Source organism: Rattus norvegicus, chromosome 15 (genome assembly GCF_036323735.1).
Source record: "Rattus norvegicus strain BN/NHsdMcwi chromosome 15, GRCr8, whole genome shotgun sequence".
Taxonomy (NCBI): domain Eukaryota; kingdom Metazoa; phylum Chordata; class Mammalia; order Rodentia; family Muridae; genus Rattus; species Rattus norvegicus.
In genome coordinates this window covers 28,236,413-28,308,501 of record NC_086033.1, presented here as the reverse complement: position 1 = coordinate 28,308,501, position 72,089 = coordinate 28,236,413, and the positions used below count along the sequence as shown (strand labels likewise).

Genomic DNA, 72,089 nt, shown 5'->3' with positions numbered 1-72,089 from the left:
TCACTTTAAACAGAAAAATCTAAAGATAGAACCTAGGATCCATGTATGAGAAATTACATGGCAGTATATGTTCTGAGTGGGGGCATACTCCTCTAGTTTGATTTTTGTCCTTATCATTTATCATAGCAACAGAAATCAAACTAGGACAGGTATAATAATGAAAGATTCTTCCCCTTGACTCTCAGAATCAGGTGAAGACCTGTATGATAAAAGCTTCAAGTTATTGAAGAAAGAAATTAAGAGGATATCAGGAGATAGAAAGATCTCCACTGTTCATGGACCAATAGGAAAAACATAATAAAAATATCCATCTTACCAAAAGATGCCTCCAATCTAAAATATTTAAGGCAATACCCATCAAATTTCCATACAATTCTTTACTGACCTTGAAAAAATCATATAAGGTTCAAAACTGAAAAACAAAATACACAGGACAGTCAAAACAATCCTATACAATAAAAGAGCTTCCAGATGTATTACAATTCCTGGTTCAAGTGAACTACAAATCTATAGTAATGAAACTCACATGGTTTTGATATAAAAACAGATACATTGATCAGTGCAATGAAATCAGAGACCCAGAAATAAATCTACACACATATGGACACTTTGTTTTGTACAAAGAAGCCAGAAATATACAATTAAAAAAAAGAAAGAATTTTCAACAAATGGTGCTGTCTAACTGGATGTTGGTCTGTGGGAGAATCCAAATAGTTCTAGACTTATCACCCTTCACAAAACTCAATTTCAAGTGCATCAAAGATATAAACATAAAACCAGATACACCCTCTCATAGAAGAGATAGTGGGAATGCATGTGAGTTCGTTAGCCTAGGAGATAACTTCTGAACAGACCCCCAATAGTGCAGACACTAAGATCGACAATTATTAAATGGGACTTGGTGTAAATCAAAGGAAACCTTCAAAAAGGACAGAAGTGGAGCCTGAAGAATGAGAAAAGATTCTTACACACTTTATATCTTACAGAGGGCTAATATCTAAAATGCATAGAGAACTCAAGAAACTAGGCATCAACAAACAAAATAATCCAATTTAAAAATGAGGTTCAGGTCGAAACAGAGAATTCTCTATAGTGGAATCTTAAATGGCCAAGAAACACTTAAATATTCAACATCCTTAGCTATAAGGGAGATACAAATGAAAAAGACTCTGAGATCCTATCTTACATCTATCAGAATGACTCAAAAACATGTCACCTCATGCTGCCAAGGACATGGAGCAAGGGGAACACTCCTCCATGGCTGGTGGGAGTGCAAACTTACACAACCACTATGGAAATCAATATGATTGTTTCTCAGGAAATTGGAAATCAATCTGCCTTAAGACACAACTATACCACTGGAATATCCAAAAGATGTTCTATCCCGCCACAAGGGCACTTGTTCCACTATGTTCTTAGAAGCTTTATTCATAATGGCCAGAAACTGGAAACAAATTAGTTGTCTCTCAATCAAAGATTTGATCAAGAAAATGTGGTTCATTTACACAGTGGGTTACTACTCCTCTGTAAAAGAAAATGAAAACATAAAAATTTCAGGCAAAGGAATTGAACCAGGCAAAAATCATCTTAAATGAGGTAACCAAGACCCAGAAAGACAAACACGGTATGTACTCATGTATAAAAATAGATTAGCTAAAAAGGATAATCATGAGACAAGTCACAGACCCAGAAAAGATAAGGAAAAAGGAGGGCACTAGGATGGATTCATGTATCTTCCTGGGAGGAGGAAGTAGAACATATCTAATGGTTATACTGACGGTGAGGTAGGATGAGAACAGGAGCCATCATGTGTTGGGGGGGAAGGAGAGAGTATGGTAGGAGATAACTGGAACTGGAGTGCATTTCAGGGACAATGTAAAAATCTAGTGCAGTAGAAAATCCCAGATTCTACTAAGGTGACCCTTGGGAGGATTTCTAGTAAAGAAAGATACAAACCATAAACCAGACATCTTCTGAAACCAAGAAGCCCAGTCATCATGAGAGAGGCGTTCTTCAGTAATTGATGTGAGGAGATGTAGAGATTAATAGGCAAACATTTGTCTGAGGGATGACTCACACTGGAGCTCTCCACTGGGTTCCTCACATTGGAGCCAATGTCTGATCCCAGTAGGGGAGGAAGAGTGGTAGAGCCAAAGTAAATGAAGGCACCAGGAAAAAATGGCTCACAGAACCAACTAAACAGGGCTCTGAGGGGCTCACAGGGACTGAAGCAATAATCATGGAGCTTGCATGTGTCTGTTCTTGGTCTTCCACAAATATATTAGGATTCTTAGCTTGGTGTTTTTGTGGGATACCTAACAGTGGAAGTGTGGGTGTCACTGTCCCTTTTGACTGCCCATTAGATCCTTTGCCTCCTATTGGGTTGTCTTTTCGAGATCTGATATGGAGGTTTCTGCCTGGTTCTTTTGTAACTTATCATTCTGTGTTTGGTTGCTGTCCCTGGAAGGCCAACTCTTTTCTCAAGGGAAATGGACAAGTGTGTCTGAGGAGGAGGAGAGGGTGGGTCAACTAGGAGGAATATAGAGAGGGAAAACTAGAGTCCGGAGAAATTGATGGAAACATTAAACTGATGTAACAACTGTGGAAATCAGTGGGAAGTATTCTCATGAAGCTAAAAGAGGAAGACTTACAGGTTCCATCTATGTAATTTCTGGATAAATATATCTGAAGGACATTGTTGCACCTCACTAAAGAGATACATGCTCAACTCTGCTTATTTCCACTCTGTTCAAAATTGCTATGGAATGAAAGCTTCTTAGATATTCATCAATAAAAGAATGAATAGTGAAAATTTGGTGGATATATATATATATATGTGTGTGTGTGTATGTGTGTGTGTGTGTTTATGTGTGTATGTGTGTGTAATTAAGCAATGGAGGAAAATAAAATTATAGAATTCCCATGAAAATACTGTAATGAATTATTCTGTCCTCATATAGAAAAGTGTATATGAATCTTAGTTTCTAATTTTTATCTCTATGTACTCATGTGACTATGACTGTGTGTAGAAAGCTGCACATAAAGTGAAAGGGGCACTCAGGGAGACGACTAGGGTGGTAATGGAGCACAAGGTAGACTGGGGAACGAGGAAATGGTAGAAGGGATAAGCTTGGGAATGGGTCAACCAAAAGTAAATGTGTATGAAACTGACATGGAGAAGACTGCTACATTGTAAGCTAGCTTTCAAAAATTAGAAAACAATTATTTTTATTGAAAGATTTTTAAAAGCACAGGGCTGTAGAGTTTATGGTTGTCTTTATGGCATGGTATGTGGTCAGCCTTATGGCCATGTGTTTTATCTTCCAGCTCAACAAAATATGCTCATTAGTAGTGTGTGCATTATTTTATAACCATCCACATGTAAGAAGAAAAAAGTGGAAAATATTTACCCAAACTAGTAATATGCCTTTTCTATCAGGATTACTTTTTTCTTAATGTTAAAAAATGTTCCAGGACAATCAAGCCCTCTCTATTCCTGCTTATAAGTCCCACAGCATATAGAATAGAATGGAAACAGAATGTCTCTGCTGTGTGGTCTGTGACCTATGTCAGGGCTGGTACTGCACAGTAGGTTTGCATGCAGGCTGCAGGTGCCTGGGGAGCACTGTGTGCTCACTGCACACAAGTAGAGAGCAGAGTCACTGGGCTGGGAGTCTCTGATGTGCAAGAAAACATGTAGGCTGGCTTTATTGAGCTGAATTGTGAATCTGCCCTCTTCCTTTTCACCAGTGGAGATGATGGACATTAGCTCCTTGGGTTCTTTCCCAGGATGTTGTCTGTACCATGCGAAATACCGAGAAGTACTATCACTGAAAGTGCAGTTGAGAGAGGTCCTGCCTCCCTCTGGAACAGTGAGAGATTCTGGGTTCTGCTGCACCTTCTGCTGGCTGCTCACCCCTGTGCAGAAAGATAAAGGTCACAAAATCAAGACTAGATGCATATGGATTCTAACACTTTTCCATGGGCTTCTCACTTCCTAATTGGAGATTTTAAATACCTGAGTTTGCCCCCGCCAGCGGGGACCCAGTTATTTGTGGGGGTCGAGAGGGACCCATACCTGAGGGAGAAAGGGTGAGAAAGAGGAGCGAGACCAAGCAGTGTCCTTGTTAAGGTCTGTTTATTGAGAGGAATGTACAGCATTTAAAGCTCTGAAGCAGGAATTGAAGCAGAAACTGAAGCTTAGGGCGGGGGAGTACTGGGAAGTGCCCAAGGACATAAGGTGAATCTCTAAACTGCAAGATATTCTCCTTAAACAAGGAGGCAACAGTCTTCTGGGGACAAGTTCTTTGAAAAGGTCAAGCCCTTCTCAGGAATCTGCTCAGGGCAGGGCACTAGCTTTGCTTAGTCCGGTCCCAGACATGAATTTCTACCATTTGCCTGGAGCAGGCAAGAACTTTACATCTCACACCTGGATCCCAAAGGAATTTCCAAACTTACCATTTAGCTGGAGCCACAGGACCACCAGTGAAACACTCAAGGATTTCATTCTCGCCTCCTCCCTCTTCACTGGGGACTAAAATCCTCAACTCTAAGTTGGCAACTAGAAAAGGGATCTTTTCGTGACCTCGGAAGCACCAAGCCTTTCTGCCAGCCCTTTCTTTGCCCCCTCCTCCTCTTCCTGTACTCTTCTTCTCCCCACTCCACCCCATCCCCCACTTCTCTCCCTCTTGAGATCTTTGCTCAAGATCCCAAAGAAAACACTGCCATCTTGTGGACTCATGAAAGTTAGGACGAGGTGGGGGGTGCGGGGGATAGGTGAGCTTGTGTGTTTACACTTAGCAGATGTTGTCCTCTTTCTCTGTAATAATAGGTTTCGCTCATAAGTAGTCACCTGCACTAAAAAGTCACCTATGAAAAGTCTGCAATGGAAATCTGAATGAGTTTGGTTTTTTGTTTTTGTTGTTGTTGTTGTTTTTTGGACAGCATAACTCTAACTCTTATTACCTCGGGCATCTTCATTAAATCCATTTTTAAGTTTAGTTTTTGTTTCTGAGTTTTTTATTATTATTCATTCTCTACATTTCACATCATGTAAACCAATTCCATTCATATCCAGGGCACTTCGTATCCATCTTCCTCCCTTGTAGCCTCCCCACTCCCCCCGCCCCGGCCAAAAGCAAAATAAAAACAAACAAAAATAAACAAAATGAAAAAAATTCTCATTGTGTATATACTGTGGAACACACTAGGATATATTTCAGTGGAATCTAGAAAGTCCTGGAATTCTTCATTCTGTTTGGAGCCAGGACCAAGTTTGTGTGTGAACAGAATTTTACTTGAGTTGGTACAGGAGACAGGGGTGAATGCAACACCTAAACTTTAAATAAAAACTAGAGAACTTGTTCATTTCTCTAATTATTCTCTTTTCCTGATTAAGTCCTGTTGAGAGAAATTGATCTGTGAAAGTTCTTGATGAGGTTTCTCTCACCCTCCCACTTTCTGAATCTCTTAGCCCTGTCTATCTCTCCCCTTTCTTTCTTCTCTCTCTTCTTCCCCAACCCTCTCACTTTATCTCACTCTCCATTTCTAACACATCATCAAACCATATGTACTAGGGGAACATCTCTGCCAGGGCTGAACTAGGTCCACATAGAAACCAGTCAGGAAACAACTGTCCTGCAGGACTCTGAGGCTCCAAGTCCAGGAAAGTAAATATCAGTTTGGATCAACTCAACAGAGCAGCAGTGTTGGTTCAGACTTTGGTAATTTGATATTATAATGGGAGACACAGGGTAGATGAAGGGAGGTGGCTGGGATGGGAGGGGAGGTCAACATAGAAGGAGAGAGGTGGAAGAATGTGGAATTAAGTGACTCAGTTTAAAAATGTAATAAGGAAGCATATCAATATCTACCAAGTAATCGCTTAAATTAAGTGTTTGTCTGGGCTGACCATCCTGCTCCCAAGATCCATAGATCTCTAAAAACAAAACAAAGTAACAAACAAAAATAACAACAACAACAAAAAAACCTTAAGAACAAAAAACATATCCCTTTCTCACTTCAACCTCTTCTACATAGCCCCTCACCCAATTCATGTTGTCTTGCTGCCTTTTCTTTAATTGTTGTTACATATAGAGTCTGCAATAGATAGATAACACCCGCTCAGAGTATATAATGCAATTTGTATATATATATATATATATATATATATATATAATATATATGATTTCTGGGTGGACCACATGGTATTCAGGCTAGATGGCTGTCAATTTGAACCTAGCAGAATGGAAGGGGTGCCTTCCTCAATTGATACAATGTTTTCTCATTTTTTTAATTTCATTTCAATTTTGATTTTAAGACTTTGCAGCAGACAATAATTTATATTGTGTTTTTTAAAAAATAAACCTATATTGTATGTCTTGCCTAAAAAAAATTCTATTACTGCTATGTGTAGTCCTCAAGCTCATATGGTTATTAAAAAAACACTTTCAAGTCAAGATTAAGCCAGAATGGGATTAGAAAAAAGATCTATCAAGATTGGTTAGAATGCCTTTTCAGAGTACCCCCTGTTCATGCCTTACTGCCACCTTCCAACCTCACCTGATTCCATGGCTGTAGCCTACCAAGAAGCAAGGGTTTGGATGGCTGCTATCTGTGACCTCTCTGAGGTGACTGGATCCTTACGTGAATGTTGACATAACTTCTAACCAGTCCCACAAAAGTCTTATTGACCCTTAGGGATTATTTATTGTCTGGGAAGCCCAGATAATATATATTTTAAGGAAGTGGAGTTACAATGGGGATGAAGCCGAATGAATCACAAGGTTTCAGTAAATCTGTGAAGCCCTAGGAAGAAAATGAAAGGCCATCCAGTTGCTGTTGTAGTCACACAGCCGCTGTTCCTGTGCGAAAACAACAATGGAGAGATGATGCATGGATGAATTGCATGTCTGATTCCCAGTTCCCTACAGAGACAAGGACAGGCCAGAGTTTTCAACTATGGTATATAATCAGTCAACCCTCAGAAAATAAACGAGTTATCTAGTTCACATTTAATTATTGTATAATAAATCAGTCCCCTACTGTATGATATTTAGAATGTTTCCACACTCTTTTCTTTTGAAAGCAGTGTTTTAATGAAAAGTTTTGCATATAAGGTAGAATCAATGGCTACAAGTGTTATTGTGACATAAATTGCAAATACATCTTCCTAGTTTTATTTTATCTTTTGGCTCCTAATTATGACATGAAATATTTGTTTTCCACTGCAGAATTAAATGTATTATATATTTAAAATATCAAGACATTTCTATAATGTCTTGATCTAATAATAAGATTTCTCTTGCCTTTCTACCAGTTAATTTATTAGATGAATTAATTAATTTATCAACGTCATATTGAGCAGATTAGCTCAGTGTTGTCTTGTGCTCTTTAAACAAAGGATGAAAACAGTTGCTTTCAGTTTTGAATTTTAACAAATGACCCAAATGATTCTCCAATATGTAAGAGAGGTTTATATTCTATAACATTAGCACAAACATGAAAAAAATGACGGGTATATTTTAGTCATGCATGCTGATATTTCTTAGCATTTAGCATTCTAGAAGTCAGTGTCATGTCAGTCATAATGTAAGTGGCAACTACAGTGGTATTTTTATGTTTCCTCACATCTTTGTGATTTGTGGAGATCTGATGAAGCCACAGCTATGCAAAGCCTCCTGCAGACTCTGCCTGTGGCAGGGGTTGTAGCTGCACAGCCAACTGCAGTTTGGAGCCAGACTTTAAGCTTTCTGAGAGCACCGTGACTTTCTGAAAGCAGCACAGAAGTAGGTGCCTGAGTCCTCCAGCTGGGCACCACTGATGTGCAGGGTGCTGTAGCGCTCCTTAGAATCGAATGTTGACTTTAACCTTCCAATCTCCTTTGTTCCTGGAGCCAGGAAGAACAGACTGATGAGGCTGCCCCTGGGAATCTGTCGGAACCATTGCACACTCTTCATGGAGGTAGAAAAATAACATCTCAGAGCAGGATTGGTTCCCTCATGGAGACTCAGAGCTGAAGGACTCTGCTGGACATTATCTCCTCTCACCCCTGTTGGAAACAGAAAAGCAAACCAGAATCAAAGAGAGGTATCCACCCCACCAGTCAAATACCCAGGAGACGCCATGAGGAAGAATGCACAGGAAAGTTTCATCTACTTTCTTTCCGTCCACCACCGACATTTCTGGAGAATCCCAGATAGGAACTTAGCTTAGCACAACTCACAGCAAATCTGCACCCACAGAATCCCCAGCACAGCTCCCAGGTTCCTCTCCATGGCCCCTGTCCACTTGCTGGGATGTCTTCTCTCCAGCTCTGAGGGGGTCAGTCTTGTGCCCAGACAACTTGTGCTCACAGACTACAGGTTCTCTCTGAGTCACTGAGCTCCCTCATTCATCTGAACAAGGAACTCCACCCACCTCCACCTCATGACTCTGCAGTGTGATTGCTCCAGGACTGTGGAGGTCATTGATGTAGAGACCAGGACACTGTGTTTTTAATGTAACACGTAATATAAGGAGTTTGAGGGACTGAGGATGTTTGAGGAAAGAGAATGCATAAATACAGAATGCTGGTGGAAAAACTAATCACGTGTGTGTGTGTGTCTGTGTGTCTGTGTGTGTGTGTGTGTGTGTGTGTGTGTGTGTTCATTCAAATGTTTGTGATACGAATTGTATTGGAATATCCAGTGTTTTTTAGTTTGGCGAATTTTAAACATAAACCTAAAAGAAATTTTAAAAAAAAGTAAAGTTGTTTTCTCTTGAGTGTCCATTGTCATAATGCCCAGTAATTCTATTTTGTTTATATCTGTTCGGAGAATTATTCTTAAAATAGATTTATAGATACACGGATCCAGTAAAGAGGCTCTAGACATCTGTGGCTTTCTACAGAACCATTGAGAGCTAAAGACCCGGGTGAACTACACCTCATCGCCTGTACCTCTTGCTTTGGGAATGTATTGCTTTATGTCCTTATGTCTCTTCTCAGTGCTTCAAACCTCAGGGTGACTGAAGAAAATGTAATTTTAGGAACCCTGCAGTGCCCCCTAGTGGACTGACACTAACAACAAACGTGATTTCAGGCCATCCTCACAAGCCTCATTGAACCAAGCCTTCACTTCCTGTTGAAATAAATGCAATGGTCAGAAGACAAGAGTGTCTAGAAGGAGTTCTCAATAGAAGAAATAAAAATGGCTTTAAAACATCTCAAAATTGTATATCAACCTTAGCAATTAGGAAAATGCAAATTAAAATAACTTTGAGATCTCATCTGACACCAGTCAGAATATGTAAATCTATAAAACACCTCACAGCAATGCTGGGGAGGTGCACAGAGGGTAAAGGAACCTGCACGCATCTCAGGGGATAACGATTGGTGCAGCTCCTCTGGAAACCGGTGTGGAGAATCCTTAAAACACAAACACTCAGTCTACCACAGGACCCAGCTATGCCACTTCTTGGTCTATGTCCCTCTCCACAGATGCTTACCTATGTCCACTGCTGCTCTCCTCATGGTAACGAGGAAACGGAGACAACATAAATGTCCTTCGTCTGATGAATGGACAATGAAACTGTGGTGCCTACATAGTATGGAATGTTCTTCAATGCAGAGGAAAACGGCATCATAAACGTTGCAGTTAGATGATGGAACCAGAAAAGAATCTTGTAAATGAGCTGACTGAGACCCAGAAAAGCAAAGGCCACATGTTCTGCCCCTGAAGTCCTGAAGCCCTAACCTCAGTGGAAACTGCAGAGGCTCCTAACTCCACACCTTCAGACGGAAATGTGTGACCTGGAGTCACCACAGAGGCCAGAAAGGTACAAGGGAACGTGTGGCTGGGGAGAGCCACTCGAGATGGGAAGAGCAAGGCAAGCAAAATGTAATGGGAGACACAGGGAAGATGAAGGGAGGGGAGGGGAGGTCACCACAGAAGGAGAGAGATGGAGGAATGTGGGATTGAGTGACTCTGTCTGAAAATGCAATAAGGAAGCATATCAGTGTCTATGTACCAAAAATACATAAAATTAAAATGAATATATATATATATCTTTGCTTAAATTAAGTGTTTGTCTGCACTGAACATCCTGCTCCCTAAATCCATAGATTTCTAAAAACAAAATGAAACAACGAACGAAAAATAACAAAAAAATCTAACAAAGAACAAAAACCTATCCATTTCTCTCTTCAACCTCTTCTACATAGCCCCTCCCCCAATTCATGTTGTCTTGCAGCTTTTTCTTTAATTGTTGTTATATTAGAGTCTGGGATATATAGATAACACCTGCTCAGAGTATAGAATGTAACTTGTATGTATAGGATTTCAGGGTAGACCACATGGTATTCAATAATAAATTGGGAAGTTCTTCCTTGGATAAGACTGTTCTCAGCATTTCTTAGCTGACCACAGTATTTTGTGTACAGTTGGGACTCTGCGAGTTTTTCCCCCTTTAACGCTCGCATGTGTATTGGTTGTCTATTAGTGTCATCCTTGTTTAGGTCTTTAGGTAACCATGTCATTGAGGCATCATGGAACTCACTGTGAGAACTGAAACACAGTTCCGTAGGCTGATGTTCCAGTTCGTGTTGTTATAGAGAACAATGAAAGCTTTATCAAAACAACAGAAGGAGGAAAAAAATCAAGATTTCCAAAAACACGAAAATATTAAATCTACCCAGATATAAAAATTAGCAAATTATCTATAAAAGGCAATCTTCTGGGTGAGTCAGAACTTTAAATCTTGGCACATACTTCCTTGGAAAAATGTACCCAAACCAAGAATGCTGAGGAGACACTGTAGGGCAGGTTGTGTCCTCTTGACAGTGCTGAACAGATTGAAATCTGCTTTCTAACCCACTAACCCCTCGTAAGCAGCACAGCCTTCCCTAAAGCAAGCCCACTGTGCCAGCGGCCAGAGAGGGAGGAGTGTGTGAGGAGAGTGCCAGCCTGTCATGTGAATCAGCTCAGATAACAGGAGGAGGTTCAAGTAAAGGTTGAATTAATATTTAGACAGAATGGGGGATGGGAATTAGGCTGAGGGAAACACCAAGAATAAATGAAGCAGAAAAGAATGAAGCTAAATCTAAAGTTTTCATATACTGAAATGGTGGTTGGAATTCTACTCGACCAATTTGGATAATATTCCTTCAGATTCAGTTATTACCACAGGTCCTTGTCCTTACAGTCTTTCATAATTAGCTTCTTCACGAACTATAATTTTGTTTCTATTCTTTCTGGAAACATGCAGACAATGGTAAGAAAAGGCAGTCATCAAACTTACACGTGATTCCCAGTGGACTCAGTTTTGTACATGCACATGCACATGCACTCATACATATATGCATACACACTCACATACACATACACACTCACACACATACACACACTAGACATATACGTACATTTATACACTCACATGCAATAAAATCACATAAAAAGCAAGTTTTGCCGAATCATCTTAAATCTTCCTACTCACTCTAGAAAAATCTACAATGAAATTTCAATATACAGTGTAAGATTCTTTCTGGTGTGTGTGTGTGTGTGTGTGTGTGTGTGTGTGTGTGTGTGTGTGCGTGTGCATGTATGCACATGTGCATGTTCATATGCACAGCAGAAACTCATAAATATTAGAATAAGGAGGACTCAACAATCTTTATATGTGAAGAATAATCTTATAAGGCTGTTAAGGACTGAACTGTGTCTCTCCCAAAATAATTATGGTGGAGGCCTCACACTAAGGACTTCAGTGACACTTGAAGATAGGACATTAAATGGTAACCAAAGTAAAATAAATAAAATAGCACAAGAGGGCTGAACCATCAGATTAATGATGACCATGATCCTGCACATCCTCTGAGGACCCTCTGAGGACCCATGGAAGGCAGCAGCCATCTGTGGCCACAGAAAGAGATCTCTGGAAAAGCAGGTCCTGATCACACCTCCATATAGGACTTCCACCTCTAAGGCTTTGAGAAAAGAACTTCGTGTTGTCTTAGCCACACATTGTGCTATGTTGTGAAATGAGAAAATGAGTCCATTAGAAGGCATAAATGTAGAGATGAAAATACCCAACCTTCAATCATTCTACCTTCATCCTTTCTTTTAGAGCAGCTGTCCCCTACAATAAAGTTACTCATTCTTGCCAGAACATTCTTGAGAATCATACCTAAAGGTCTGATGATCTTAATTTTGTCAAGGTACTGGGAAGAGTGGAGTCTGCCTCTTATGTACAGTGCACCCAATACTGGTGACGAAGGGGTGAAATCCTACTGTGGTTTCCTAGCAAGGCTTTAAGTGTTTTCAGGTTCAGCACTTGAACCAAGCATCCATCCCTACATCTTAAGTTTGCTTAGGATATCTATAGAAAAGGGCAAAGTACAATGGCGTGGACCTTAATGCTTTGCAGGGACCATTTCTAGCACTGTTTAGTAGCATGTGCACATATCAGCTACCAAAAGAAATGGTGTACATGTATAACTATGTATGTGTAAGAGTGTACCCTCCAGGGGTTGCCAGCCACAATATTACATGAAGACCATAGCAGAGGAAACTGAAATCCTACTGCAACAATGTGACTAATAAAAAAGTCTCATCTCATCTCACAGGGAAATAGCATACATCAGTTTTCATTAGTAGAGCATTGGCTTATTACATAGTATGACCAAACAGAAAAAGACTTTTTTAAAAAAGACCTTTTTAAATGAAGGTTCTATTATTATTGTTGTTGTTGTTATTATTATTATTATTATTATTATTATTATTATTCTCACAGACCTTTATTCCGTCTGGATTGGATTATATACAGTTTTGAGGGAGGTTGGGGTCTGACAGCATATGTTTCCTATTGACTTGGTTTGAGATGTTAGGGATGACTCATAAGCATGTCGAGAGAATTAGGGGCTCTGATGGTCACAGTCCTCTCTGTGGGGGACTGTGGCTATGTGGCAGGCAAAGCTCCTACTGCCCCTTTGGGTTCCAGGGCTTCCAATCCATTTCAACCTTTACCAGGATTTCTGGCAAGGTCCACTGCCCAACATGGGTAGATAGTTTTGGTTATTTTCTATTGTTCTTTTATTTTTTAATTCATTTATTTTTCCATTTTTAAAAAATTGAGTATTTCTTATTTACATTTCAAATGTATTCCCTTTCCGGATTTCCTGTTCATCAGCCCCCTAACCCCTACCCCTCCCCTTCTTTAATGGTTTCCCCTCTCCATTCACCCCCCACAACTGCCCTTCGAAAATCCCCTACACTGGAGTTCAACCTTGGCAGGACCAAGAGCTTCTCTTTCCATTGGTGCCCCAGCAAGGTCATCCTTTGCTACATATGCAGTTGGAGCCTAGGGTCAGTCCACGTATAGTCTTTGAGAAGTGGTTTCATCCCTGGAAGCTCTGGTTGGTGGACATTGTTGTTCTTATGAGGTTACAAGCCCCTTCAGTTCTTTCAGTCCTTTCTGTAATTCCTCCAACGGGGGACCCATTCTCAGTTCAGTGGTTGGCTGCTAGCATTGTCCTCTGTATTTGACACGTTCTGGCTGTGTCTCTCAGGAGAGATCTATATCCCATTCCTGTCAGCCTGCACTTCTTAGCTTCATCCATCTTATCTAGTTTGGTGGCTGGATATACACATGGGCTAAATGTGGGGCAGGCTCTGAACAGCTGTTCCTTCAGTCTCTGCTCTAAACTTTGCCTTCATATCCCCTCCTATGAGATTTGACTAAAGTACATTAGAGACATACCTTTACCAAATAAACATGGCATACCTTGTGGGTGATGACCACGGACCTGCACATTCTCTGAGAAGGACTGTGTGAGGATTCAAGGAAGACAACAGCCTTCTGTGGCCACGGAAAGAGATCTCTGGAAAAGCAGGTCCTGATCACACCTCCTGTACCTCGACCCACTAACAACCAAATATTTAATCCCTAACAATTCCTTGTCTAGCCACTGTGAGACACAGTGGAAGAGTGCAGTACGTTTGGCTATGAGGTACTGTACTCCACTGACAATAATGGTGATGATGATGATGATGGTGGTGGTGGTGGTGGTAGTGAACAGAAGAGCAGAATGAGAAACAGAGGAAGTCCTGTCACATTACTCCACAGACCTGAAGTTCTCAGCCAGGCCAAATGTGCAGTGGCAAGAATGGGGAACCCTATCACCTGCAGCAGGTGAGTGGACTGGAAAGGCATACATGGGCATTCCTGGGCTGGTGTAGGCTCTGTGTCTTATGATTGCTTACACTGTCCCTGCCCTCTTGTTTCATGATAAATAAAGTCAAAACTAAGAGATTATCAGAGTAATATGTAAGATAGGACAAATACCATGGTCTTCTCACTTCATTAAAAAAAAACAAAACCTAAGAGATTACCAGAGTAATACATAAGGTCACTTGGCATTAGTTCTTCAGATATATTGTGCTTCTGTTTGTCTTTTGTTCATTATTTATTCACTTTACATCCAATTGCAGCCTGCCTTCCATTCCTTTCCCCACACAGCCCCTCCCACTCCCCAACCCTTCTCTAAGAAGGGAAAGATCCCCCTCCCTGGGTACCAACCTACCCTGGCACCTCAAGTCACTGTAACACTAGGTATATTCTCTACCATTGAGGCCAGACATGGCAGCCCAGTTAAGAGAACAGAATCCACAGACAGGCAACGGTCAGAGTAAATCCAAGCTCCAGTTCTTGGAGGAGTTGCATGAAGACCAAGCTATGTATCTGCTATGTACATGCAGGAGACCTAGGTCCAGCCCATTTATGCTCTCTGGTTTGTGGTTCAGTCACTGAGAACCCCCAAGGGTCCAAGTTAATTGATTCTCTTGGTCTTCTTGTGGAGTAAATATCCCTCTAGGTTCCACAGTTTTTCCTACAACTCTTATTCAAGGCTTCCAGAGCTCTGTCTAATATTTAGCTTTGAGATTCTGTACATGTTTTGGTCAGCTGATGTGTACAGCCTTTCAGAAGATAGTTATGCTAGTGTCCTGCCTGCAAGCATAACAGAGTCATTAATAGTGTCAGGGATTGGTTCTTGCCCATGGGATGAGCCTCAAGTTGGGCCACTTGTTGGTCACTCTCTCAGTCTCTGCTCCATCTTTTTCCCTGAACTTCTTGTAGGCAGGACAAATTTTGGGTTGAAAGTTTTGTGAGTGTGTTGGTGTCCTTATCCCTCCACTGGGATATGTGGCATGGCTACAGGAGGTGGCCACTTCAGGATCCATATCTCCCACTTCTAGGAGTCCAGCTTGAGTCATCTCATAGACTCCCTGCACCCTTCTCTATATCATGTCTATGGCATCTCCTAGAGATTCCCCCACACTGATTTCTGGGGGTGAGTGGATCAGGTATAGAGAGATCCTGGGAGATATAGCTGAAAGCATGTTTCTGTTCAATGCTAAAATATATATGTGAGCATGTGTATGTGAATGTGCTCATGGTGTGTGGGTACAAGTGCATGGTGACATGTACTGGCACATGTATATACATGTGCATGCCTATGTGTATACATAGAAACTTAGAAAACACTTGGATGTTCTTCCTAATGTTCTGAAGAAATTCTCTCTCTCTCTCTGTGTCTCTCTCTCTCTCTCTCTTTCTCTCTCTGAATGTGTGTGTGTGTGTTTATGTGCACATATGTGCACATGCATGTGGATGCCAGAAGTCAGTCTTTGATGTCATTTATCTGAAGCTATCTGCCTTGTTCATTGGAGACAAGCTCTTTCACTGATACCTGGAGCTCATGGTTAGGCTAGGCTGGCTGGAGAGCAGGCTATAGAGGTCTATCTGTCTGTCCTAACCTCCCTGCAGAGCCAGCATGCCCAGATTTTATGTATGTCCTGAAACTTATGCTCAGGTGCTCCTGATTCCATGGTGCCTACCTACTTCCATTTCAGAGCCAGCAGCAGCTAGAAAATTCTCCCTTCCTTTTCCTTCTTATCCTAAGTATTCATCCTTCTCTGCTGTATGCACAGAAGTAAAAACTTGTCTTCTACCATTGTCTCAAATAGAGGAAGAAGAAACTAAAATTTCATATTGGAGCCAGTGAGCACTAATGTCCACTATGACTCTTGCCTCTGTTGTCTTGCAGGACATGGCGATATTAGGATAAGAGAATCTATGTTTAAAAAAGAATACCCTTGGCAGGGAAGGGAGAGGCAAAGATTAAAACAGAGACTGAAGGAACACCCATTCAGAGCCTGCCCCACATGTGGCCCATACATATACAGCCACCCAATTAGACAAGATGGATGAAGCAAAGAAGTGCAGACCGACAGGAGCCGGATGTAGATCGCTCCTGAGAGACACAGCCAGAATACAGCAAATATAGAGGCGAATGCCAGCAGCAAACCACTGAACTGAGAATAGGTCCCCTATTGAAGGAATCAGAGAAAGAACTGGAAGAGCTTGAAGGGGCTCGAGACCCCAAAAGTACAACAATGCCAAGCAACCAGAGCTTCCAGGGACTAAGCCACTACCTAAAGACTATACATGGACTGACCCTGGACTCTGACCCCATAGGTAGCAATGAATATCCTAGTAAGAGCACCAGTGGAAGGGGAAGCCCTGGGTCCTGCTAAGACTGAACCCCCAGTGAACTAGTCTATGGGGGGAGGGCGGCAATGGGGGGAGGGTTGGGAGGGGAACACCCATAAGGAAGGGGAGGGGGGAGGGGGATGTTTGCCCGGAAAACCGGGAAAGGGAATAACACTCGAAATGTATATAAGAAATACTCAAGTAAATAAAAAAAAAAATAAATAAAAAAAAAAAAAAAGAAAACAAATGCCAGGCAATGGTGGCACATGCCTTTAATCCAGCACTCACTAGGCAGAGGCAGGCACATCTCTGTGAGTTTGAAACTATCATGGTCTACAGAATGAGGTCCAGGACAACCAGGGCTACATGGAAGGAAAGAAAGAAGGAAGGAGAAGAAAGAAAGATAAGGAAGGAAGGAAGGAAGGAAGGAAGGAAGGAAGGAAGGAAGGAAGGAGAGATAGACAGGCAGTGTGGCGCACATCTTTGACCCCAGCGCTTGGGAGGCAGAGGCCGGCAGTTAGAGGTCAACCTGATCTACAGAACAAGTTCCAGGACAGCCAGGACTACACAGCAAAACTCTATCTCAAAAAAAGAAAGAAAGAAGAAAGAAACAACAGATAGCCAGGTTGTATGGTTAACAACTTTAATCCCAGAACTCAGGAGGCAAAGGTAGGCAGATCTCTGTGAGTTTGAGGCCAGCCTAGACTGCAAAGTGAATTCCAGGAAGAACAGCTCTAAGTAGAGAGACCCTGTCTCATAAAAACAAAAGGAAACAGACTAGGAATAATGATGATAAGAAACTGAAGCAGTTGGAAGGGAGAGGAAACATGGTAGAGAAGGAAAATCAATGAAAATCAAGTATAATTTTATACATATTTATTATACATTTATATATATATTATATATAATTATATATCATGTATTTCATGAATATTTTTTTTTGGTTCTTTTTTTCCGGAGCTGGGGACCGAACCCAGGGCCTTGCGCTTCCTAGGTAAGCGCTCTACCACTGAGCTAAATCCCCAGCCCCTCATGAATATTTTATGTATAAACTCGCCATGATAAAACCCATTACTTCATAATCTACTGTAATTTTAACTAAAAAAATTAAAAACAAATACAAAACTTTCCAAAAAAAAAAAAAGAGAATCTATGTTTATTATTACCGTAGTAAAATCATGGAAAGGAGGAAGCAATGCATACCAACAAAAGATGCAGAAGGACTCATACTACAAATTCTCAAAGTAGATTTGAAGAATTTAAGATGGCAACAACAATAGAATAGTACATTTATAATAGTACATTCATAACTGTGAAGAAGTCTTTAGAAAAAATACCAATGAGCTCCAATTCCTTATACTCCTGTTTTGTTTTTAATGGTTCCTGACAAAATTATGACAGATCACTAAGCTTTTCTGTTTTTGATAAACTTCTATATCAACTAAAAATGCATCAAGTTCTTTCCTATATGGGAGTACTTAAATATCGTGACAAATTCTGATCGGTTTAATTAGCACGAAAAGAAGAATTTACAGGAAAATTGACATGAAAGATAGGAGTGAAGGCAAACTTCAGGATAGAAGCTGAAGAGCACACCTTCCACTTCCTGTGTAGACAAAACACAAAATGACAAATGAAAGCTTCTGTCTTTCCTCATGAGCACAACCAGCTGCTTAGCGCAGTCACTGTCCAAGCAATGCCCACTCAGGAAATGGTTCTCAAGGAAAAATGACAGTCTCCTCCATTCTAAAGAATTATGATTGAGCATTATATAATTTTGAAAATATGCAAAGAGCTTCTTAGATGAAGTCAGACAGTGGATATTTTAACTGGAAATGAGTTGTGCAATGGCAGCTGGGACTGCCTGACACCCCTTTCCTCCTCGCCAAGTTGAAAGAGACGCTTCAGAGACAACAAGGAGAGATCTTGTGTCTGAGCACCCACAGCCATGGGTGTTTGTGTTCAGCTCCCCTTACAGACTCAGACACTGTAAGCTCAGAGCACAGAAGTACACAGCCGAGTCGCTCCAGTGCACAGAGGCTTTCCGCAGGTGGAAGGAAGAGTCACTCTTGTTGAATTCAGCCTCAAAGTCATTCAATCCTTGAACCACTGGGTCTCCTGAATAGTACTTGAGGAGCAGCTGCAGCCCCTGCTGTGGGTACTGGACATACCAGAACAGGGAAGGTGCCCCAGGTGTGGAATACTTGCATTTCAACTGTAGAGAGGCTTCTTCAGAGACAGTGACATGAGCGTCAGGTTGAGTCACTGACTGAGCTTGGGCAACTCCTGGAAGGGAATATTAGGTCAGTAAGTGCAGTGCAGACTTTATTGAGGACAGTCAGAATGCAGGGATACAGAGACCACAAGGAAGGTGTACTCACTTAGGAGAAAGTTTATCCCCAGCACTAGGATGAGCGCCAGGAGCATGGCTGAGCCTTGGGAAGGCTGCAGCACTGTTGTGGAGGAACTCTGAAACAGACCAACTGGAAAGTACCAGAGGAAACAAGAGCTTGAAAGCAGGAAGAGTCTGCCGGAGAAGTCTCCTACACAGATAAAAACCGATGCTGCAAACAGGAACCTGAAACAAGTTTCGAATACCCGATTCTTGTCACTTTCCTTTGCTAAATTCTCAGCCAGCTGCAGGAAGGATGAGGTGAGCAGGTGGAGATCTACAAAGGAAGAAGGAACAGTAGTAAGTGCAGCAGCGCCCTCTGGAGGCCATATGAGGAACCAAGTGTCTTGAGAGTCCACAGCCTGCTGCCTCCTGCTATGTTGCTATTTCATAGACAAAGCAAAACTCTCACAAAGTACATTGTGTGTTTTGTAATTTAAGATAATAGTTCTAGTATTTGGTGAAAGTGAATGGGTTGTTAGCATTCCCTATGAAACCAGATTATGAAGTGTACCTCAGATTTTGTGTGCCGTTTTCTCAGACTGAGTGTGAATGACGACCACAGCCATGGTGGCAATGCATTATGGGACAGATAATTTGCGAAGTTAGATTGCCTCTGCTATCTATGACAAGCTGGAACTCCAGATGAGAAGGTTTTCTTGCTAGAGTTAGAGGAACTACAACCTAGAGACCTCCATGGCTGGTGAAAGTACTGTCCCCAGAAAAGAAACTCGTGATTAAAACCTCTTTCTGGGCCAGTGGAACACATTGACTGAGTCACAGCAGCCTCTTTCCTTCCAGGAACAAGAAGGAAGAGGGTCCTCTCTCATCTGTTCCTCCCTGTGGGGATTGTCTCCCGGGAAGGGTTACCTATGCCAGCAATATGCCAGCAATGTGTGAATGTTTAGCCTATGAATGAGGCTGTGGAAGATGTGTGTGTGAGTGTGTGTGTGTGTGTGTGTGTGTGTGTGTGTGCTTCTGTTTCTTTCAAATTTCTCCATAACTTAAAGAGCAACAGTAGAAAGAAAATAAACTCAAATCCACAAGTGTTAGAAGAATGACAATCATCTAAGAAGTCAGATATACAAATACTTCCAGAAGTTTGATCAGAAAGAAAGAGGTACAACACAAAAAAGACCAGCAACTCATGCTGGCTTTCAGTTTACTGTGGCAATTTACAGAGCCCAGCATGTGTAAAATCCAAGGATGCCATATTGCCTAGAGCAACCCGGCTTCCTTGTCAGTGATATAATACAGCAGGATTCTTTACTTGTCTACATTGACAGAATTCAACTCCCATAGTTGAAGAACATCAGAAAAATCACTTGAATTACTAACCTCATATTCTTGTTTAAGAATGTTAATAAGTCAGCTAGGAGATGGGTCAGTGCTTAAAAGCACACAAATAGGAAGCCCTGAGGTCAGATTTCCAGAGCTTGTGTATGACTGGGCATGGCAGCATATGTCCACAAACTCATTTCTTCTAGAGCAGCACTTCTAAATCTGTGGGTCAAGACTATTAGGTGGATGGATCAAAGGGCCCTTTCACAGGAGTCCCCTAAGATTTTCAGAAGTTTCAGATATTTATGTCACAATTAAGAACAGCAGCAAAACTGCAGTTATACAGTAACAATGAAAATGATTTTATGGTTGAGGGTCATCACAACATAGGAACTGTATTAAAGTGTGGTAACATTGGGAAAATTGAGAACAACTGATCCAAAGCAAGATGGGAGGTAAAGACAGAATATACTCCCAGGAAGCACTTGGGAGCAGGTAACCTAGAGTGCTGAAGACGAGACCCTGTCTCAAATAAGGTAGAATGTGAAAATATGTAAATATATTACATTTTTAAAAATTTATAATATTGTAATATATGATCTACTCGGGTTGTCCTCTGACCAACATACATGCACCAAGGCACATGAATGCCTCAATTACACAGATGAACATACATAAACACTATACTCAAACATCTCACACACACAACTACACACACACCATACACAGTACTGACACTGAATATATGCCATACACATACATACACATCACAAACATCACACAGACACAAACACATAACATGCACACACAAGTATTAACATACATATCACACACAACATGGACACCCACACAGAGTACCATAAGCACACAGAAACAATCTATGTGATAAATATATATTATATATCATTTTTTAAAGATTTATTTATTATGTATACAGCATTGCACCTGCATGTACACGTGCAGGCCAGAAGAGAGCACCAGATCTCATTATAGATGGTTGTGAGCCACTATGTGGTTGCTGGGAATTGAACTCAGGACCTCTGGATGAGCAGACAGTGCTCTTAACCTCTGAGCCATCTCTCCAGCCCATTATATATCATTTTAACTTTAAAAGTTTGATGCCTATTTATAATATCCAGTGTCTCTTTAAAAGTACAGTTTTTTTGTATTTTAATATTATGTTATTTAATTTATTTTATTCATTATTCTCTTTATTTCCATATCAAATGTTATTCCCTTTCCCAGGTTGCCCTCTGGGAACCACCTACCCCATCCACTCTCCCCCTGCTTCTCTGACAGTGTTCCCTATCTACTCTCTCCTTCCTCCCCGCCCTGGTATTCCCCTACACTGGGGCATCCAGTAGTCACAGGAACAAGGTCCTCTCCTCTCACTGATACCCAACAAGGCCACCCTCTACACATATGCAGCTGGAGCGATGGGTACCTCCATGCGTACACTTTTGTTGATGGTTTATTCCCTGTGAGCTCTGCGGTGTCTGATTGGTTGATTGATTCAAAAGTACAGTTTTTAATTGTTGTCTTGTATAAAAATTTTATCATTTATTACATATATAATGTTATTATATAATGTGATATATTTCCATTATAATGTCATTACTTATAATATTATAATATATGATATAAAATAACATTATATAATATTACTACATTGTTATACATAATATAATGTGTTTAAATTATAATATGTAATGTATACATATATATACACACACACATATAATTTTTATAGGAGCACACAATTGAAAATTGGATATTGAAAGAGACATTTTAAATAAGGTTGAACTTTTAAAGTCATACTATATTTTAATTGCAGTATTAGCATTACATCTTTGGGAACAAACAAGAAATGGAAGGTTATGGTTTTACTACTGGTGTTTATGTGGTGAGAAGTAAAGGGATCAACTTGTACTAGTTTTTGTCAACTTGACACAAGCAATAGTCATCTAGAAAGAAGGAACCGATACTGGATAAAATGCATTTCCACTGGCATGCAAGCAAATCTATGGAGCATTTTCTTGGTTAGTGATCAAAGTGAAAGTACCAACCTCACTGTGGGTAATGGGACTCCCATTCTTGTAGTTCTGTGTTGTTTCAAAATAAGAATTCTCCTGAAACATGAGGATCAACGAGGTTCAACTCAGTTAGCAGTTTCCCTCCATGGTTCTATTTCAGTTCCTGACTCTGGGTTCTTCCTTGACTTCCTGCCTTGGCTTCCTATGATGATGGTCTGTAACGTGTGAGCCAAATTAACCCTTCGCTCTCTGATCTGGTTTTGGTCGGATTTTATTTCAGCAATAGAAAGAAAACTAGGACAGTATGTAAACCTCACTGTTTAAAGACAGACTTCCAGGAAGGACAGAAACATTGGTGTGGTGAGCAGGTTGTGAGAGCCCCAGGCAGGAGGTGGTGAGTGTCCCAGTCCAGATGACAGGATCAAAATGAACAGGGTCTTAAGAGGCTTGGAGGGGAGAGCTTTGATTTCACTTTCAAGCTGTCTACTCTTAATGTTTTTCGGTTTGTTATAGCTTTGTATTGTGAATATTCTATTGAATGAGCATTCATACACTGTATTACTCAGCCATTCAAGTGTAGTCTATGATTATTGTACTACACACAAAACTATCTCAACATCATCAAATAAATTTTAACAAAGTTCCTCACCCCAAAAATCAACTTCATACCTAGGAATAGTTACTCCTGTCTTTTTCTCTCTAATTCTGCCACTGATAGAATTTTGTTAATAGGTTAATAGCTATTACATATGTGGTCTGTTGCAGTTGGTTCCTATCATGTGCTTTTGTGTATTTCACACTTCATTTTTTAGCAGAGGTCAATACGTTATTTTTTCCCACTGCTGTGACATTGCTTTCCATGGGTTGGCTACGTATTTTCCAGTCATCTATTGGCAGCCACTGGGTTATTCCCACTTTGTGAAGTTATGGGTACACAGGTATGAGCACTTGTATACTACTTCTTATGTAATACACACTTTCACATCTCTTTAGTACATTACTAGGAAATTAATTACTATTTTCCAGAGCAGCTTCAATATTTTTCCTTCCCATAAACAGTGTATGCTGATTTCAAATTCTCCAGACTTTAGACAAAACTTGTTCTATTGTCTCTATTTTATATTTTCAGTATTAGTGGGAGTGAGTGGTGTTGTCTTATGATATTATTGCTGTGAAAAGGCAGTATGGCCAAGACAACTGTTTCAATAAAAATTTAATTGGGGCTAGCTTATAGTTAATGGACATTACAGATAACAGACAGGTGTAGCCCATTATCATCATGGTGGGAATCCTGGTAATGCTCAGTCATGGTGCTGAAGGAGATGAAAGCTCTGCCTCTTGATCCTCAGGCAATGAACACAGACTGGATGCACTTAAGGCCTCAAAGCCCTGTCTCCACAGTGCAATACTTCCACTAACAAGGCCACACTTCCTCCAATAAAGCCATACCTACTAATAGTGCCGCTCCATATTCAAACACAGGAATCTTTTGGGGTGGGTGTACCTATTCAAACCACCACCTGTACAGTATACTCTTAGAATTTTGTCCTTCTCTAAAAATTCACAGTGTTCAACATTCTTCCATGTGTTTATCAAGCATTTCCATAAAATCATTAGAAGACCACCTACGCAACTTTTTGCTCATTTTTAAACCTATGTTATTACTTTGTTTATTGCTAAAGTATGCAGAGGATTATGAATTGTGGTTTGAAGCGTGCTATCAGATAAATGAATTGTAAATACTTTGTTCCCATTGTGGGGCCATTCTCATGTTATTGTTAAAGTACTTTGAACCATAAAGATCATTTTATTTGTTTTCATTTTTCCTTCCCATTCCAGTAAAATACTTAAGACTTGCCTAGACCATTCACAAGAATCTACACCATGTTTGTTAACATATGGTTTATAGCTTTGCTCTTTTATTTTTAATCTAGAATCCATTTAGATTTAGGTTTTATGTATTGAATAAAATAGAGGTATCATCATACTTTCACACAGGAACATCGAAATTTGTTCCCAAATTCTCAGCCTCATATAGAAAAAAGAAACATGATAGCTTAAACTAACCTGCAAAAAGAAAAAAAACGCACAAAATTCTGGAGATATAATTATCCCTGACTTCCAGCTGTACTAAAGAGAAATAGTAATAAAAACTGCTTGGTTTGGGTATATAAACAAACAGGTTGATCAATGGAATCAGATAGAGCACCCAGAAACAAACCCACACATATGTGGTCACTTGATTTTTTGAAATAGAAACCAAACTGATACAATGGAAAACTAGAGCATCTTAAACAAAAAGTGCTTATCTAACTGGATGGTCTCATGTAGAAGAGTGCAAATAATTCCTATTTATCACCCTGCACAAACCTCAAATCACAGTTGATCAAAGACCACAACATAAAATCAGATAAACTAAATCTAATAGAACAGAAAGTAGAGAATAGCCTTAAACCTCTTGGTGAAGAGACAACTTCCTGAACACATCACCAATAGCTCAGGCACTAAGATCAATAACTAAAAAATGGGACCTCATAAATCTGAAAATCTTCAGTAGGTCAAAGGACCCCTTCAATAGAACAAAATGACACCCTACATATTGGGAAAATACTTTCACCTACCCACATCTGACAAAGGATTAATATCTAAAATATAGAAGGAACTCAAGGAGGTAGACACCAACACAAATAACCCAATTTAAAAAATAAGGTCCAGAGCTAACAGAACAGAGAAATCTCCTACAAATCAAAGCAACCTTGACATTCCACCTTATCCAGTGTCTGGATGTGCATGGATGGGGGGTGTTGGGGAGAGTATATACTCATAGTCTCCTCCTTCTCAGGGGAAAAAGTAAGAAGAGAATGGAGGTAAAATCTGTGTGAAAGGGTATTGTGAGAAGGAGAACTGATATTGGGATGCAAAGTGAATAAGTAAATCCATTAATAATAATAATAATAATAATAATAATAATAATAATAATAATAATAATAATAAAATGTTTCTGGTTTTAGTCTTGTTCAATTCACAAGGCACACTTTGCTCTATTGTTCAGGAAGTTAAAACTGTTTGGGGAAGATCAAATCCTTTATTATCATACCTGGAAATAACTAGCAACACTAGGAACACATTTACACATTTCAGTAGAAATTGCCCACACTTGAATGGGGCTCTGGCCACGGTCATGTGTGTGTATGTGTGTGTGTGTGTGTGTGTGTGTGTGTGTGCGCGCGCGCGTGCACATGTGTGTGTATAATCATGCCATAAGGATCACAAAAGTAACTCGCCATGGCATATAAAATAATATGATAGTAGCATTAAAAACATGGACCAATGAAATGAAAACAAAGACCCAAACACTAGTGCATAAAAGTTCTGCCATCTCCTATTTTGACTATGGTGCTGAAAACCAGGACCTTCCCCAGACAATGTGGAAAAATTTGATGCCCACTTGTAGAAAAATGAACTTACTTATCTATCACCTTGCACAAAGCCTAAACCCAAGTAGATCAAAGTTCCCATTGTGAATGTGAAACACTGAAACTGATAGAAGAAAACATAGATAGTACCTTAGATCATGTAGATGTAGGGAAAGAGTTTCTTAAGAGGATTCATTTTGTCCAAAAATTAAGGACAAAATCTGACCTGTAGGATGGGGGGAGCATAATTGATTGCCCAGGGTTATGGAGGAAGGGCTAAGGGAGATTCAATCCTGAATACCTCAAACAGGAGGATGGCAGAAGTTGGCTTCCTCCTTCCTCCCAGTCTGGCACCATCAAGCTGACTCTCCCACCATCCACACTAGGAAGAACTTACTTCACTGCTTGTTTCACCTCATGAGTCCCCGCCCTGGTTCAGCCCCTGAGTATGCAGATGAAGTCTCTTCAAATGCCTCTGCCCTAGCCAATGCTACACAACCACACAAATCTTGTCCCAGAGACCCTGGCCACCTCCCCAGGGGCATAAATGCAACCTTTGCCCTAAAAAATCCAAACCAGTTCTTTGAAGCTGGGCCCAAGTGTGTTCCCAAGTGTGATGCTACACTGCACTCACACACATCCAGTTAAGCTTCCCTCCATCAAGTTCAGCCTGGGGAAAAATGGGCCTGGCTACCAAATGAGGTAAGTGGACGCAGGGAAGCATGTGACTTCATAGAACTATAAAGTTTCTACACAGTAAAGAAACAAGCCAATTAAGAGGAAGCTCACAAAATGAGAGAGAATTATAGCCAGTTAGATACATGACCAAGGACTACTATGTATATAAAAGAATTTTTAAATTGTCAAAACCAAACTACTCAGTTACAAAATGGGCTATGGTTTAGGATAGAGAGCACTTAAAGAAGAAATAAAAGTGGCTAAGAAATATTCAAAGTATATAATATTCTTGACAATTGTCAGATTAAAAATACTTTGAGATTTCATCTTATCCTAATAAGAATAGCTAAGATACACAAGACAATTGACAACAAATCTTGGGAAGGCTGTGGGGACCTGGAGCCCTCACTGACTGTTAATAGGAAGGGAAGCTGGTCCAGTCACTCTGGAAGCCCATGTGGAGAACCCTAAAAATAAATCTACCACATGACCTAGCCGTCCTACTCCTTGTATGTGTTCAAAGACTAGACATTCTTTTCCATTAATACTTGCTTAGCCATGCTCACTGCTCCTATATTCATAATAGCTAGGAAGTAGAAATGAGCTAAATGCCCCCAAACTGAATGCCTTTTCATGAAGAGCTCATGAAAAACTGGTGCATTTCCTATGGAGTACTATTCAGGTATAAAGAAAATAAAGTCGTGACCTGTGCAGGTAAATGGATGGGACTTGGAACTAGAAAATATTACACTGAGTGAGGTAACCCAGACCCACAAAGTCTCTCTTAATTGTGATTTCCAGATTACAGTCTTAAGATGTGAGTAATTGGCCTGAGGAAATGCAGAAACTGGAAAAGTAAAAAAGTATCGTAGTGGGGAGAAAGCATTATAGTGAGAGGCTTAGAATGCCAAGGGTGCGTTTTTTTTTTTAAATAAAGAAATAGGAAAAATTGGAGATACTGGATAGAGAACAATATACACAAAAAAAAAGGAAGAAGGAAGAGGAATGACTAGCACTACGTGTGTTTTAAAAACCATAGGAAATAGCACATGGCTTTAATCTCAGTATTTGGGAGGCAGAGGCAGGTGAATATCTGAGAGAGTGAGGTCAGCCTTTTATTCACAGTGAGTTCCAAGACATTCAGAGATGCATAGTGAGACCATCTCAATTGAAGAAGAGGAAGGGAAATAGGAGGAGGAGGAGAAGGAGGAGGAGGAGGAGGTGGAGGAGGAGGAGGAGAGGCAGAGTCAGAGGCAGAGGAGGAAGAAGAAGGAGAAGAAGAAGAGGAAGAGGAAGAGGAAGAAGATGATGAGGAGGAGAAGCAGCCAACATAGGGGATCATATCTAATGTTTATCTAAAATAATATATGCTATACGTAAATGAAATATATATCACACAAACACACATCAAGTTCTGATACTTGAAAAAATTGCTTTCTATTTTAATGATTTTCTATAGCATCCATTAATATCCTAGTGGACATACTAAGTACCATTATTAAAAGATAAGAACCTTTGTATTATGAGTATTCTCCACCAGTTGCACTGAGATGTCTTTAGAGTGGGGGCAATCTAAATGGCACCTGTCAATCAACTCTAGAGTGTTGACATCTAATTAGTTATTCTCACTAAGACATCATTCAATATGCTCATTGTATGTTTTAGAAACAGGATTTTAAGATGTATTAGAACATCTGTTTCCTAAGCATAAAATACAGGAAACTCCTTATCTCAACAGAGGAAAATGCATCTGTCTTTGGCCATGGTCTCAGGTTTATGTACAGACAGGACGTGCCTGAAGAGCACTGTGTACTGACTGCACAGAAGTATGTGGCAGAGTCCCCAATATGGGCAGATGTGATGTTCAGCGAGAGCCGTTTGTCTTTCTTGTTCAGTAGGACAATGATTCCTTGTCCTTCTTTTATTTCTGTACTCCAGAAATCCTGCATAATAAGCAACTGGAGACCTGCTCTAGGCTCTTGCTTGTACCAGTAGAAATACGAGGAAAGGCTGTCTCTGTAGGTGCAGATGATAACGGCACTGTCTCCCTCCCGGACACTCAGGTGAGACAGGTGCTGCTCCACCTGCTCTCCTCTGCTCACACCTGTGCAAAAGAAAAGAGAAGGAGACCATGAGGCTGCCATTCTCCAGACATTTCTTTCCTTACTACAGTGATTTCAGAAAATCTGGAAAAGGCCAGTCTGCTCCACAGACTGATAACGAACACTGACAAACACCTTGTTCCCCCAAAGCTCTCACTCACAGTTCAGCTGCAGCCAGAAGAACAGGAACAATGGTTCAGTCAGTGTCTTCATTGCTCTCCCTCCGGACTGTGGCCTTCAGTCAGACAGGATGCTTCTGTGATCAGCTCTGTGTCAAAGCATTGAGGCTTCTTCATCTGTCTATACAGAGGGCTGCTGATTGCAGGCTTCTCTTAGGACAGGCAAGCAGAGAGTCTCTTTGTGAGTTTGCAGCCATGGAGATGCTCTGCCACCTTGTGGATAGCTCCTTTCTGCTGCACCAGCTGCTCCAGTCCCCTTTATGATATTACTTTTCTTAATTTAATTTTTTTGCTTTTATTCAAAATTTGTCTTACAGTTATAGAATGCAGAGCTGAGAACTGATTGAATGTTATCTACCTATAGCACACAGTTTTATATATTTCTATAATCTTAGAATAAATATTTCTGAGACATTCCTGACAGCTTCATCCAGCATACAGAATAGTTAATGCTAAGTAGAATTAGAAGACATTGAGACAGATACTCCATTAATGGATCTCACTGTTCTCCTGCCAGCCCAACCAGGATACAATGCCTGTTCAGACACTAGCCACCCCAAGATGTACAAATTTGGAATTTCTGGAACCAGTGAGAACCTACACAGTGAAAAGATTTTAAAACTGATAGTAATCAAACAACACAACTACACAGAAAATTGGCACACATAAAGTGATTGCACCCCTTTTGAGCAACTGGCCCTTGAAAACAGAGAGAGAGAGAGAGAGAGAGAGAGAGAGAGAGAGAGAGAGAGAGAGAGAGAGAGAGGAAAGGCAGTTTACACACTAAACCATATTCCTGTCTCTATAACTGCTTTTAATGAACCTAAAAGATTTTCTTTTCTTTTCTTTTTTTGGAGCTGGGGACCACCTAAAATGTTTTTATAATTTGTGATTTATTTTTCATTTTATTCTAAGAATTTTGGAGTTTTTCCATTGTTGTTTTCAATGTATCATCAGCTCTTTTCCCATCTTATGTAATTGTTCAGTTTCTCTTGCTAATAATTTCTAATCCTATCCCACCACAATCTTATAAGAAACAAGCATTCATTTTAATTCTTTTGTATTTGTTAAGGATTAAATTATTACCAGTAGTGTGATCTACTTTAGAAAATGTCCCATGTGCTATGGAGAGGAGGAATTTGTACTTTGAAGCTTTAGGTGAAGTGTTCTGTGGATGTCTGTTAGATCCATGGCGTCTTTTAATTCTGATATTTCTTTCCTCATTATTATTCAGCATGTTCTATGTAAAGATGAATGGGGCTTGATGGTGTGATGGTGAGCATAGTTACCTTCCAAAGACGTGTGCATATTTTATCCATCAAATGTTAGCCACCAAGTTCATTCTCTCTCTCTCTCTCTCTCTCTCTCTCTCTCTCTCTCTCTCTCTCTCTCAATATAACTTTTAGGTTAAAAAGTTTACAGAAGACTTAAGTTTTAAAAGAAAGGTTTATAATTATAACCTTTCATTAGAATAGTAGAGAAAACCTCTTCTGGTGAGACCCACTTATACCACCTGGGAACTAAGCGTCATGATTGTCCATGGGCACATGAACCAGACCCACCAACAGCTTCCAGGAATCCCTTGAATTTTGCTCCAGAAATCTATCATACTCAGCTTCCTACAACAAGAAAGCAACATGGATTCCTATGCTTAGGTGCCTACCTCACCCAGAAACTTAGTAAACAAGAAACACAATCCATGGGCTTCCTCCAGAAAAGGATTTGTTTCCCCTGCTTAGGTGTACACATCTCAGAAACTATCCTCCAGTCCCTGGCCAGCCTGCTGCACTAGATCCATCTAAAACCTCTAGGAACTTCGTTCCAGCAGCCCAGGCCACAGGCTTTTGTAACAAACAGGCTACCTGACTGCTCCAGCTTGGGATAGCACATGCCATTCTGGAACATTCTGTACCAGACCCATGTGGGAAACTGACTCACACTTAATCTTTTCCTGTACATTGTATGTGCCTCTACTAAGAAGAAAGGCAGATTGAACAAGGATCATGGGATGGGGGAGTAGTAAAGGAAGGAAAAGAAGAAGGAAGAACCATAACCAATAATGTACTCTAGATGTGAAATTCTAACACAGAAACAAGTGTGAAACCAAGATATAGGTCTACTCCACACATCACTAATCCCATACACATTGCCTGGAAGAAATTCCAGACAAAGAATTCAAAAGAGTGATTCTAAGTGTGCTTAAACAACTGAACACAGACACAAATACAGTAAAAACAAAACAAAACAAAACAAATCCAAAACAAAGCAAACAAATGAAAGAAATGAATGAAATAAGGGAGTTATCCAAGTCATGAAAACACAGTTTAACAACATAATACAATTGCTGAAGAAAACCAAACTGAAATGTTGCAGAAAATTAAACCATCAATGAAATGAGACTTTGGTGAAAAGTCTTACCAATAGAATAGATCACCTAGAATATTGAACCCAAGCACTGGAGAATATGCATACATCTCAATGTCCCATGAAAATGTTTACAGATTGACCACGTATTATGACAGAAAGCAAGTCTCAACAAATATAGGACATTGTAATAAAATCTTGTATTATATCTCATAGCAGTGCAATAAAGATGGCTGATAAAAGCAGTGGAAACTGCAGCAAGAGCACAAGCCATGGAGACTAAATACCACACTAGTGACTGGCAATGGAGCCAAGATGGGAAATTTTAAACCCCTAGAATTCAAAGAAAATGAAAACACAACATAACAATATCTATGGGGCACACTGGAGGCATTTATTTATTTATTTATTTGTTCTATTTTGAGACAGTCTCTCTATTTCTAATCCTGGTTGTCCTGGAATTCACTATGTAGTTGTGAGTTCTCATCAGGTTGGCCTCAAAGTCACAAACATCCACCTGCCACTACCTCCTGGGTGCTGGGGTTGAAGGCATGTTTACCACACCCAGCAAAGGAGATGGACCTACATCAAAACAAATTGAGAAATATCCAGTTTGTAGCTAAGTATATACTGAAAAGCCTTAGAAAGTTCTTAGAAATGACACTCCTAAAATAATAAATAGAAAGAAATAATCAAATCAGGGATGAATTTAATTAAAAGCAAGAAATGCAATTTATTTATTAAACCCAGGCTTGGTCTTTAAAAAGACTATTATGCTTTTACCCAAATTAACCCAAAGAAAGTGATAAAGTCAAAATTAATCAAAAGAAAGTGATAAAGTCAACATTAATAAAGTTATAGATGAAAAGAATACACTATAACAGACACAAAAGAAATTCATAAAATCAGAAGAATGTACTACAAACATTTATGTTTAAGTCTTTTTAGAAAATCTAAAGAGAACAGATCAATTTCCTAAGACTTACCAAAGTTAAATCAAAATGAAGTAAAAACATTGAACAAGACATTTTACAATCTACAAGATGAAAGCTGTAATTAAAATCCCCTATCCAGGAAGGGAAAAGACACATGCTGTTAATCCTAGCAGTGGGAAGGCAGAGACAGTTGAATAACTCTGAGTTACAAGCCAGCCTTGTCTACATAGCATGTTCCAGGACAGTGAGTGCTACAACACAGAAAGACTTTGTCAAAACAAAACACAACAAAAACTAAACCAAACAAACAAAATCCTTTCTCCATCTAGAAAAAGACAAAGGGCAGATGAATTCAGCACAGAGTTCTATTAGACCTTCAGAGAACTGACACTGTATTCCTCAAATTATTCCATAAATCCACAAGAAAGGGATATTTCTAAATTCTTTTAATGAATGCAGTATTACCCTGATACCAAATCCAGTAAAAAAAGTTAACAAAAAGAAAAAAATTTGACAAATTTCCATAATGCACATACAAGCAAAAACTCTCAATAAAGGACTTTCAAATCAAACTTAAGAACTCTTCAAAAAAGAACACATCAACCGTGATAGACAGGCTTTCTCCTACAAACTATAATTAGATCCTTATATGTCACTCTGAACAAAGCTCAATTCCAAGTGTATTGAGAGCCTCAGCATAAGACCTGACATCCTGAACTATTAGAAGGGAAAGTAGGGAATTTGCTTCAACTTAAAGGCACTTTCTGAACAGGGCTCCAGTGGCACAGGCACCAAGACTGTCAATCAATGATCAGGACTCTGTGAAACTGGAACCTTCTATACCACACAAAGACCATCATGTGAGTGAAGAGGCAGCCTAGGGAATGGAAACACCTTTCTCAGATGCACACTGCTGAAGACAAGTACGAAATAGCAAGACAGAAACAACCTAATAAAAATGGGATTTGAAATAAAGATAGTTTTTAAAGGAAGAAATACACATAATTTTTTTATATATATATCAAAATCATTACCCACCAGAGAAAAGAAAATTAAAGCTAATTTTTTTGTTTTTTTTTCTTGGATATTTTATGTATTTACATTTCAAATGTTATCTCCTTCCCTCCCCCTCCCATACTTCCTCCTCCTCCCCCTGCTTCTATGAGGATGTTCCCACTCCGACCCACCCACTTCAACCTCAACACCCTGGCATTCCCCTAAATTGGGGAAACAAGACTTCACAGAACCAAGGGCTTTTCCCCCTATTGATGCTGGACAATGCCATTCTCTGCTACATATGTGGCTGGAGCCATGGGTCTTTCTATGTGAACTCATTCATTGGGGTTTAGTCCCTGGGAGCTCTGGTGAGGTCAGGTTGGTTTATATTGTTGTTCTTCCTATGGGGTTGCAAACCCCTTCAGCTCCTTTAGTATTTTCTCTAACTCCTCCACTGGGGTCCCCATTCTCTGTCCAGTGGTTAGCTGCAAGCATCCTCATCTGTTTCAGTAAGGCTCTGGCAGAGTCTCTCAGGAGACATCCATATCAGGCTCTTGTCAGCAAATACTTCTTGGCATCAGCAATAGTGACTTAGTTTAGTGGCTGCATATGGGATGTATCCCCAGGTGGGGCAGTCTCTGGATGACCTTTTCTTCAGTCCCTACTCCACTCTTTGTCCCTGTATTTCCTCCTGTGAGTATTTTGCTCTCTGTTCTAAGAAGGACTGAAGTATCCACATTTTGGCTTTCCGTCTTCTTGAGCTTCATATGATCTGTGTAATTTTTTCTTAGGTGTTCCAAGCTTTTGGGCTAATAATCCACTTATCAGTGAGTGCGTACCATGTGTGCTCTTTTGTACTGGGTTACCTCACTCAGGATGCTATTTAAATTAAAACTATTTTAAGGTTTAGTTTTATTCCAGTCAGAATGGCAAAGAGAAAAATGACAGATGATGATGTGGAGACAGGGGGATTCTTAATCACTCTTGGTAGTGTAAACTAGTGTCGCCACTATGGGAACTAATGTGGGTGTTACTCAGAAAAGTAAAAATAGACCGACCTTATGATCCAGCTATACCACTTCAGGGCAGATTCTCAAAGGACACTATATCCTTACTACAAAGAGACTTGATTATCCGTGTTCATTGCTACACTGGTTGCAATAACTAGGACATGGAAACAGAATAACAGTCCATTAGCGATTGAATGGATAATTGGCTGTGACACATGCACAAGATGTATACAATCAAGCCATCCAAAATTACCACATAGATGGGGGATAGGCTCATGGAGTTTCACCCCAAGGAACAAGCTATTAATGTCCAGTAACTGCTAGAGAAGGAGAGTCAGTATTCTTCAGTCATGTTGCCATGGACATCTACCGATGATCCAGTACCTGGTTCCACATTCATCCACATACCGAACTTCTAAGTAGACTCAGTAGCTCTAAACAAAGATAGGACTTGAGGTTCATGGGAAGGGTATTATAAGTTGAATAGAAGTGTGTTTAGAAATTGGGGAATGAGGATTGAATTTGATTAAACAAAAGTTATATATTATGAAATTCTCAAGTAACAACTAAAAAGATAGGCAAGATAAAAATAAAGTAGGAGAATCATTAACTAAACAAACTAATGTTAATGATGCACCTCAAGGTCCTAGAGAAAGAAAGAAGCAAAACCTCAAAACAGAAGAAGTAATAAAACAGAAGTAATTATAATGCAGAACATGAAATGGAAGGTATAGGACAAAAAATTAAAAATAAAACAAAAATAGTTTGTTAAAGGAAAAGATTGAAAATCTTTTATTATCCCTATTAACAAAGGGATGCACTAACACAAATTCATAAAGCTATAGGTAAAATGGGTGGTTTGAGTTATAAATAAACCCTGTGGGCTGTTAAGGTTGTTTATTTTTAAACTATACTCTAAGAAGTTGAAAATATAAAATTAGATGAAAATATAAAAGTTGATAAATTCCTGGATATATATATGAATTGCCAAGTTTACTTCAGGAAGACCTAAACCACATAAATAGATCCATAGCAGGCAGTGAGAGTGAAGCAATCAGAGCCTCCACACAGAGATATGGTCAGGACAGGACACCGAATGCCAGATTCTCCCAGACCTTTGATGAACTATATCCATGCTTTTCAACATGTTCCATTTGTAGAAACTGAAGAAAATATATGAAAATATCCTGTGATATCTGCTTTACCTGCTACAAAACTCAAGTCACACACACACACACACACACACACACACACACACACACACACACACACCTACACACACACACACCAGTGGAATTGGACTCGAGGACTTAGAAGTAAAACACACAACTCTAGCACATTCGATGGTGAAAAGACATTTTCTTCAGTAAATGGTGCTGGTGAAAAACAGATTATGTAGAAGACTAAAATGATGGCTGTCACCCTGTGCAAAATTAAGTACATATTAACCAAATTTAAGACAAGACCTTCAAAGACTAATTACTGAAAAGATAAGGCAAGGGAAATCACATTAAGAATATACCAGTTTTTTTTTTTTACTATGATTGTATCATATGTACATTCTGGTTTTTGGTAGAACTGCAAATTTTACAAGATTAATTCATATAAACCTTAAACAAAATTTCAAAGCCATTTCTCATAGACAAAGAGAGAAAAATGATCTACAAAATTTGTATGGAGGTACAAAAGACCAAAGAGAGCTAAAGCGATCACAAACAACAAAGATGGTGAAGGAGTTACAGATTTCAAATGTACTACAGAACCAAACAATTAAAATGGCAGGATGAAGACATATAGACATAATTTCACTGGGGATCCAGATTAAAGGAGTCAATGGTGAACAGCAGGGAGAGGCCTTTAATGAGGGTGCAGCCTCAGCAGAAGTGGAGACTCTGACATGTTGAAGACATTAGGACTTGGGACTGTGGGACAGTCAGTCAGGTACAGTGGCAGCTGTAGGGTGGGCCCACCTTGAGCCTATGAAAGAAGCCACATGTGCTGTTCATGGAAAACCTGTTGAAGTGGAGATAGCCAAGCCCCTTGGAGCTCAGAAAATCATGAGTGAGTTCCCGACACCAATAATGAGCATTCATGCTGGTGGGCTTATCTTTAATCTGATTGTAGCTGTTCCCTGGTTTTAATTTGTTCTCATTGTTCAAGAATCCATCCTTAAGATATTAAGATGGATTCTTAAGAGCATTTAAAGGGTCTCTGAGAATGTAAAGTATGAATTGTTTAAAGACGGTGAGCATTTTAAAGTCATACTCTGTTTTAGATTATGATATTAACATGAAATCCTAGGAATTGCCAAGAAACGAAAGCTTATGATTTTTTACTGATATGTTTATGTCAAATTGATGAGTGTTCAACTGTGGCATGTATATTGGGCAACATGATACAATGTACAGTCATTTGGGAAGAAGAAACTTTAACTGAGCAACCTCTTCACTCAGAATGGCGTTTAACCATATCTGTGTAGCGTGTTCTTGATAAATAATGTCTGTGAGTAGGCCCGGTCCACTATAGGTAGTCCTCCCTTGGACAGATGGTCCTGGCTTCTCTAAGAAAGCTGAGTGGGCCAGAAAGCCAGAAAGCAAATTTTTTCTATAATGTTTATATATGATGCATATGTATATGATATATATGTATGTGTCGTGAATGAATATATATATACACACACACATATATATACATACTTACATACATACATATATATATATATGTCGAAAAAGGGAGAGACAAATGCAGACTGGGAACATTTGGAGGAAGATAACACTAGCAGGAGTAGGGATGGAACAGGGATGGTGTTGAGGTAAATATGAGCAAATGATGATATATTTGGATGAAAATGTCATAAAAACACATTATTGGGCACATTGACTAAAATAATTGAGATTCTCTTAGTGACTGTAATTTCTTCCCCTGTGAGAACTCTAACTAGCATTTCATTACAAAGGAATGCAGCTAAGCACATACGTGTCATTCATTAAGACAGCATATTCATACAAGAGCACAGGAAAGCCAAACTGTGATGGGCATTTTGTGGAACTTGACAAGTATTCATTTCCTCATACACACAATTTCAGTTTCTGTAATTGACTTTTTACTCTTTATGACATGGGTTACTATGAATTGGCAGCCATCATAGTGAACTTTGCAGTAGATATTACCAATAATTATATGCAGGAATGAGGAAATCAAGCACAAAATTCATGAAGCAGTCTGCTCAAGTCCCCTCAGCTACTAAGTGGATGGTTCATAACTTGAACCCAAGCCCTATTCTCCTGAATATTGCTATGATGTCCCAGGAGGGAAGATTCAACAACTTTGGCATGTCTACTAAGCACAGCACACAGCACAGAAGCACCCCTACTTCAAAAGCTTAACTGGATTTGCTTCCCATGTACTCCATATAGACTAACAGGCATGCTCTGAAGTTACAGTGTCTCTCATAAGACAAACTCATAGAGTCTTCTGACATCTGTTTGACAGTGCATCCTAATGACAGCTTTCCTGGCTTCTCATAGATATCTGTGATCAGTCTCCTGTCCTACTGCCAAGGGGGAAACTGTCCATTAAGTTGGAAGGGTAGATGCACGATAGAAGGCAACAAGAGCTCACACTACCTACAGCAGCTTCTTCTCTATCAGTGCATTGTTCCTAGATCTCAGGATATTTCTGTAGTATGAAGAAGGTCAAAATATAGGCATAAATTTCATTTAGCAAAGAAAAATGCCCCACCTTGGACAACAAGGCAAGCCCTATATCTTAAGTAGTCTTCTGCTAAGCAGCCAGTGCAGAACATAGATGAGTCATACTTGACACTCCATGATTGTCACAAAATTCTAATTTCAAATCAGCAATGATAGCTACTGCTACCACTAGGTGTTCTTCCAGTGTAACTTATGAGCACTAGAGGGCAGCCAGGAGCTCAGCTCAAATATCAACTTCTTCAGTTAGATGTCTGGTGGTAGATTTGGTCAAAAACATTTTTTCTTTGTCAGAACAAACACTGTGTGAATTTTTTAATGGATATTTCTTATTTACATTTCAAATGTTATCCCCTTTCCTCCACCCAACCACCCAACACTCCCCACCTCCCCACCCTGACATTCCCCTACACAGGGAGATTCAGTCTTGGGAGGACCAAGGGCTTCTCCTTCCTTTGGTGTCCAACAAAGCCATCGTCTCCATATGCAGAGGAGCCATGGGTCTGTCCATGTGTACTCTTTGGATGGTGATTTAGTCCCTGAGGGCTCTGGTTGGTTGGTATTGTTGTTCAGGGGTGACAGGCCCCTTCAGCTCCTTCAATCCTTATTCTAACTCCTCCAATGGGGACCCCATTCTCAGTTCAATGGTCAGCTGCGAGCATTCGCCACTCGACTTGTCATGCTCTGGCAAAGACTCTCAGGAGACAGCTAAATCAGGCTCCTGTCAGCATCACTTCTTGGCATCAGCAATTTTGTCTGGGTTTGGTGGCTATATGTACATGGGCTGGATCCCCAGGTGGGGCAGTCTCTGAATGGCCTTTCCTTCAGTCTCTGCTCCAAACATTGTCTCCATATCTCTCCCTGTGAATACGTTTGTTCCCCCTTCTAAGAAGAACTGAAGTATAAGCACTTTGGTTATCCTTCTTATTGAACTTCATGTGTTCTGTGGATTGTATCTTGGGCAATCCAAGCTTTTGGGCTTATATCCACTTACCAGTGAGCATATACCGTGTGTGTGTGTGTGTGTGTGTGTGTGTGTGTGTGTGTGTGTGTGTTTCTTTTTTTTGTGATTGGGTTTCCTCACTCAGTGTATTTTCTAGTTCCATCCATTTGCCAATGAATTTCATGAAGTCATTGTTTTTAATAGGTGAGTAGTACTCCGGTGTATAAATGTACCACACTTCCTGTATCCATTCCTCTGTTGAGGGACATCTGGGTTGTTTCCAGCTTCTGGCTATTATAAATAAGGCTGCTATGAACAAAGTGGAGCCTGTGTGCTTGTTTTATGTTGGAGGATCTTTTGGGAATATGCCCAGGAGTGGTGTAGCTGTGTTCTCAGGTAAAGCTATGTTCAATTTTCTGGGATATCAAATCACTGAGAAGTACCTAAAGAAATGTTCAACATCCTTAGTTGTCAGGGAAATGCAAATCAAAACAACCCTGAGATTTCACCTTACACCAGTCAGAATGGCTAAGATAAAGAACTCAGGTGACAACAGATGCTGGCAAGGATGTGGGGAAAGAGGAACACTCTTCCATTGTTGGTGGGATTTCAAGGTGGTACAACCACTCTGGAAATCAATCTAGAGGTTCCTTAGAAAATTGTAAACAGTGCTATCTGAGGACCCAGCTGTACCACTCCCGAGGAATCTTTAAAATGGACAACTACAAACAAATTCATAGGATATTACAGTTATTTATTCATTAAAACGTTCTTTAACATTTGTTTCCCTTGTTGACTTATCAGGCTTTTGCTTCTTACAGTAAAGAATATAAATTTTACATCTGCTAAGATTCTGTTGCTTGCATTCAGTGAGTCCTCTGAGTGCACATTGGCTTCCCTTCTCTGCCTGGGATTCTCCTGCCAAATTCAGAGAGGTGGACTTGCAGAATCTTTTGCTGTGAAGTTTCCTTGTTGGTTTTTAATTTAGGAAGACTTGCTAAAGTCACAGTGAAACATTGAAGTCTAAGATCATTACTGATTAGGGACCCATGTGACATTTCCTGTCAATTAGAGTTTATTTTGTTGAACCGAGAGCCATGCTCCGTGTACTCACATGCACAAGACTTGCCCTCTGTGGCTGTGCAGTGGCTCTCCTCAGCTCTCTGACCAGCTGTGGCCTGAAGTCTCCTTTGTCAAATATGAGACGTGCAGTGCCATGTTTACAGCTCTCAATTACTTCCGATGCTGATCTCTATGGTTTGACTTTCAGTGTTTGATGTTCTTAGGTATGGGAAGTGTTTCCTGGAGACACAGATAGTATTCTTCCTTAATGCCCCCAGGTAGCCTATGTTTTTTTTTATTTTTATTTTTTAATTTAATTAAATTTTTTAATTAACTTGAGTATTTCTTATTTACATTTCGAATGTTATTCCCTTTCCCGGTTTCCTGGCCAACATCCCCGTAATCCCTCCCCCTCCACTTCTTTATGGGTGTTCCCCTCCCCAGCCTCCCACCATTGAAGCCCCCCCCAACCAATCACGTTCACTGGGGGTTCAGTCTTAGCAGGACCAAGGGCTTCCCCTTCCACTGGTGATCTTCTAGGATATTCATTGCTACCTATGAGGTCAGAGTCCAGGGTCAGTCCATGTATAGTCTTTAGGTAGTGGCTTAGTCCCTGGAAGCTCTGGTTGCTTGGCATTGTTGTTCATAAAGGGTCTCAAGCCCCTTCAAGCTCTTCCAGTTCTTTCTCTGATTCCTTCAACGGGGGTCCTGTTCTTAGTTCAGTGGTTTGCTGCTGGCATTCGCCTCTGTATTTGCTGTATTCTGGCTGTGTCTCTCAGGAGAGATCTACATCCGGCTCCTGTCTGCCTGCACTTCTTTGCTTCATCCATCTTGTCTAATTGGGTGGCTGTATATGTATGGGCTACATGTGGGGCAGGCTCTGAAAGGGTGTTCCTTCTGTCTCTGTTTTAATCTTTGCCTCTCTATTCCCTGCCAGGGGTATTCTTGTTCCCCTTTTAAAGAAGGAGTGAAGCATTCACATTTTGATCATCCGTCTTGAGTTTCATGTGTTCTAGGCATCTAGGGTAATTCAAGCATTTGGGCTAATAGGCACTTATCAATGAGTGCATACCATGTATGTCTTTCTGTGATTGGGTTACCTGACTCAGAATGATATTTTCCAGTTCCAACCATTTGTCTATGAATTTAATAAAGGTATTGTTTTTGATAGCTGAGTAATATTCCTTTGTGTAGATGTACCACATTTTCTGTATCCATTCCTCTGTTGAAGGGCATCTGGGTTCTTTCCAGCTTCTGGATTATAAATAAGCCTGCTATGAACATAGTGGAGCACGTGTCTTTTTTATATGTTGGGGCATCTTGTGGGTATATGCCCAAGAGAGGTATAGCTGGATCCTCAGGTAGTTCAATGTCCAATTTTCTGAGGAACCTCCAGACTGATTTCCAGAACGGTTATACCAGTCTGCAATCCCACCAACAATGGAGGAGTGTTCCTCTTTCTCCACATCCTCGCCAGCATTTGTTGTCACCTGAGTTTTTGATCTTAGCCATTCTCACTGGTGTGAGCTGAAATCTCAGGGTTGTTTTGATTTGCATTTCCCTTATGACTAAAGATGTTGAACATTTCTCTAGGAGTTTCTCAGCCATTCATCATTCCTGAGCTGTGAGTTCTTCGTTTAGTTCTGAACCCCATTTTTTAATAGGGTTATGTGTTTCCCTGCGGTCTAACTTCTTGAGTTCTTTGTATATTTTGGATATAAGGCCTCTATCTGTTGTAGGATTGGTAAAGATCTTTTCCCAATCTATTGGTTGCCGTTTTATCCTAACCACAGTGTACTTTGCCTTTCAGAATGTTTGCAGTTTTATGAGATCCCATTTGTCTATTCTTGATCTTAGAGCATAAGCCATTGGTGTTTTGTCCAGGAAATTTTTTCCAGTGCCCATGTGTTCCAGATGCTGCCCTAGTTTTTCTTCTATTAGTTTGAGTGTATCTGGTTTGATGTGGAGGTCCTTGATCCACTTGGACTTAAGCTTTGTACAGGGTGATAAGCATGGATCGATTTGCATTCTTATACATGTTGACCTCCAGTTGAACCAGCACCTTTTGCTGAATATGCTATCTTTCTTCCATTGAATGGTTTTGGCTCCTTTGTCAAAAATCAAGTGACCATAGGTGTGTGGGTTCATTTCTGGGTCTTCAATTCTGTTCCATTGGTCTATCTGTCTGTCTCTGTACCAATACCATGCAGTTTTTATCACTATTGCTCTGTAATATTGCTTGAATTCAGGGATAGTGATTCCCCCTGAAGTCCTTTTATTGTTGAGGATAGTTTTAGCTATCCTGGGTTTTTTGTTATTCCAGATGAATTTGCAAATTGTTCTGTCTAACTCTTTGAAGAATTGGATTGGTATTTTGATGGGGATTGCATTGAATCTGTAGATCGCTCTTGGTAAAATGGCCATTTTTACTATATTAATCCTGCCAATCCATGAGCATGGGAGATCTTTCCATCTTCTGAAATCTTCTTCAATTTCTTTCTTCAGAGTCTTGAAGTTCTTATTGTACAGATCTTTTACTTGCTTGGTTAAATTCACACCGAGGTACTTTATATTGTTCGGGTCTATTATGAAGGGTGTCGTTTCCCCAATTTCTTTCTCGCCTTGTTTCTCTTTTGTGTAGAGGAAGGCTACTGATTTATTTGAGTTAATTTTATACCCAGCCACTTTGCTGAAGTTGTTTATCAGCTTTAGTAGTTCTCTGGTGGAACTTTTGGGATCACTTAAATATACTATCATATTCATCTGCAAATAGTGATATTTTGACCAATCTCTATCCCCTTGATTTCCTTTTGTTGTCTGATTGCTCTGGCTAGAACTTCAAGAACTATATTGAATAAGTAGGGAGAGAGTGGGCAGCTTTGTTTAGTCCCTGATTTTAGTGGGATTGCTTCAAGTTTCTCTCCGTTTAGTTTAATGTTAGCAACTGGTTTGCTGTATATGGCTTTTACTATGTTTAGGTATGGGCCTTGAATTCCTATTCTTTCCAGGACTTTTATCATGAAGGGGTGTTGAATTTTGTCAAATGCTTTCTCAGCATCTAATGAAATGATCATGTGGTTTTGTTCTTTCAGTTTGTTTATATAATGAATCACGTTGATGGTTTTCCGTATATTAAACCATCCCTGCATGCCTGGGATGAAGCCTACTTGATCATGGTGGATGATTGTTTTGATGTGCTCTTAGATTCGGTTTGCCAGAATTTTATTGAGCATTTTTGCATCGATATTCATAAGGGAAATTGGTCTGATGTTCTCTTTCTTTGTTGGGTCTTTGTGTGGTTTAGGTATAAGAGTAATTGTGGCTTCATAGAAGGAATTCGGTAGTGCTCCATCTGTTTCAATTTTGTGGAATACTTTGGATAGTATTGGTATGAGGTCTTCTATGAAGGTCTGATAGAATTCTGCACTAAACCCGTCTGGACCTGGGCTCTTTTTGGTTGGGAGACCTTTAATGACTGCTTCTATTTCCTTAGGAGTTATGGGGTTGTTTAACTGGTTTATCTGTTCCTGATTTAACTTCGGTACCTGGTATCTGTCTAGGAAATTGTCCATTTCCTGCAGATTTTCAAGTTTTGTTGAAAAAAGGCTTTTATAGTAAGATCTGATGATTTTTTGAATTTCCTCTGAATCTGTAGTTATGTCTCCCTTTTCATTTCTGATTTTGTTAATTTGGAGACACTCTCTGTGTTCTCTCGTTAGCCTGGCTAAGGGTTTATCTATCTTGTTGATTTTCTCAAAGAACCAACTTTTGGTTCTGTTGATTCTTTCTATGGTCCTTTTTGTTTCTACTTGGCTGATTTCAGCTCTGAGTTTGATTATTTCCTGTCTTCTATGCCTCCTGGGTATATTTGCTTCATTTTGTTCTAGAGCTTTTAGGTGTGCTGTCAAGCTGCTGACATATGCTCTCTCCTGTTCCTTTCTGCAGGCACTCAGAGCTATGAGTTTTCCTCTTAGCACAGCTTTCATTGTGTCCCATAAGTTTGGGTATGTTGTACCTTCATTTTCATTAAATTCTAAAAAGTCTTTAATTTCTTTCTTTATTTCTTCCTTGACCAGGTTATCATTGAGTAGAGCATTGTTCAACTTCCATGTATATGTGGGCGTTCTTCCCTTATTGTGATTGAAGACCAACTTTAGGCCGTGGTGGTCTGATAGCACGCATGGGATTATTTCTATCTTCCTGTACCTGTTGAGGCCCGTTTTTTGACCAATTATATGGTCAGTTTTGGAGAAAGTCCCATGAGGAGCTGAGAAGAATGTGTATCCTTTTGCTTTAGGGTAGAATGTTCTATAAATATGTTAAGTCCATTTGGTTCATGACTTCTCTTAGTCTGTCTACGTCTCTCTTTAATTTCACTTTCCATGATCTGTACATTGATGAGAATGGGGTGTTGAAATCTCCTACTATTATTGTGTGAGGTGCAATGTGTGTTTGGGGCTTTAGTAAGGTTTCTTTTATGTATGTAGGTGCCCTTGTATTTGGGGCATAGATATTTAGGATTGAGAGTTCATCTTGGTGGATTTTTCCTTTGATGAATATGAAGTGGCCTTCCTTATCTTTTTTGATGACTTTTAGTTGAAAATTGATTTTATTTGATATTAGAATGGCTACTCCAGCTTGCTTCTTCCGACCATTTGCTTGGAAAGTTGATTTCCAGCCTTTCACTCTGAGGTAGTGTCTGTCTTTGTCTCTGAGGTGTGTTTCCTGTAGGCAGCAGAATTCAGGGTCCTCATTGCGTATCCAGTTTGTTAATCTATGTCTTTTTATTGGGGAGTTGAGACCATTGATGTTGAGAGTTATTAAGGAATAGTGATTATTGCTTCCTGTTAAATTCATATTTGGATGTGAGGTTACGTTTGTGTACTTTTCTTCTCTTTGTTTTGTTGACAAGACGATTAGTTTCTTGCTTTTTCTAGGGTGTAGCTTGCCTCCTTATGTTGGCCTTTACCGTTTATTATCGTTTGTAGTGCTGGATTTGTAGAAAGATATTGTGTAAATTTGGTTTTGTCATGGAATATCTTGGTTTCTCCATCTATGTTAATTGAGAGTTTTGCAGGATACAGTAACCTGGGCTGGCATTTGTGTTCTCTTAGGGGCTGTATGACATCTGTTCAGGATCTTCTAGCTTTCATAGTCTCTGGCGAAAAGTCTGGTGTGATTCTGATAGGTCGGCCTTTATATGTTACTTGACCTTTTTCCCTTACTGCTTTTAATATTCTTTCTTTATTTTGTGCATTTGGTGTTTTGACTATTATGTGTCGGTAGGTGTTTCTTTTCTGGTCCAATCTAATTGGAGTTAGGTAGGCTTCTTGTATGCCTATGGGTATCTCTTTTTTGGGTTAGGGAAGTTTTCTTCTATGATTTTGTTGAAGATATTTACTGGTCCTTTGAGCTGGGAGTCTTCACTCTCTTCTATACCTATTATCCTTAGGTTTGATCTTCTCATTGAGTCCTGGATTTCCTGTATGTTTTGGACCAGTAGCTTTTTCCACTTTACATTATCTTTGACTGTTGAGTCAATGATTTCTATGGAATTTTCTGCTCCTGAGATTCTCTCTTCTATCTCTTGTATTCTGTTGGTGATGCTTTTATCTATGGCTCCTTGTCTCTTCCTTTGGTTTTCTATATCCAGGGTTGTTTCCATGTGTTCTTTCTTGATTGCTTCTATTTCCATTTTTAATTCCTTCAATTGTTTGATTGTGTTTTCCTGGAATTCTTTCAGGGATTTTTGTGATTCTTCTCTATAGGCTTCTACTTGTTTATTTATGTTTTCCTGGAATTCTTTCAGGGATTTTTGTGATTCCTCTCTGTAGGCTTCTACTTGTTTATTTCTGTTTTCCTGTGTTTCTCTAAGGGAGTTCTTCATGTCTTTCTTGACGTCCTCCAGCATCATGATCAAATATGATTTTGAAACTAGATCTTGCTTTTCTGGTGTGTTTGGATATTCCGTGTTTGCTTTCCTGGGAGAATTGGGCTCCGATGATGCCATGTAGACTTGGTTTCTGTTGCTTGGGTTCCTGCGCTTGCCTCTCGCCATCAGATTATCTCTAGTGTTACTTTGTTCTGCTATTTCTGACAGTGGCTAGACTGTCCTATAAGCCTGTGTGTCAGGAGTGCTGTAGACCTGTTTTCCTGTTTTTTTTTCAGCCAGTTATGGGGACAGAGTGTTCTGCTTTCGGGCGTGTAGTTTTTCCTATCTACAGGTCTTCAGCTGTTCCTGTGGGCCTTTGTCTTGAGTTCACCAGGCAGGTTGCTTGGAGCAGGAACGTTTGTCTTACCTGTGTTCCCGAGGCTCAAGTTTGCTTGTGGGGTGTTGCCTATGAGCTCTCCTCAGGGGCAGCAACCAGGAAGATCTGCGCCACCCTTTCCTGGAGCTTCCATGCACCAGGGTTCCAGATTGGGTTTGGTGTTTTCCTCTGGCGTCAGAGATGTGGGCAGAGTGTAGTCTCTTCTGGTTTCCCAGGCGTGTCTGCCTCTCTGAAGGTTTAGCTCTCCCTCCCAAGGGATTTGGGTGCAGAGAACTGTTTATCTGGTTGGTTCCTTCAGGTTCCAGCGGTGTCCTAGCCTATGGTTTTTAATAGGTGAATTGAAGTTATTTACCTCCTTTATCATGTACAGTTTATGCAAATTACCTAGAAACAGGACCTGGAACATACACTCACTAATTAAAAGCAGTCACTCCTTTAGCAGAGGACTTAGATTCAGTGCCTGACATCCATGTGATAAATCCTTTCCTTCGATAACTCCAATTTCCAGAATCTAATATCCCCTTCTGGCCTCCATGAGCACCAGACTTCACCCAGTCTATACATGCTGACAAAAAGGTTACACACATGATATAAAAAATAATCTTTAAAAACATATCTGGAAACACATTTCTCAGAATTTCATTCTCCATGTTGCTGTGTTTTGGGGGTGGACATGGAAAAGCCAACTGTAGAAGACTCAAGAATCAGGTGTGATATATTTAATTATTTTTATATAGCCCTGCAGATTCAGTCCCCATAAATATTTGATGTCCATTAGATTCCAGCTCACTTTACCATTAACACTCTTCTCCTTACTTCTACAGCTTTTCTTTATTCAGGTCGAGTCTGTGTGTATCATGTTGGCAAATGGCACAACTTCTTCTGATGCTCCCCCAAACCACAGGGACTGAGGAGGTGAGGGAGGTTTATCCTATGAGATTCCATTGGCTTTCTGGGTATTACTGAATTTTCACAAATCTCAGGACTGCCAGGTGCTACGCTCATGTACCTGTCCTCCCCAACTGCTGGTTAAGCTGAACTTCAGTACCTCAGGCTCAGTACTAGATACAAAGGTAAAGATTGGTGGAGTAACCCAGTCACCACCAGTATTTCATGGAGATAAATCATTATAGTCTGTCTCTGACTACTTTACTCATGCTGGATCTCCTTCTGAGTGTAACTTTCTCCAGGAAATTATGCTCTTTGCTATTCCAGATGCATCCTCTGAGGTATGTTCTGTTAACAAATTAAAGAGAAACTTCAAATTATTGTGGTGCAAGATTCCCAAGTACAGAAAATATTACACATATTCTCAGCAGTCTATTTTTAACTCTGTTTTAAGTCAGTGTAGTATACAAAGCCGCTCACAATAATTATTTCTAAATTGCATGCCCTGAGGTTTTACTTAGAAACACAGTTCTGAAGCAGACCACAGACGGAGCATCCACAGTTGAGATCTTCTTGTTCAGGATGTGCAGGCGTGCGTCTCAGCTGGGCTCCCTCTCTCACAGAGCCTCTGCTTAAGGAGCCCCAGTTTTTGTTCAGCTTGTGCCATCACTTCAAACAGTGTGTCACTTTCCCAGAGAGCACAGAAATACTTCCCCGAATCCTCTGGTCGAGAGGCTGAAATGACAAGGCTGATGGACTTGAGTGATTTCTGGAAGACTACAGAATAGCGGCCGCTCCTCTGGTTCTGAGAATCAAAAGAAGGTTGGCGAATAAGGAAAATTATATCTCCACTGAGAAGCTGCTTGTACCAAAAAAGATGATAAAAGTTCTGACTTGTCTCATATGAACAGTCCAGGGTGACTTCTTCCCCCTCCTGCCTGCTTTCTGTTGACTGAACCTGAGTCACTTTCTGGGCCATATTACATCCTGCAAAACAACCAGAAGAACGAATTAAAAGCTTATCCTGTGGAAGTGTGAACCAAACACTGTTGGAATTGGGCACCTTAGGACCCAAAGAGAAAGCTGACTGAATACACATTGTGCTGGCTTGGCTTCCCTCCAATCCTTCTTGCCCCTCGTGTCTATAGGAACTGTCATATGCCTGGGACAATGCTTCCTGTTAGATTTTCTTAGTTATACACGATGCATCATACCAGATAAAGCCAAGGCCACCAGCACACAGAGCAGGCTCTGAGGAGGCATGTGGCACTTGTCCCTCTGCATGAGTGTGTCTGTTCCGCCTCAGCTCAGCTCTCAGTCTGAGCAACAGGCAGTGTGCACATGAACTGCCTGTGTGTCTTTCATTACCTCAAGCAGGAAATGGGGTTTTGTGTGGTCATAGGCCACAAGTTCCATACATGGAGATCAAATGTGTAGCTCACCACAGACCTTTACTTGCTTCCTTGTTTTTCTTAGTAGTCAAAAGAGGCAGCACTTAGAAAAGGGAGCTTCAGAAAACTCATGCCTGCTAAGGGTGTAGCTGCTTTATACACGTGGGTGCTATTCTGTTGTCAAATTAAGCTAAATAAAAATAATAAGTTCTCAAGGATCTCATAAATTACCCCATCAACCTTTGGGATCTGAAATAATCTTTCTCTCTTAGTGAGTGTGTTGATCTATCTAAATTCTGCAATGAACAAAGTTAGTTTTAATCACATGGTAAAGGATAGTAGATCAGAATTATTAAAGATCCCTGTTTGTTTATAGTCTGTAAAATAGTAAGAGGAATGACATAATAATCTTTAGAGGCTAAGTAGATGCTCAGTGTGTCAGGGGTCAGTTATGAATCATGAGTCATCTCCAGCAGTCACACATGAATTCAGTTGCTGTGGGTGCACCTGAAGTCTGAGCACTAAGAAGCAGAGACAGGAGAATCCTGGAATCTCACTGGTCAGTCAGTCAGTGGGCTTCAGTCTCAGTGAAAACCTCAACCAAAGACACCAATCAATCAAACAAACAATTATTCAATCAATAAATGTAGAAAGCAATAGAGGAGGATACCTAATTTGACCACTGGTTCACACACAAACACAAACACAAATATACACAGACAGGGAGAAAGATGAACAGAGAGACAAAGATACACACACATACACACACAAACATACACAAACACACATATGCACACAGAGAGACAGATGCACAGAGAAAGAGAAACATACATACAGAGATGGGGCAGGGAAGATAGACAGACAGACATTATACCAATTAAAAAACCCTCCATTACAAAAAATGATTAGGTTTTTAAAGTCTAACATCAAGTTTTATTCAGAAGGTATGTTCATTTCTCTCCAAACAGAGAACTATACTTATTATATGTCCTTGAAATTTCTGTCCCACTGACATGAAAGATTCAGTCTTGCTTGTTAAATTCTGTGTATTTTTAATTTACAAAACGGTCTCATAATAAGCTTGCCAGGTCTCTCTGTGACTCAAACCTATTACATGTCCACGCTACACATAAACCATCTGTACTTAGAAACATGCTAATTCCAGGTGACTTGGTGGTGGAATTTCTGTGTCCTGCTGTATCCTATTTTGAGTGTAGCTCTTCATCTTCCAGGTGTAGTCGTTAATCCAAGAAGCAATCAAAAGAGAAAATGCAAACAAGGTCTCTGAAACAGCTCCAGCCTTTCTGAGATCAAGTGACCAATAAGCAAGTACATCAGAGACTACTGAGGACTCTGAGGTATCCTCCTCTGTTCACTTCACTACTGAGAGCTGAGATCACATGCCCTGGACTGCAGTCTCTGTACTTAGCAGGAGACCATGGGAGCCACAGCAGCCTGAGGAGCTCAAGATGGCAGGGCTCTGCCCCTGCTCTAGTTCTCCACAGAACAGGTGAATGTTCTGCTGCATGGCCACAGCCTCTGAGATGTGGCTTTGGAGTACACTGGGTTTGAGTCCTGGGCTGAACAATTGGTCTTATTCTAAATGCTCCTGTGTCTTTCCTTGTGATTTATTGATAGACAATACTTCCTAGTGAAGACAAAGTTTAAGATTGGTAGAGAGACAGCTCATCAGTGAACAGCACTTGCTGCTAATAATAAAGGTAGAAGCTCAGCTCCCAGGACATTTGACAGGCTAAGTGTCCTGCAAAAACTCAAACTCCAGCCTTGAGGGATTGGACACCATCTTTTGTCCTTCACATGCACACAGGAGTGACTAACCAAGTATATACACAAGGCTTTGTATACTCACACAGATGTGGATGACAGCACACACACACACACACACACACACACACACAAAATCAATCAATCAAACCTTGTAAAAAGAATAAAGCTTAATATTCAAAAGTCATAAAAAGAAGTTAGTAATTCAGGAAAATTGGGATAATAGTGTGCTTAGTTCAGAAGGGGAAAGGAAGTTTAATACAGATGGAGAGAGAGAGAGAGAGAGAGAGAGAGAGAGAGAGAGAGAGAGAGAGTAATGCCACTGAGGATGTTTGAAATAGTCTTAAAGATACTTATTGTTTCATGTTTACTTGAATTACATTCTGTATTTTTTAAGGAAGTTATCCCACTCAAGGTGGCAATACCCCCTCAAGAGACAGATCATCTAATAAGAAACCAAATGCCAGGCATGAGAAACTTCTTTCCATATGTGGATCATGGGAATCCAAGAGGCTCTAGGAAGAGTGCTGGCTATTCCTGTTGTCCTTGGATACCAGAGATTGAAGTCAAGTCCCTATTGAAGATACAGTGCACGTTGTTCATAGGACTTTAAAGACTTGAACTGGATCTGACCTGAAAACCTCGCTGCTGACCGCTAACTTTCATAACATCAAAAGGTGCCATTCAAGTTGCCAAAGCAGGGAAGACACCAATAGTTCTACCTTGACGTGATTCTTATGAATCACATTAGTGAACAACCCTGCAAGGTACTTACACAGGTGCAATGGTTGTAAACAATGCCTCTCAAGAGGGAAACCAGGCTTGGCATTAAAAGGTAGCTACCTACTCAAACCTCATGAAGTTATGGGTCTTAGAGGAGAATCTACTATTACCACTTAATAAACTAGAAACCTTTATAAACTGTAGTCTAAATACTCCTCCTTATGCCCATGAGTAAGTGTCGCTCTCCTGTTTCTCAAGGAAGTTTTCTTTTGCAGCAGATGGAGACTGTTATAGGAAACTCCTGGTCAAAATATAGCGAACAATCGATCATGGGATAGTCAGCCCCTTGAATACATCTACAGCAAGATGCTGTATCTCTCTCTACATCCACATCTATGCTGAATACTCAGAAAACACTGGAGAAAAGAAGGCAGCAAGAAAGTCTAAAAGTCAGAAGGACAGGAAGTCTGCTGTAAGAAGACTGTCTGTTAGAAATGACAGGGAAGAGATGCTCTTGGTTGATACCACAACAGACTGCATAACTAGTCCTGAACAATGATGGTGCCCATAGACATAGTAAATGTCATGGGGCTCCATCCCTAGACAAAGAACTATAGACAACTGAGTACTGCTGCCAGGGACAAACGGACATCCCCAGGGAGGAGCATTTGATGAATGCTACAGCATCAAGTGGTCAGCACAGAAATCACACAAGCAACACCATACACAACACAACAGGTTGTATTTATATAGTCATATACACACACTAGAGGTGTGTGTGTTTGTGTGTGTGTGTGTGTGTGTGTGTGTGTGTGTGTGTGTGTGTGTGTATGTGTAAAAGGGTAACCATAGAAACAGTGGCCATGGATTTGAAATTACTATTGGAGAGCTTAAGTGAAGCTGGAGGTGGAGGACACAGAAGGTGTTTCATGGAGGGAAGAGGAGGGGAAAATGAGGTAAATATGTTTTAATTAAAATAAAAATAATAACTTAAAATATCAAAGTTAATAAATCAATCTGTGATCTGTGATAAGGCCTGAGGGGACATCTCAGAACAAAATTTTTTAATTTTTATTTATTGCCTCATAAAATAAATTTTTCATGCAATATTTTTACTCATATTCTTTCCCCTTACCCCAACACCTTCCAAATCCTTTCCCCTACCTTCTACCTAACCCAACTCCATGATCTCTCCCTCTCCCTCTCCCTCTCCCTCTCTCTCTCTCTCTCTCTCTCTCTCTCTCTCTCTCTTCTCTGTCTGTCTGTCTGCCTCAAAACCATTATTTTTTTTAAAAAATGTAATAGATTAAAAAAACAGTGAAAAGACAAAACCAAACCAAATCAAAAGCACAGAGAGAATGTGGAATCCATTATGTGTTAGGGGTCCTGCCCTGTAGTGTAGGTGGAACGCAGACTACCATGCTAATTAGGGTAATCAAGATTATAAGAGCCCTTTAATTTTTGGCCAGTGACCAATAAAGTGGTAATGCCTTAGAGTCTCTTGGTGTCAAAGGTCAGGCATACAGCATTTTTATAAAAACCATGAAAGACAAAGTTATATCAAAGTTCAGCTAGTGTCTTAGTAACTTTGTAACTTCTATTTTGACACAACGTAGTAGGTATTTCAGGTACAACATAACATTTATTTCGACTCTGTCTTCAATTATTTTATTCATATTTAGTCACTATAAATAACATTTTGGTAAATATGTCTGGACCAAGGTCAGGGTTATAGAGATTCCCAATGTGTAGTCAAGGCAGATGCAACTGAGAAATGTGAAAACAGACATAAAATTGAGTAAGGAGACAGAGCTGCCTCACTGATGTCGTGGTTGACATGGAAGAAAAGTGGTTTTCTTTAGCACCAGGAACCAATTGCAATAGCTTCTTCCCTTTTGCAATCAACACTTTTGTTCCTATTGGATGTTTAATCAGGTTTTCCCCTCCCATAACTCCTGCCTTGTCAGTTTTGCTTTCTTTTGGCATGTTTAAATTTATTGGCCTGTTTGTTGTTTTGATTATTATTTTGTGGGTTTTGATTTTGTTGTTTGGGGTGGGTGATATTTTTGTTTTATTTTGATTTTTGAAACTGAGAGAGGGAGAAAGAATATGAAGTTGGTAGACTGGAAAAGGGAGTTGGGAAGATAAGCATGAGTCCCCACTCTATTGCCTAGACTCACTCAACTGTCAACTGTTCTGAGTCCAGTCTGATTAAAGGTGAAACATGATCACCAATCCTGGCTTTTTGCAGAGACAAACCAGAAATCCTTACCCTTCCTTCCTCCTTACCCCCAAACCACTGGGAATTCACATCCACAAAACATCACAGAAAAATAAAATCAAAACAGATTTGTGAGACTGAACTGTCACGTTGGGTCCTGAAGAGCCAATGGCCCCGACAAAGGCTTATCCGATGACACAGCTCTGGGAATCTTGGCAGGAGTTGGAGAAGGAGAAGCATGAGAGTGAGGAGCTTCAGTATCTAGATGTTCGGTGATGCCATTCACTGTCACAGGAGCCTATAGTTGGTGTTGTTCTTCAGTTATTGTTAGAGTTTTCAGAAAAAGAAAACTCCTCTGTAAATCATCTTTCTCTCACAAAACCATGACTACATCAGCAATGGCCCAAATATTTATTTCTTCAGACACTGAAGCATGGAGACCCCCACACACAATTGACTGCAGGCTGAAAATGCATCTGGCAAAGGAATTTATGTCAAACCTCAAACTCCAAAAGCAGACATTTGCTTGCCCACCACAGGAAGACACCGAAGTGGTTATTGTTATGTTATACTACATCAATCTGTCATAACTCTCTCTCAGCTCTCTTTAAATAATTTCCAGCCTTTCATTCCAGAGGAAGCTCAGGGTTCGGCCTCAAGGTACCCAGAGTTTCCAAATTCTCTGTGGTACATCCTTAAGTATGCATTCCCTCTCCTGCTGACATCCAAGCTCAGTGTCTGCATTCTGAATCCTACCCCAATCAGATGCAAATACTGTTTCCAATTTCTGACTCTAGTTTAAAATGTGACAAGGACAGAAGATTTTGAAGGACATGGGAAGGTCACTTACTGGTATTTTGAGATATATCTCCTATGCTTAATGCCAACTGGCTTTATTTTCCTTTGTAACTTTCCCTTTGTGATACTGAAAATCTATTCACTGTGGATGAGAAAGAGAATTTATAGCGTTCACATTCTTAAATTAAATACCTTGCACAGTGTTTTTGTTCATGTTGTTCTCCTGAGACAGAGGTCCACTGTGTTGCTAAGGCGAGATTCCCAGTCCTAGGCTCACATTCCTCCTCACTTGGCTTCCATCTTGTCACATCAACTCTGTGACAAGAAAATATTTAAATGTATAAGACAATGAAAGTTTTTCCATTAGAAATCTGGTTGGCATTTCTATAGCACCAAATGAGTAAACCTTGCAAACTGTTATGCAATAAGAGGTCCTTTTTCAATTCTGTGCATTGCAGATGGCCGTACAGATGGGAGCTGATTTTATATGATAGGAGTTTTACATCCACTTTATATTTTGTTCATCTGTGAAATATACATGTGAAATTATTTCTTTAGTGAAGGTTATGCATTTTCATTATATGAGGAAATTGAATTCTTCATTCCCCACTGATGTCTTCTGTCTATTGTAGACATGACTGCATCCTTGTGAAAACCTCCTGCTTTGCATACTTGAATTTGTTGGAGGTAGATGAGGATATGAGAGGCAAAACAAGAGGAAGTGGTCATGTGAATCACCACTTCTCTGGTCATCAGAGGAAACTAAGGTAAAAGAAAGCTCTATGTGATTCCTATCCCAGGAGCCAAAGTCATTGCCTCCTGACACTGCACTGTAACACCACACATTCAGAACACTGTTGACAACAGTGCAGGGAGACAGGGACTCTGTAATTTATAGTTGCCACAAACCAATCACACAGAGAACTATTTATACAACTACGCAGCAAAGTGGTTCATCTAAACTAGCTAAGGGAATAGATGGAAGACGCCAGCTGCTCTTAAGGGAGACGGGAGAAAGCAAGCCATGACTCCAGCTTGGTCTGTCTCTGGACCAATGGTCTAATCCTCACACTCACTGAGTGATCTCTTCACCTGCTCCTGCACATGACAACTCCTGTGCATCTCTGCCAGGCTCAGCCTGCAGCAGGGCTTTGCTGGAGCCTCAGCTGCAGGTTTGGGTCTGGGCTGCAGGTGTGTGGAGAGCACTGTGCCCTTGCTGCACAGAAGTAGGTGGCTGAGTCTCCAGGCTGAGAGTCTTCGATGTGCAAGGAGAGCCGTTTCTCACTTTTCCTGAGGAAAACTGTAAATCTTCCGTCTTCCTTTTTATAGGACACTGAACTTATGGCTATCAGGAGTACAGGGCCTTCCCCAGGGAACTGCCGATACCATGGGAAGTAGCTAAAAGTGCTATCCTCATAACTGCAGTTCAGAACTGTGGTTTCTCCTTCCCAGACTGTCAGAGATTGGGGACTTTGTTTCACCTGCTGCTGGTCACGTCTCTCCTGCTGGCCACTCACCCCTGTGTAGAGAAATAACTGTTGTTAGCTTCCCAGGAATGTACTTCCTGCTTATGATAACATGACTTCCTGGTGCCCCAATTCTCTTGTGCCTCCACATTAATCCCATATCCTCGGGTTTCTCCTCCATGACTCACCAGCCAGGTGAAGGCCTAGGAGTAAAAACGATGCTGTCAGGATCTTGTTCATTTCTCCTAGACTGAAGGTTGTGGGGAACTCAGGTGGCCATTTTTCTCCCCACAGAGCACTGTCTCCAACTTCACAGGCACCTCAGTTCTTTCAGCAGGCTCCACCCTTCACAATCACTTTTTCTTCTAAAGCTCTTTCTGACTTACGAAGCACTTCCCATTCTGCTCAAATTTAGTACTGCTGTAAGCAGAGTCCTGAGACTCAGGAACCCTGACACTGTAATTCTGCTATCATAGGTTGTTGGTAAAATTTTGTGTTGATAAAGCCACCAAGTATAGCAGTGTGTATTTTCTGAAATGAAGACGAAAAGAAAAGAAAGAAGGAAAGAAAAAAAAAAAGAAAGAGAGAGAGAGTGTGGACAATGCTCCCAATTCAGTCAGAGAAGATCCTGACTGAGGAGATGCTTTAGCTCTCTTCACATCATGAGTAGATTTCCCAGTGGGAAGGAGATATAACAATTCTAGGCTCAGGTCATATCAGTGTGGCAGAATAACAGACAAGGTCTGGGTGACAGCTTTGCAAATGTATATTAGAGGACTTGATGTGGCCCTGGTCTTGAATCTGGTAACATTTAATTCTAAAGTCTTATTTGTCAGTCCTATGATCCTGGGATAGACAGATGCAGTATTTTCAATTAATTTCAGTTTGCCCCAGTGGAGTATTATCAGGTCTATCAACCTTGTTCCATAGTCGGTCCAGTGCCCTACAAAATTGGCTCTATGATTGAGGTTTTGTTTTGATTTGTGTTTTTGTTTTGGTGTGCGCTTTCTGACTCATTTTGTTTTGTTTTTATATTTTCTATTATTAGTTTTTGTTTGTTTATTTTGATGTTTATATTTTTAGTGGAAAGAGAGATAAGAAGAAAGATCATAAATTCAGGTAGGTAGGGTTGTGGAGAGAAGCAGGGGAGCTGAATTATGATCAAAATAAGTTTTATTAAAAGTTTAATAAAATTTTTAAACAGTAATAAAGATTAAAAAAGAAAGGAAATTACCAATGATTGAGATCTTCTACTTCTATGTATTTCTCAATGCTAGGGAGATACTACATATGCATTTTACCACAGCAAGGCCATGATAGCCAAGATGCAGAACCAGCCTGGTACCACCTGTCACCAGACGAACAAGATACTGCACATGAGAAGAGAGAGTGTCCTCAGCCATGTGAAGGAACAAAATCCTGCCATTTGTAGGAAAATAGAGCTGGAAGATATGATGTTAAGTAGCATCAACACATAAAGAAATAGATCATAATTTGTTTTTATGTGTGAAAACTAGAAAGGAAAACATAAGGTGATCTGAAGACAGAAGCAAGTTAGGTTGAAGATGAGGCAGACCTGCTATGCATTTGCTGAGTGCCCAGCTGCCCACTGCATGGGCAGCGCTTGGGTGTCTTTCATGACATGCCCAGTTCCAATCTTCTACAGAGAACAGAAACCTGAAGGCTCCCTAAGACACCTGTGTGTCTAGACAAAGTCCATGAAGGAAAGGGTGTGGACCCAGTTTCCTGATCCAGTCAGAAAAGATTCTGATTGAAGAAGAGTTTGAAATGGCTTCAAACCACGAGTCAATTTCATGTGGAAAGGATAAATAACATAGTTCTATGTATGGGTCATGTTAGTATGGCAGAAGAATGGGCAAGGTATGGGTGTCAGCATTATAAATGTACAATAGAGAAGTTAATGTGGCACTGGCCTCGAAGGATAGCATGAATCTAATAGTGTTCACTTCTAAAGTCCTTTTGTCAACCCTTTGAGTTTGGGATAAAGAAGCACAATATAGTTAGATGGCCAGATAGGTGTGTGTATTTGTTTCCTTGTAATTCTACTTAAGCATGTTAGGAGATGATTTATTTGTATGCAGTTTTTAAAATTTAAAGTATATTTATATAACTTACCTCTTTCCTCTCTTCCCCCCAATCTCTTTCATAACCCTACCTCTGTTCCCTTCCACAAATTCATGGACCCTTTAAAATTGTGTATATATGCAAATAAATATGCAAATGCAATCTGAGTACATAATCTCGTTGATTCATTGATAAGTACTTAGAGGAAACACACTTCATCTCCTCTGATAGAGCACTGCCCCTCTGTGGCCAAATACAGAGCTCTTCACTCAACAGTTTCCAGAGCTTCCTAGAGTTTCTACGCAGAGACCGTTATCTCACTAACTTTTCCTTTGGCACCAATATTCCTATCCATGGAAAGAGATTTTGTCCTGTTGAGAGCAGCTGTCACACTTTCTCTCCTACACTGAGGCGAGCCTCAGAGGGATCTGGAGAATTTGCTTAAGATTACTGGGAAGAACGATCCTTTACAATGTGATGTCTGTACCATACCTGATGTGAGTGAGGTTTTTACAGAGCACACAGTGGGCCCGCAGGCACTGCATTTCTGATTAGACTCCTTCTGAATTCAGAACTTGGGGAGGAAGCAGTAAAAAGAAAAAAGTCAGCAAAACTGAACTAGAATAGGGCAAGGAATTTAAGGAATTTAAGATCCTGTAAATAAGAAATACTCAAGTTAATAAAGATGAAAAACAAAAAAAGAAATGTAAGTAAGATATACCCAATTTAATGAAGATGAAAAAAAAGAAAAATGAAAAAAAGAAAGAGTAAAAAAATTTTTAAAAATTTAAAAAAAGAAAAGAAAAATTGTTGGAAATAAAAAATAATGAGTGAAAACACAGAGTGGAAAGCATTATTAAAATACTTAACCAAACAGAATGAATGAATAAAGGAACTATTACTGAATGGTTATTGCTGAGATTGACATTATGGATGGGGGAAGGTGATGAATACTGCATTCAAACATTATTTAGGATATTAAAAGAAAAAAAGAATGAGCATGACCAAGACTTCTGGGAAATTATCTAGAAACTAAACTCCCAAACTCATGGGGGGAAAAGGACCTGATAAAAACACTAATAGCATAGAGAGACTATTCAAAATATTATGATAGAAATATTCCCAAATGTAGAGAAAGAAGCAAATATTTGAAACCAAAGGTCCTTAGAACCTTGAGTATCCATGAACAGAGAAGAACCAGTCTAGATAATATTTTAGTCAAGATGTCAAAAATACAAAGCAAACAGAAAATGTAAAAAGATGTAAGGCGGAATATCACTCTATACAAAGATAGAAATTCCAGAATAATGTTAAAGTCTCCTTCAAAGCAGAATGGTATAATTGAAGCACTGAAAGCAGATAAATGCTAAACAATATTTCTCTACTCTGTAAATTAACTTTTAGCACTGGTGGAGAAATAAAGACATTTCAAATAAGCATGAGCTGAGGGAGTTCACGGCCATCAGGCTACAATTGTAATAGATATCAAAGGAATAATAAATACAATGGGAGAAGAAAGTCTCAATCAATGAGTGAAAGAACAAAAGATCTCTACTAAATCTCTGTCAGGTCAAGACCCAAATAAACCGTGATGTCAAATCTTAGAATCTTAATATTTACAACCTGGAGCATAACCTTTAACCTTGAGCATTTTAGGGGCATTCATAATCCTCTCTGTACAAGTTCAAATAAGTTAGAAAGCTTACATGCTGTATGACAACTGTGAAGGAGCCGTGGTCACTACACTACTGTTAGATCAGACATAAAGTGGATCTAAAGTAGATAGAGATAAGGAATCAGCTTCTATTATTTTTGTTACTTGACAGTTTCATAGAATGTGTTTGGTCATATTCTCCCCACTTTACCAACTCTTATAAGACCCCTGGCTCTATGCATCCTGCTTTATGTCTTAAGAAACACACTTTAAGAAATGTTTTTGACCCAGCATTGTTCCTGACTAAAAGAAAAACAGGGACAAAACTGGAGCAGAGCCTGAAGGAAAGGCCATCTAGTGACTGACCCAAATTGGGATCTACACATGGGGTGTGTCTTCTGATTGTTTTGTCAGATATTAGAGTACCTACACATCTTTGTTCATCGTCCCATTTGCTTAAGACTATTTTTCCTCTTCTCTAAGATGGTGTCCACCTGTCTTGAGGTATGTTTCTTTCCTAAGATGGTGTCCACCTGTACTGGGGTGTATTCCTTAGAAACAGCAAAAATGTTGTACCTTGCTTTCTGATCTAATCTGTTAGTCTGTATCTCTTGTATCATTAGGGAGTTGATATCATAAATGTTAAAAATTATTGAAAATTTGTATTAATTGCTGTGGGTTTTGCCTTTGTGACTTCCTGTTAGACATATTTTGATTCAATGTGATGAAACCATTTAATCTTCTCTTCAAGCTTAGGTATTACCTCCACCATCTTCTTTTGAGCTGGCTTAATGGTTATATATTATTCAAGACTATTGTAGAACATTTTCCATTTTCCTTCCACTATGACTGATAGTTCTGCTGGTATAGTCTTGGCTGGCATCTGTGGGCTTTCATAACTTGTAGAGCATCTGACCACTGCTTTCTGAGTTTCATGATCTCCACTGGAAAATATACTGTTATTCTGATAGGTTTACCTTTGTATGTGGCTTGATCTTTCTCTCTTGCTTCTTTCAATGTATTATCTTTGTTCTATAAATTTAATGTGTTGGTGGTCAGAAAATACAAGGGTTATCATTATAGTTCTATTTGCTGCTCTCTATGCCTCTTGGATCATGAAAGGCATCTGTCTCCTCAGACTGAAAAAGGTTTTATCTACTATATTGTTGAAAATATATTTTGTGCATTTGATCTGAATCACTTTTCCTTCTATATCTATTACTTATACATTTTTATTGGTCCAGAATTTCTGTGTGGGTCTATTTCTTCTCATATCCTCATCCTTCCCTTCCTCCTCCTCTGAAGGGCAAGTGGGCTCACTCAACTGGTAAGATTGAGTGAGCTCAGACCCCAGGAATCTCTGAGACTTGAGATCAGCAGGAGTCAAGTCACTTCCTACCAATTTCAGTACCTGCTCTGGAACATATAACCACAACACCTCCCTGAGAGGACCATGGGCAATCAGTCACATATTGGGGAAGAATTCTCTCTCCTAAAGCATTCATTGCTGGGCCTTGAACCTGCCTTGCTGCAGGCCAGGCTCAAGAATCTGCTGCTGCTGCTGCTGCTGCTGCTGCTGCTGCTTCTGCTGCCACCTCTACTGTTGATGTTGATGCTGCCATGGTAGCTGATGTGAGACCCATGATCCCAGCTACCTGTTCTCTACAAGATGCCCAGACCCCTCCTCACTTCTCTTCTGAGGACTGTAACACTCCTGGGATTCCTGCAAGATTCAATGCCATGTGGAAACCATTTGTCTCATTTTGTTTCACCCTCTGAGTGGACAGGAGACTATGCTCCTTTTCTTCTTCCTCCTCCTCTTCCTCTTCCTCTTCCTCTTCCTCTTCCACCTCCTCCTCCTCCTTTTCCTCCTCCTCCTTTCTTCTTCTTCTTGACATTTCTTTTTCTGAGTAATTCAATTCCTCCGTCTTCAAGACTTGACATTCTCTAATTGGCCCATTTATTTTTGAAGTTTACCTCTGTGTATGTATGTATATATATATGTGTGTGTGTGTATATATATATATATATATACATGTTTCTGAATTTTTACAGTTTCATTTGTGTTTTTTCAAAGCATTTACTTATTAAATTTTTATATTTTGTATCATGTATTGATTCAATATTCCATCAAATTGTTTATGTTTTTGAGCCTTCATTCTAGCATTTATCCATGTTCTTTTGAGTTCTTTGATCATGTTGGTTATTGCTATTTTGAAAACATGTCTGTGCATCATCTAAGTCACTTTTCTTGGGGTATATTACTTATGGTAGCACTAATTTTTGGTAGAGTCCAATTGTTTTGTTTTTTCTTGTTTGTGTATTCGCAATGGTACCTAGACATCTGGAGTTACATCATTGCTACTGATTTTTGGTATAGAAATATTATCTTTATTCTATAAAATTGGTGTTTGAAGCTGTGTCTACTATTATTCCAACTAGCTGTATGGGGTTTAGGTTTCAGTCTGTGGAAAAATCAATGTTAATGTTCGAAGAGGGTTTCAGAAGTAGTCCCAACTCTGCTTAAGCTAAGTGAGACTTCTTAACTCGGGAGCAGAACTTCTGTAGGGTTAAAGGAATTTTACAGTGAAACTTCTGGAGTTCAGAATAGGTACTCTGGCCTTTACCACAAGAAATTGGCATTGGTAGAATTGCTGATTCCTCAGGTAATGAATATTAGTGAGTTCGGATTCCCTGCATAAAAAGAAGGAGAAGAAAGAGTGCTGGAAGGCAGATGTGGGGCACATAATCCTCAGGTGAGTGAAAGGGTGGGTCTAGTGTTCCTCCCCAGAGAACACACTGTTTCACTGATGAGTACAGTTGGTAGGGTGACTCTAGTGTCTACTTAGAGAAAGGGTGTGAACAATGAGGGTGGGTAGAATTAGTGTAGATAGACAGAGTTGAGTTTGGGGTGAATCTAGTCTCCCCGGTTGAGGATGGGTGTAGGGAGCGGCATGGTAAAATAAAGATGGCGCCGACATCCAGTCCCGTCTGGTAGTAAACGACTTATCGCTCATGCGCAGGCTTGTCCCCTTGCCAGGACGGCCGTAGGATAATGAGGTGATCCGGCGCATACCTGTGGTGAACAACGGTACTGCACATGCGCGGTTTTTGCACCTGGCTTCAGTTGGCTGGGACGTTAATATGCTAATGAGGGATTCATGCTCTGCCAATCCCTGAAGGACAATTAGCATAGCCTCAGCCTGCTGTGTATATAAGGTGAGTGCTTTTGCAGGTCGAGGTCCCCGTATCAGCAAAGAGGTGGTCCTGCAATAAAGGCTGTTGAGAAGAATCCGAAGGTGTTGCGTCTTCCTTGCCGGACGAGGCAGGCGCGACAGATGGGGGCAAATATATTCAGTGGGCCTGGCTGTGTTTATTTGAAGGAATTGGCTGCCCTTACCTGATGGGGGTATGCCAAAAGATATGAAGGAAGGCGGGTGTGTTAGACACCATGTGTACCTCAGCAAGTAGTGGGATTGTGTGGAGTTGCTGGTCTAGTGTTTCCCATTAGGAAGGGGTAATCATTGCCTTGCAGTGATGGGTAGGATAGTGTTTTAAATCTGGTGACTCCCTAAAGGAGAGACTAAGTGTGTACAGTTAGGAGGAAGGGGTTGGCAGGGCTGGGTAGAGCTCAGTTGGGAGGAGTCTAGGCTACTCAAATAGGGATGAAGCTTAAGGGTGATTGGTCGGGGGTAGTGAGGCTAGTGAGCATGGGATACATATCCCTACCTAAAGGCAGAGTATGGAAAGGGGCACAGGAAGGCAGCCAAATAATCAGTTTCAAAGTTAGGAACATAACTTAGTGCCAGAGTGATTTCCTCAGTTGGATCTTAGGTGAAATAAATGGTATTCATTAGGAAGATAAAACATCTACATTGTACTTAATAAAAATCTTCCAAATACATAAAGCAAAAACTGACTGAGCTTCAGTAGAAACAGATCATTTAACAAGAATAGTCAGAGACTCCAGTATTTCACTGTTAGTAATAAATAGGAACAGTGAAGAAATAACAAAAAGAAAATAGACGGTAGCAACACTATCTCACTGTGAAGGTCTAGGTAAAGTATTAAGGCCTTTCTTAGTCAGGGTTCCTATTCCTGCACAAACATCATGACCAAGAAGCAAGTTGGGGAAAAAGGGTTTATTCAGCCTACACTTCCACATGCTCTTTCATCACCAAAGGAAGTCAGGACTGGAACTCAAGCAGGTCAGGAAGCAGGAGCTGATGCAGAGGCCATGGAGGGATGTTTCTTACTTGCTTGCTTCCCCTGGCTTGCTCAGCTTGCTCTCTTATAGAACCCAAGACAACCAGCCCAGGGATGACACTACCCACAATGGGCTGGGTCCTCCTACCTTGACCACTAGTTGAGAAAATGCCTTACAGTTGGGTCTCATGAAGGCATTTCCACAACTGAGGCTCCTTTTCTGTGATAACTCCAGCTTGTGTCAGGTTGACACACAAACTAGCCAGTACAGGCCTAATGGAATGTTAAGGCCTAAGTAAAATGTTAAGGCCTAGGTAACAGTTACCTGGCTAACCTGTCATTATAGGGAAATTTTCTCTGCTGTTACTAGGAAACTTTCTAATGCCCAAGGAGATTATTTATTCTGTTATATTCTAAGCTCTTGGGAACCATCATGATAGAATCAGTAGAACTGTTGGTATAGTTACTCACTGTAAACTTGGACCCAAACTAACCACCCAGCAGCTCTTCCTGCACCTGTGTGTAAGCTTTTACGGTATTAGCTTTTATAGCCTACCAGGGGCATGGACCCCTAACATAAGAGATAGAAGAAACTATTTAAAATAAGATTTCCATTTTGAGTAGGGATTGAGTAAAGTTTAAGTTTCCAAGCCCTCCTTGGAACTGACATACTACTTGGCAAAAAGAAACATGAGTGTTAGACAAGTCCCATCCTGGTAGACAAGTGAAGACATGGATGTTAGAAAAGGCAAGTACCATGCCACAGTTGAATACCCCAACCATTGGGAGTAGTGTACAACGATGAGCTGTCCCTAAGGAAATCTCCCTAAATCCTGATTGGTGGAAAAACTTGGCACAGGTGTTTGTAGATCTCAGGCTTTAAAAGTTCTGGAGGACCTGCACCTGGTATTATGGTTCAATTCCTTAATCAGGGCTGTGACCCTGGCATATGCTTAATGAACTATTCCTGTCTGACTGAGATTGGTGTTCGTGGGGTTTGTGAAGCAATTCCTGGACCCCAAAACTCATAAATATCCATTCAGCCAAGAACATATTCTTAAATATGCAGGAGCCATTCTTCAGAATAGGGCAAGTTGCTGGTACAGAGAAACTCCAAGGATATGCACAGAACTTAGGTGAGGAAAAAATACAGTGTGAATCTCACTCACATCTGTTTAACAGCATAGACACATTTGGGGGATGCTTTCCCAGCGCATCAATAGGCCAAACGGATGTGTCCACCCTTGCCATGAACCACTCTGCTCAGGATTGAATGTGTTTGAGGCACATCTAAGCTACATCACTGTCCACAGCAGTTTTACATGGATGTCAGCCTTTGCCTGTTTCTCCTTTTGCTCCTTACTCTTTGCAAGTTCAGCACACTGTGGCTAAAATGTTTACATTGATTCAGTAATCCCATCAACTTCTGTTAGTTCTAAGTTGAAAATTTCTACTTCAGGAGGGAGTTTATATGGAGAAATGAAGGTAAAAGTCAAACTTTTGAACCTACGAGGTTCAAAGTTTAGATGAGGGTGAAACTCTACAGATACAGGAAAGAGGCATTAAGCTAGATACATATTCTGTGGTGTCTTCCTTATGTCTTCTGACTAAGAAGAGACACACCCACCCAGCTGAAGGTTTGTGTACAGGCTGCAGGTGTGTGGGGAGCACTGTGCATCCACAGCACAGAAATAAGTGCCTGAGTCTGTGGTCTGGGAGGAGGAGATGTGCAAAGAGCTTCGTCGTTCCGTTGTGACTGTCGTGGATGTCAGTCTTCCACTCTTCTTTGTCCCAGAAGGATTGAAGAAGAGGCTGACAAGGCTTCCCCGAGGACGTTGGTAAAACCACTGCAGCTGGGTTGTTGAGGTGGAAAAGCTGCACTGCAGCTCTGCTTTCTCTCCCTCCTGCAGAACCAAGGACACAGGACTCTGCTGCACTTGCTGCCCCTTCACCCCTGATTAGAAACAGAGAAAGAGACACTGATGACTGTCAGTGCAGTGACCATAGAGCTCTGATCACACCCATGACCTCTGAGAAGGTGGGAGCTCTGCAGGACTCCTAAGCTGCTCTCCCACCCCTCCATGTGCTGAGCCAGATCCTCTCAGGTGCCCTGAATGCTGACAGCCAGACTCACAGCAAACCTGGGCGCACAGAAGACACAGCAGAGAGCACAGCAGTCTCTTCATGGTGCTTGTGTGGCTGCTGGAGACAGAAGCAAGTAACCAACCCCTGGGCTGTGGTGTCAGGGTGGCTGTTGAAGTGTCCCCTCCTTTTGCAACTAGTCAGCTCCACCCAGGAACCCTGCCAGGCCACACCCTGCTGAGTTCCCTCCCAGCCTTCAGAGCCTGAAGCTCTTCTCAGACCAGACCTGGCTGAGAGTCTGAGTAGAGGAGGTGAGGGGACATGGTTCTTTGATGATATTGGGATCCTAAGACAATTGAGGAAACTTTGAGGAGGAGGGGACCAGTTTATCCTGAGAATAAAATCTCTCGACTGTATCAACAAGGGCCTGAGGAGTGGTGTACAAAAGAACAACTGAATATTATATCCAGAATATGGGTGCATGCTCTGACTAAAATGCTTTCATTGCCCTATAAATTGATTTAAAGGAGATTCTCCAGTCATACAGAGTAACAAGATAATAATTATTATGTAATATAGATTTAATGATCTCCTTTTCTTGGAATAGATAAGGCACATGTATTTGGTCACTCCTTTTACAACCAAAGTTTGTGGTAAATAGTTTTAAAGGGCCTGTGAGGAGGAAGTGGGAAGAGAAAACAAACCAGTCTGTAAACTCCTGAGGAACAGGAGCAAGAAGTGCTGATGTGCTATTGCACTTGGTGACTGCACAGAACAGTGTACTTCCCACTTGTAACAACGGAAGTATGCATTTTAAAGTTTTTCAGAACAGGACAAAATCCCTGAAAGTGGCTGAGTGTCTTAATGTTCAGTTCTCAGGTGGTTTGTGTCCAGCCTGCACTCGTGACTCAGTGCAGAGAAGCATGCAGCTGCCTCAGTCTAATGATCAAGAGAGTTTTTTTTTTTATCTTTCCTGCACTCAGTCTGAAAGCCCCCATGCCTGATGCAAGCTGACTTCCTGGTGTGAGCTTCAGGAGGCACTAGAAAGCCAGGTGAGGGTGTCACACATGCAGGGAGGGACACCAAGGGACTAGGGATGAGCAGCTGCCCCTCAGCTGCAGAGCAGCTGCTGCACATGCACAGGTGCAGCCATCATGCTGGGGCACCTCTGGGCTCTGCACCCTCCTGTAGCTTCAGTGCTGTGTGTAGCTTCAGAGCCACAGGAGGGTCTCTGTTCAGAGTGAAACCACACAGTGTTCTTTCTCTGAAGATGGACTAAAGATGGGTGACAATCACAGAGCTGTCCAAGCTTCAGGATGCTCAGCAAGATCACCAAGAGGAGCAGAAAGCAGCTGACTCCTGTCAGGGATTCTCTAGAAAACAAATATAACCAGGACACCACCAGTGCCCAGAGAAGAGCACAGAGGTTGCTCTGAGCTTAAGGAGATGTTGCTTCCTTCACTACAGGGAGATTGGAAGGACTGGCAAGAAGAGCAATTCTTGGTGATGATCTTCCTCTGGTATCTGAGATTCTTCTTCCATTGTTAAAAATCTTCTGACTAAAGTATGCCTAGTCAGGACTATTGCCATCGCAGTAGAGTACAGACTTAGACTTTTCATAACCTACTTTAATAAGGATTCGTAAATGCTTAACCTTCCTTCTAATACATTGATCAAAGGTAGGGGAGAAAGATGGATAATCAGATAAGGAGAAACGCAGCTGTTTAGAAGTAGTTCTATGGGGAGATTGTAATGTTCATTGTCAGAATATGAGCAGTCCTGTCCAAAACATCAAACATGAATCAGGAGCTGCCATCCAAGCAGTAGCTGCAGTCCAGTCAGCAAACACCCAAACATGAACGGTAGCAGCAGCCATAACCAGAAGAAACCACAAGGCTCCATCAAATTGGCACAAGTCTTCAGAAATAGCAGGAATACTATGAGAAATTCTTTGGCAAATCTCTCTCTATGAAGTCATGACAATCAAAAATCTTTGGAGACCAGCAAAGTGATGTAAGGCATAGCAATGCAAGAGCATTTTCAGTAAAGACCAGTGAAGCATTGCAAGGTAAACTAATGCAAGAGCATCCTCTCACTGTCTGTTGGGTTATATTTATACTTTTTATAAACATCCCTCACACTCTCAAGCATCTGCTCCAGGAAAACATCATATACCTTCTCACAAGACAGCATCCAGAAAAAACACACGTGTCTCAGCAAAACCTCCTCTCATAAGACAGTTTCCAGAAAAGCATCACATGACAGAGTCGAGTCTCCAAAGAAACCAGAAATTACCACTTCAGTAGGGAAAGCAAGTTTTTGTATCTTTCCTTTAATCTACAGAAAACTCACTTCCTAATTAGAGAACAGTGTCCTGTAGAGAACAAATTTCAAAATAAGTATAAAATTTTGATGTGCTTCTCACTGTCTGGCTTTCACCCGACATGAACTAAAGTCACTTGGGAATGGGAAACCTCAACTCAAAAATTGTCTCCTTGAGGTTGGGGAACTGACTCACAGTGGACCTTGTATCCTGGGCTGTGTAGAATAGCGAGCTGAGCACGCCATGAGGAACCAGCCAATAAACAACATTTTTCCATGGCGCTTCTTTAGTTTCTCCAGGATTCCATACCTAGACTTTGCTTAATGATGGACTACAGCCTGTAAGCTGAAATAGACCCTTTCTTTTCTAAGTTGGTTTCATCTCAGTTAACAGGGACAGTAACTAGAACAGAAATTGGTACCAATTCTGATGGATCTGATCATGTGAATTTTTATGCCTTGGACGATTTTATTTATGAATGGTAGAGAATTTGGAGCTTCTGACCATGCTTAATGAGATGTGGGAATATGGAAGAAAAGAATGTTAGTGATGATCCCCGTTTGAAAAGTTCTGAGGGAAGCTTAAGATTCCCCCATGGACTCTACTTGGAATGTGTGTGTGGTATTTTGAGATAAGAATCTATGGCTTCTGGTCAGGTAGGACTGAAGAATCAGCTGTGAAGTGAAATTTCTGCTTTACTAAGATAATTAATGCTGGTTAAGTGAATATTAAAAATCACCTATGATTAAGAAGAGACAAGAATAATTAAAGTGAAATTTAGAAAGTATTTCCTCAAGGTTTACACACAGATGTGGTTCAGAGGGGACCCAAACTGCATCTCAAGATGGCAGCCAAATTTCGTCAATAATGTATAAATGTCTTTCAGAAAAATACATAGTGATTGAAGAGGTCATATAGAGAATTTGAGGCTTGGTGATTTGAGGTAGAGTTAGAGTCCTTGAAGATGTTGTAAGAGGGTCTTAGTAAACGGGAAGCTTCAGTGGTAGTGGAGATCCTAGCATAGTAAAGATGTCATGACTTCTGTGGGGAGCACCAGGAACTGCAGTTGATATGAAGAAGAGCTTGTTCATATAAGCATATGAGACAAGCACGGCTTGTAGTGGCTTGGAGAGTCAGAGAAATTGAACTGCCAGTCTCTTTGGAACCGGGAAGACCATGAGTGAACTCCAGAGGCCAGATACTTAGCTCCATTATTTGATTTGCACTGGGGAATGTTGGGATTTTCTTTGATATGACTGTAACTGTGCCCTGGTCCATCATTTTTGATTCTGCAAGAGAGTCTGAGTATTTTAGAGACCGAACAACAAATGTAGGGCTTTTAAAGTTATACCGTGCTTTATATCATATTAGCAAGAGATCTTAGAAATAACAAGAAAAGAAAGGCCATGTTTTAATTGTGTTGCCTTTGTGTGTCAAATTGAAAAAGGGTCAATTCTATGGGTCAGTTTTTTATCAACTTGACACAAACTAGAGTCACCTGGGATGAGAGAACCCCAATTAAGTGTTTGCTTCCTTATGATTAGCCTGTGGGCATGTTTGTTGAGGTACTTTCTTGATTGGTGATTAATCTGGAACTTCCTAGCTCGTTGTGGACAATTCCACTCCTGGGAAGGTACATGGTCTTAGCTTGTATGAGAGAGCGAGCTGAGCAAACACAAGAAGCCAGCCAAAAAGCAGTACATCTTCCTGGTTCTGCTTTAACGCCTGCCTGGAGTTCCTGCCCTGACTTCCTCAATGGTGGCCTGTAGCCTCTAAACAGAAATAAGAGCTTTCATATACAACTTGCTTCTGGCCCATCGTTTGTTATAGCAAATGGAAAAGTAGCTGGAACATTCATGTATCAAGGAAAAGTTATATTTTCTAAATTTAGCTATAAATTCTAAAATGTTAGAATCTAAAGTGTTAAACTTGTGACTTTAAAATTTTTTGTGAACAGAAGATGTGCACAAAAATTTTAGTGTGAAAAATACAATATCTTGATATATTAAAGGCATTTATCAGAAATATCACAGTTCAGAAAACTATAACATATTTTATTGCTAAAGTTCAAAACATCATCAAAATGCACCGTCGGTAGAAATTCGACTGATGCTACTACATCAGGATTTCTTTTTTCCCCCCTCCCAGGAAACATTAAAAATGTACAGTTACAAGAAGACCCAATTAAGAATTATTGAACCTAAAAAAGAATTACAGAAGTAAATCAAGTAAATAAAAACTATTATAGCAGGCTTGAAACTTACAATTTCCAGTTTGCTGCACTAATTCAGAATTAAATTCAACAGGTGTCACACTGATTAGGGACTAAGTTAGCCATGGGAACGTCTCTTTGCCATTTCTCTGACGTGTCACCAAGTCCTAGGAATGACGCCTGTCATAGTGTAGGGCTGTCAACAAGAGACTATTCCAGTCTTGAACAGCAGAGGGCGGCAGTCATGAGCATCACCTTCCATTTCTACTGCCACAATTGTAGTTCTAGTGAGGGGTTGTGTATTAAATTATGCAAAGAAACATAGAAGAATCAGAATAGTTATTGTAAGCCTTAACAGGTCCATTCAGTGAGGCAATTTTGTGCCAAAGGCAGCACACAAAAGACAGAAGCCCCCTCAGAAAGACCAGAGGGGACGGTGTGGCCACAGTGAAGAGTGAGAGCAGAAAAGAAAACTGGAGGAAGTCAGGGAGGGAAGATAAGGATTCCAACACTGGAACCTGTTGGGAAATAAACTGACTCTTGAGTTAAGCAACTGAAAAAGAAATCACAATATAAAAAAGCTGCAGCTTGGAAGTGCAAGGCCCTGGGTTCGGTCCCCAGCTCCGAAAAAAAGAACCAAAAAAAAAAAAAAAAAAAAAAAAAAAAAAAAAAAAAAAAAAGCTGCAGCTAAAGACTGTAGAATCTTGGTGACACCGAAGTGTACAATGAAAAATACGTTGGCCACCCAAGTCTGTGAAACTCAGTTATTCACTTCCTCTAAATCCAAAATACTTTTTATGGCCACCTTATCATCTCTTGGAAAATTAAAGTCATAATGATTGGCATCGGCCAATCCTAAGTGTGGGTAAAGGGTTCATTAAGTTGTGTAGAATCGGAGTTTAGTTAATTTTGGTGTGTGATATTTTTATTTATTTTCAAGACTTTCTTATAATAAAGCTTAAAAGCAAAATAAAATTGTAATAACAGGGAATTCGGAGAGAGAAGGCTTTCCATACATTTTAGTTTTAAAAACAATATAAAACTCAAAACCATGCGGACATCCCTGAGGGCTCTTCTTAGGCCTACGACTCAAAGTAAGAAACTCTGAAACATGAACTTTCTAATCCCACGTGGAAGTTTTTAGATCATTTATCATCTAAATGATACAACAAATATTTTAATGTATCCGTTTATCACCTTAATATTCATACCAGTGAAAAACAAGAAATACAGACACTGACCTTTTACATAAGGAAGGCGAGTGATCAGCTTGTACAGCCTAAGCTAATGCATAACTTATTTATTATCCCATTGGAGGTCACTTGGGTTGTACCCATCTCCTAGTTGGTGGGAAGTGTGTAAGTACAGGTATTTTTGTGGTTCATGGTCTGAGGGTCCATTGGATATATGTGTTAATCACGTGGTTGGATCATATGGCCGTTCTGGTTTCAATTTTTGAGCAACCTCCACACTGGTTGGTACAGTGACCATACCAGTTTATAACCCCTCTGCAATGTATAAGGACTTCTCTTTCCTTACGTCCTTAGTGGTGTCTGTGTTAGTTTTATAATAATGACTTAGCTGAAGTGACATTCATTTGACTGAAGCCTTCATTTGTGTTTCCCTGAGAGCTAAAGTGATTGAAAACCTTTTATAATACTTACTGGCTATTTGCATTGAATTTTTGAGTATCTATTCAGGTCATTCATTCATAAATTGGTTAAATGATTTGGTCTTCGAGTTTTCTTGAGAAAATACCTCCACAATTTGATCTGTAGTGAGTCTTTAGGCCATGTGCTTGGTTGAAGATTGGTGTGGGAGGGCCCAGCTCAGTCATGTGGTCCTGGATGGAATAAGAAAGCAGGCTGAGCATACCGCATGGGGCAAGCCAGTAAGCAGAACTCCTCCACAGCCTCTGCATGTTGTTACCTCCAGGTTTCTGCCTTGATTTTCGTAGGTAATGAAACATAAAACATTCCCTTCCCAAGTTGTTTTGGTTACAGTGTTTAATCACAGCAATAGAAACTTTAACTAGACAACCTTCTAGTGTCCTTTTCAATTCTTCCTTCATTAAAGTTTTCTTTGGGAATCTTCCACCTCTTTGTTTATGCATTTTTTAAGCCATAGTGAAATAATTTTTCTTGATTTACTTTATGCCTGTTTTTTTTTATTACTTGCACACAGAAGGTCTCTGGTATCTGTATACTGGCTTTTGTATCCTCCACCTCCCAATATTCCCTTCCTAACTTAATTTTATTTTTTTCGTAGTCCATTAATTCCAATGAAGGCTTTTTATACTCGCGTGGGTCTGGGGCCATTGATTGCAACATGAATCTTTCTTCCACATTGTCTTTCCAT

The 72,089-nt window shown here is 40.3% G+C and overlaps 6 gene segments (V, D, J or C); all 6 read right to left on the bottom strand.

Moving 5' to 3' along the window:
* Positions 1-3,490: 3,490 nt before the first annotated feature.
* Positions 3,491-4,653, bottom strand: LOC134482269 (T-cell receptor alpha chain V region 2B4-like). The segment is given in 2 exon segments: positions 3,491-3,918; positions 4,459-4,653. Coding segments are annotated over 2 exon segments (477 nt in total).
* A 2,420-nt stretch (positions 4,654-7,073) lies between these two features.
* LOC691295 (T cell receptor alpha variable 22-like) lies at positions 7,074-8,276 on the bottom strand. The segment is given in 2 exon segments: positions 7,074-8,050; positions 8,225-8,276. Coding segments are annotated over 2 exon segments (360 nt in total).
* Positions 8,277-16,950: 8,674 nt separating this feature from the next.
* On the bottom strand, positions 16,951-19,282 carry LOC688340 (T-cell receptor alpha chain V region PHDS58-like). The segment is given in 2 exon segments: positions 16,951-18,813; positions 18,909-19,282. Coding segments are annotated over 2 exon segments (360 nt in total).
* Positions 19,283-27,739: 8,457 nt separating this feature from the next.
* On the bottom strand, positions 27,740-28,766 carry LOC691308 (T cell receptor alpha variable 5-like). The segment is given in 2 exon segments: positions 27,740-28,431; positions 28,591-28,766. Coding segments are annotated over 2 exon segments (471 nt in total).
* An 18,596-nt stretch (positions 28,767-47,362) lies between these two features.
* On the bottom strand, positions 47,363-48,048 carry LOC134482268 (T cell receptor delta variable 1-like). The segment is given in 2 exon segments: positions 47,363-47,772; positions 48,000-48,048. Coding segments are annotated over 2 exon segments (459 nt in total).
* A 6,788-nt stretch (positions 48,049-54,836) lies between these two features.
* LOC103693850 (T cell receptor alpha variable 23/delta variable 6-like) lies at positions 54,837-55,409 on the bottom strand. The segment is given in 2 exon segments: positions 54,837-55,222; positions 55,358-55,409. Coding segments are annotated over 2 exon segments (438 nt in total).
* Between the last annotated feature and the right edge of the window lie 16,680 nt (positions 55,410-72,089).